The sequence below is a fragment of the Eulemur rufifrons genome, chromosome 17, assembly GCF_041146395.1.
Source record: "Eulemur rufifrons isolate Redbay chromosome 17, OSU_ERuf_1, whole genome shotgun sequence".
In the NCBI taxonomy this organism is placed as follows: Eukaryota; Metazoa; Chordata; class Mammalia; order Primates; family Lemuridae; genus Eulemur; species Eulemur rufifrons.
Window position 1 is genome coordinate 72,296,535 of NC_090999.1, and position 72,089 is coordinate 72,368,623.

The window sequence follows — 72,089 nt, forward strand, 5'->3', positions numbered from 1 at the left end:
GAGCTCTCTTAGGGGATGTAGCAGTTTCCTGTGGCCGCTGTAACAAATTACCATACATCTGGTGGCTTAAAACAACAGAAATTATTCTCTCACGGTTCTGCTTGCTAGAAGTTCAGCAGCAATTTCAAGGGCTGGTTTGAAATTAAGGTGTCAGTACAGCTGCACTTTCTCTCTCCAAAGGTATAGCAGACAATTTGTTCCTTGCTTCTTCTAGCTTCTGTTGGCTGTTAGCATTCCTTTGTGGTCACATCACCCCAATCTGTGCCTTTGTGGTCACATGGCCTTCTCTTCTGTGTGTGTAATCTCCTTCTGCCTCTTTCTTACAAAAACACTTGTGACTGGATTTAGGGCCCACTCAGAGAATCCGGGATAATTTCTACATATCAAGACCTTTGATCCCATCTGCAAGTCTTTCTGTGCTTATAAGATAACATTTACAGGTTCCAGGGATTAGGGCCTGATATCTTTGAGTGATCCTTACTTAGCCTACTAAGAGGGTGAGAAATACTATGTTCATTGTGCATACTTATTTAAAAAAATAAAGATGTGCTAGTGATTCTATAAAGTGCTAGTGAAAAGTAAGGTTTATATAATTTCCCAGGGGTTATTTAGAAAATCTAGCATTGTGCTTTTAATTTTTTTTCTGTTTCTTAAAGCAAATATATGACTGCGTTATGTTTCGATGAAAGATTTTTAGGTTATCTATATGAAATCAGCATAATTTTTCTTTATGCATTTCTGTGGGTTTCTTTCTTTGTTAGTATGATGAAATCATGCTGGAAGAATTTAGGGACAGTAGAGAAATGGGGAATTTTAATAAGAGGAACTCTCAAAAGCAATTTAATTTAGCTTTTTTGGATATCCAATCTGAAAGGCCATAATTCTAGGATATCCAGCACTTCGATAAAAGACCTAAAGATCTGCATAACAGATCCATCTGTCTTTGTGGTCCTAAGAAAGCCACAACCATGGATGGGTAGCAGGAAAGTATATGAATGTGTGTTTTTGGTGGGGAGTGGAGACAGTGAACTGAGGGGATAGAAAGCTCTGCTCTTAGCAACAAACGGAGATTCATTTATAAGTCATATAAATAATTGAATCATAGACTTACGAAAAATGGCACAGAAGATACCATAGAGCTCATCTAATCAAACTCCTTCATTTTATTGAATAAGGACATGACTCCAGAGATGTGGATACTCATCTAATATTAATAACACCTATATAATTAATAATAGAGCAGAAACTTAAACTCAGGTTTTATGTTGTATATTTTTACTCAGAAAGGAATAGGAAATGGTTTTGAGAAATTGCATCATTTGCTTTAGATTATGCAGTTAGTAAGCTACAAACTCAGAATAGTACTGAGTATCTGTAAAAACTGCCCCAGTATAGCTAGAAAACTCTAGTGTCTTTTCCTTGTCCTTCTACTCTTAGATATATTTATTGATTTTTCTTTTATCAGTGACTCATCGTATTACAATTGTTCAATTTACCTACATATTTTTTAAGACTGAATATTTGATTTGTTTCTTAATCTTTAGCACTTGGATGACATTTAGGTTCTTTCTTCCTCTCTCTCTCTCCATTTTCGTGAGGCTCTAATGTTAATAAAAGAGAGAAAAGAAAAAAACATGTTTGAGCTGATGTATAAATAATTATTGCACTAGATTTGTTCTGCTGCTGTTACAAATTACCACAGACTGAGTGGTTTAAAACCAAACAAATTTATTATTGTACACTTCTTTGCTAAGAAATATGAAGTGGGTTTCACTGGTCTAAAATCAAGTTGTTAACTGGACTATATTCCTTTCTGGAGGCTCTTGGGAAGAATCCAACTCCCTGCCTTTTCCGTCTTCTAGATGCTCCCCATTTTCCTTGGCTAACGGTCACTTTCATCTTCAAAGCCAGCAATGACCAGTTGAATCTTTCTTACATCACATCCGTATGATACTCACGCTTCTTTTGTTTCCACTTCTACTCTTAAAGACCCTTAAGATTACATTGGGCCTGAATAAATAATCCAAAATAATCTTCCTATTTTGAGATCAGTTAATTACCTATTGCAATTGCATCTTCACCCTTAATTCCCCTTTGCCATTTAATCTAGTATATTCCTAGGCTCCCTGTCTTTTGATGTAAACATCATTGAATCCATTTTTCTGCCTGGAACACTTACGATGCCTTACAATCTTGGAAATTACCCTCAGTAACAATAGCTGCCATTTATATTGATGCACAAGGGCATCAATAAAATGTTCGGAGTATATTGTGCTAGTGATTATTTTCGAGATGCTCATGAGAGTCATTAAAGGCTAACTCTCTCTCTCTCTGTCTATATATATATGAGAAAGAGTGTTTAAAAAAACTCATTCCCTTATAATTATGAATTTAAAAAGTTGTTATCCTAAATGTTTGAATAATAAAGATTCCCATATTTTTCAAACCACAATATCTGAGAAAATGTTTATAAATCTATGCCATCAAATACTTGTTTATCTATAACTCAAATGGCTTAGATTGAACTTTTCACTCATCTGACAGATTTTTTGAAATTTAGACAAAGAATAAGAACACCCATCAAGTGTACATCTTGACCCATAAACCACATTCACCAATACTTTATGATCAGATTTAGTAATCATAATTAATAATTTCCTCATTGTATTTATTATGTATCATAATACTGCCTTTTCTACTTTAGCTTATGCCTTTTTTATTATCATAATGAGCACCACTTAGATACCCTGTCTATCTCAAGATCATTTGTATCATCTAAAAATATTTGATATCTTAACGGATATGTATTTGTTGCTTATTAACTTTTGACATCAAAATATGCACATAAATTATAAAAACCATCATTTGTCAAATAAGAACTTTAAAAATAAACTAATTTTTTAATGTAAAGGTTGTAGCTGAACAGATAAATTATTATAAAAATTTTCCCTTTTATTAATTTATTGATATTGATACTCTTCTCAAATTGATTTTTTTAGAGCTTTAAACTTTTTTTGTTCCTGATTTCTTTCTATTATCTTTCATATTATCTGTATGTACTTTGAAGTTTAAATGAAATTTATTACAAAGTAGCGGTGGCTAGTTGTAAGACACTGTTTGTCATGGAATAACTCATTGCAATGTTCTTATAGAAAAAAGACGTAAAAATTGGTTTGTGTCTGCATATCTTTGTTATTTTAATCCAAACTTTGCTGACTCAAACCTATTGAATCGGAGTGAGACCATTTGATGAGCTATTTCTATTAACAGCATGCATTATATGATTCAGGTAAAAGGGGTCATTAAAATATCTCTATGAACACCATAATTTTCATGTACAATTCTTGCTAAGTGGGGCATGTCAAAATGATTTTTCTTTTGTAAACTATGTAACACTCATATGAGGCGTCCTAAATCTTTGGAAACTAATGTTACCAAAGAAACTTGTTTTCATAAAAAAAAAAATCTTTTTTTTTTTTTTTTTTCAGCTTATTATGGGGGATACAAAAGTTCAGGTAACATACGTTGCCCATGTACCGCCTATCCCCCGAGTCAGAGCTCCAAGCGTGCCGATTCCACAGACAGTGCCCATCTCACTCATCATGTAGGTATATACCCATCCCCTCCTCGCATCCCCCCCTCCCTGAGTCAGCACCTTCAAGCGTGACCATTCCCCAGATGGTGCGCAACGCACTCATCATGTAGGCATACACCCATCCCCTCCCCCCAACCCCCACCTCAGTCTGATATCCGATTGGTATCATTCCCAAATGTGCATTTAGGTGATGATCAGGGAAACCAATTTTCCGGTGAGTACATGTGATGCTTGTTTTTCCATTCTTGGGATACATCTGTTTTTTAATTATCCAGATTATCATCTTAAAAACACGGCTACTAGTTAAATTTTTTTTTGTAATCGCAATATTTGAAAACTCATTTTTAACTTTTTAAAAATCCGTCTTAATGATTATAACTTTGATCAATGATCTCTGAAGACTGTACCAGCTCATAATGTACAATTTATTTTAAATTAAAATGCTCCCTTATTTGACAAGACAATACCAATGTTCTATGTCATGCCATAAATTATATGGGTATACTTGTCAGTATAAATTTTTTGGCAATGATAATAAAGAATTCTATCATTCATTTATTATTGCTTAAGAGAATCAGTGTTTCTTATTCATACTGACACAGCATTTTCATTACTTTTTACAAAAACCTTGGCAATGCTTCAAAATGAGTGTTATTACAAAATATTCTATTACAGCATGGTAAACATATGACTTTCTTTTCCATTATGGTCACAGCTCACCAAGGAGGACTTTACTTTGATTATGCTTATCTACTGACAAGTGAGAAAAATCAACTTTCAGATTTTGCCTTACTTAAAGAATGAATGGCTTTTTTCCTGAAAGTCCTCTCACACACCAGATTGCATTGTTATACTGCAGGCTTTTTTACTGACTACTATTTGTTTTCACTGAGCACTTTAATGTAAAGCTACTTTGGAAAGACATCAACTGCGTAGACACATGGTAACATGTTTAGACGTCAAAGATAATTAACATGTATTACACATTTGAGTAAAAATAAAAATCTTATACTCATTCATTTTAATTACTAACTCATTTTTATCAACAAAAAATTCATAAAAATAGCTTTGCTTATTAAGGAATTCATGCTATTGCTCATAATAGTAATTATTAGTATTGTTCAGCAAATGCTTGCCAGTACTCACAAACCTACAATATCTACGAATGTTAGAAGAATATGGTTTAAAGGTTTTTTTAAATCTTATTAAAAACTATTATTAATTCTGACAAAGTTCACAAAAGGGTCTTTGCCTATAAGAGTTAATACAGATAACTTCAGTAAAGTGTTTATATTAATAGTGCAGAATTTCATGTTGTTTTATTACATATGATTTTTTATTTCATTACTAAGTTTTTACTATCTATCAAAATATGCAAATTCCATCATAAGAAAAATGGAAGTAGTAGTGTTTGTTTTTTGTTTTTTGGTGTGAAAAGGGAATAAGGTGACAAAATGTAAACAAGGAGTAAGAAAATATTTGAGTATGTATACTTCATATCAGAATCATAAAATCTCTGACATTTGATTTCTTAACTTTGCCAAGGAAATTATAGCTAATTTGTTGATAGCTTAAAATTTGCCAAGGCACTGATGTAATTATTTCATAGATAAATACTTCATAGATTCTATTGTCAAAACAATTGTATGGCATTGATATTAATTAATTGTCTTTGACAAATGAAGAAAGAAGGCAAAAGCTGTAATTTGATATACTAGCTATCATGTACCTTCTCTGACCACAGCAATCTTCTCAAGTTAATTATACAGCTTCCTTGAACTTTAAGTCTAATAGAATAGTTAATTTATTTTCCTTTGGGTTTGGGTTCTTCACCATTGTCCTTTTTCTCCGATTTTGAAGATATTTTAAGTTTTTTAGATGTTCTTCTTTATGCCTTTTCCTTTTTGAAGGAATCACTTGTTCTTTGAGAGCTAACTCTTTTTGTCTAGACTTTCCTTTTCATTTTACACTCAATGCATTTTCTGGTAGAATAAATTTTCTTTCCTAACATATCAAGGATTAAGAAACAATATCAACAACAGGAAATTTCCTAACCAGGTGAAAATTTAATTTTTCCTGTAAAGATTTCAAGGGCATATTCAAATTCTAGAAACCCTTAATTACTTTACTATTACGCAGCAGTTGCATCTTTTCAGGCTAATCTTTCAGCCTTTAAACCTTATTATAGGAGTCCTCCAGATTCTTTCTCTGTTACTATTCCCCCTCTAAAAGACACTTTGAATTAGCAGACAGCTAAATCATCATACTAATTCCAATCTACTTCTGAAATTAATTTCTTTCATTTTTTGCCTGTCATACAATTATACTTAGTTTTTATTGACTCAACTCTATCACAGTCTGAGCGCAGGGGTAACAATATCAGCATACAGTCCGTCCTCAAATAACATCACTTCATTCAAAGTTGTTTTCTTATAACTTTGATAAAGGGAGAAAAAAAGTTGATTTTCAATCAATCAACTGTGTATTCAGAGTTTGCTTGTTCTCCCCATGTCTACGTGGGTTTTCTCCGGGTAGTCTGGCTGCCATCTTCATCCCAAAGATGTGCATGTTAGGTTTATTGGCTTATCTAAATGGTCTCAGTGTGAGTGTGGGGTGTGTGTGAGTGCACCCTGTTGCGGGATGACGTCCTATCCAGGGCTGGTTCCTGCCTCATGCTCTGAGCTGCCAATATGGGATCTGGCCACCAGAGACCCTTAACTGGAATAGTGGGCTAGAAAATGAATGAATGAGGCTGGGCGCGGTGGCTCACGCCTGTAATCCTAGCACTCTCGGAGGCCCAGGGGGCGGATTGTTTGAGCTCAGGAGTTCGAGACCAGCCTGAGGAAGAGTGACACCCCCGTCTTTACTAAAAAAATAGAAAGAAATTAGCCGGACAACTAAAAATATATACAGAAAAAATTAGCCGGGCATGGTGGCACATGCCTGTAGTCCCAGGTACTCGGGAGGCTGAGGCAGGAGGATTGCTTGAGCCCAGGAGTTTGAGGTTGCTGTGAGCTAGGCTGATGCCATGGCACTCTAGCCCGGGCAACAGAGTGAGACTCTGTCTCAAAAAATAAAAATAACAAAAAAATAAATGAATGGGACATGATTAAATTAAAAAGCTTCTGCACAGCCAAAGAAACAGTCCAGAGAATAAACAGACCACCTACAGAATGAGAAAAAATTTTTGCATACTACACATCAGATAAAGGACTGATAACAAGAATCTATTTAGAACTCAGGAAAGTCAGCAAGAAAAAAATCAAACAACCCTATCAATGACATGACATGAATAAAAACTTCTCAAAAGAAGATATAAGAATGGCTAACAAACATATGAAAAAATGCTCAACATCCCTAATCATCAGAGAAATGCAAATCAAAACCACAACGAGATATCACTTAACTCCAATGAGAATGGCCTTTATCAAAAACACCCAAAACAACACATGTTGGCGTGGATATGGAGAGACAGGAACACTCATACACTGCTGGTGGGACTGCAAACTAGTGCAACCCCTGTGGAAAGCATTATGGAGGTATCTTAAACAGATTCAAGTAGACCTGCCATTTGACCCAGCAATCCCATTATTGGGCATATACCCAAAGGAAAAAAGGTCATTCTGTAACAAAGACACATGTACCCAAATGTTTATAGCAGCACAATTCACAATAGCAAAGATGTGGAAACAACCCAAATGCCCATCAATACATGATTGGATTAGTAAGCTGTGGTATATGTATACCATGGAATATTACTCAGCTATAAGAAATAATGAACATATGACATCTCTATGGTTCTCCTGGAGAGAGTTGGAACACATTATATTAAGTGAAGTATCCCAAGAATGGAAAAACAAGCATCACATGTACTCACCAGAAAATTGGTTTCCCTGATCATCACCTAAATACACATCTGGGAACGACACCAATCGGATATCAGACTGAGGTGGGGGGGGTGGGGGAGGGGATGGGGGTATGCCTACACAATGAGTGCATTGCGCACTGTTTGGGGAATGGTAACGCTTGAAGGTGCTGACTCGGGAAGGGAGGGTGGAGAAGGGAGGGATATATACCTACATGATGGGTGCAACGCACACTATCTGGGGAACAGACACGCCTGGAGCTCTGACTTGGGGGGAAAGGCGGTACATGGGCAACGTATGTAACCTGCAATTCTGTATCCCCCATAACAATAAGATGAAATAAAAAAAAAATAACAAATGAGTAAATGAATGAAAATTATTGTGAAATAAAAATTTATAAAATCTATGATAATCATACAAATACATGACAATAAGTGCTTCAATATGATAGTGCTCTCAGTGGACTGCCATATTCATGATTGTTTTTGAACTTGAGAGGTGGTAGGAGGTGCTGCTGACAATTTCGCTTTGCAAACATTTATTCTTTAATTTGACCTTCCACCACTACAACTGCTATCACTCACCGATTCACAAAAAAATGAGTAATTATCTTCTTTGTTTTTATTAATCTTTCTTAAATGTATTTATAACTCACATTTCTTTAAATGTTTAATATTAGAAGTATTTTGGGTCTTTTTTTAGAAGTTTGGTGAGACTTTTGTGAAAAGAAATATGTCAAGGGAACTTAACTCTTACTTATATCAATTAGCCTGCAGTAAAATTAGTTTCAATAAACAGTATATCGTTTTGTTTAAAGGCACAATTTCCAAGAACCTATCAAGGACATGAAGTGAGGACTTTCTATATTGATATGGTGGTCACTGTTATTTTTCTGTGTAACACAAATGTACATTTTATTCATTACTTCACAATATATACATTGATCAACTCTTAGCAGGCGTTATTCTAAGTTCTGGGAATACATGCTTGAAGAAAGCAGACAAACTCTCTACTATCATGAAGATTATATTCTAGTGATGAGAAATAACCAATAAACAAAGAAACTCATAGTATGTATTTTGCGGTGATAATTGTTATGAAGAAAAACATAGTAGAATAAGAAACTGGCAGTCAGGTAAGCGTGTGGCTCTATATGCAGCGGTCAGGGAGGGCAACTGTGACAAATCTAAAGCAGAGAGCTGAGTAACATGAGGAAACAAACTATATGGACATCTCTGGGAAGGAGCGATGCAAGCAGAGGGAACAGGAAAGACCAAGGCCTGGAGATAGGAACATGACTACTGTGTTTGGAGAATAGTATAATAATATGACCAGTGTGAATGGAGTGGTGAATAAGAAGGGAGTGGCAGATGAGATTGGAGAGGTAACCTGAGACCAAATAGTTGGAACCACACAAGGCTCAGTTAGGAATTTAGATTTCATTCTTAGTGATATGGGAATATATTAGAGGCTTGAACATGAGTAAATTCAGGTTATCATTAAAAAGGTCCATATGGCAGGTATGTGGAGCATACACTTGTTCTTTTATCAACTACATATTATCTACTTTATATCATGCACGAGGGATAAAATGGTAATTAAGATAGCTAATAGGCTCTTGGAGCTCACCATTGAGATTTCCCATCTTGGAGTTCTGTTTCTCAACTCAACTTTCTTCACTTCCACCTCTTCCTATTTTTCACTCTGAGTAAGTTTTTCTTGAGTCTCTCAAGATAATCTTTAGTAATTTAATTCCTCTGCCCCATCACTTTGTCTTCTAGACATTTTACATTTAAGAAAGTCCACGTCAGTTTTCCAACCTTGGAGACATGAGTAGCTATTCTTTAAGGTCCACTCAAAAATTATACCGTAGTCTTCAACTTGACAATCCTCGATCTTGAGTCATCTCCATCATCATAATTCTCCAGTCTCTCTCTCAAATTATTAACTCCATACTTCTTTGAGAACAGTTTCATACCCTTACTTTTTTTAGTGGATTTAAACAGGTTATTACAAATACAGAAAAGCAACACCACTATGGTGTCAGGTCCCTACATCCCTAGTCCTACAGGAAACCAAACTGAAGAGGCCAGATGACATGTGACATCAGTGGTGGCTCGTTTTGCCATTGAGTAGCCAGCTCTAAGTCACAACCAAGAAGTTTTATAGTCTACAGCAAAACCCAATGAAGGAAGGGTCAGTAATGGATGGTAAGTGGAAGACCAATATCCTCATGGCATCCTTCCACAAGATACAGAGTTTCCAAAAGACAGGGAGGTAAATTGTTTATGATTCCCACCATGTTCCAAGGAAGATCTCAGGGCATTTAACCCAGACTCAGATCAGACTATGGTTGAGCCTTGCCTATGTCTGACTTTTGTGGAGGTGTGCAAGGTAACCAGGGCTCCATGATGGATAATTAGGAGAACTACATTCACACAGCAGTTACTACTCTTTATTTCCAATGTTTAGTCCTAGGCCAAGGTTTAACTATTTCTTGCCTATAGCAAATACTGGTTCTTTTGTGCTTCCCGTAACTAAAAATTTGCCTCTATTTCAAACCAGTTTTCCTGTTGACCTTAGGTAAAACTACATAAAGATTAAGTCTGAGGATAAAATAGTCTGGATAATTTAATGGTTTTGCATTGCTTTTGGAATAAAGTAACACATCAATAATTTTTAAAGAATTTCTCAATATTGCCCCAGACAAATGTTTTAATCATTTCCAAGCAAGCATATTATTCCAGTTAATCTGATTGATTCACCATTTCCTTAAGATTTACTGTAAATTGGCACTTTTATTCATACTACTTCCTATGCCTACAGCAGTTTTGCCTCCCCCCAATATTCTCTCCAGCAACAAAAATCTATTACGAATGATTCTTTCTTCACCATTCCTTCTTTGAACATTATAACTGAACTTTCCTATTTTGGGCATTGACCTTCTAAGTGTCTAGTTATACCCCATATATTATATATTTCTACTGTTTTGTCTTATGATATTTGCACATATATAACATGTGTCTCTCCTGTGTAAAACATAGGCATCATGCTACTTTTTATTTCCGTCTTGTTCTCAGTATATAGGCTATATTCAATAAAAATGTGTTCAGTGGATTCCAAGCGATTTATCCTCAGTTCCAAATTCAGGCATTGTTTTACACCTCTGTTAGTAGAAATTCTTCCACATACAGTTTCATGATGAAGAGACTAGTCCACGTTAGGTAACTAACTTACAGAGAAATATTACCTATGATCTCATTAATTGTATGTTATAAGCAATTTTGTTTCAAAATTAATATTTTACCCATAATCTACATGTCTTTTTTTCATACAAAGTAGTTAAGAGCAGATGCATAGCTGGATTGCTTACCTGGATTCCTCAATTGTTATAGCATGAAACTAGAATATGGATGGACTCAAACATATGCATGCAGCTGGTGCTTTATTGACAGTCCCTTTACCTGTAATGAAGATTCTCAAATTGCATTTAGGTTTCCCAGAGTAAATAGCATTTATTGTAAGGTCATCTCAGGAAGTTGACATGAAGGAACAAGGAGAAAGAGAGAGGAAAAAAAGGAACAGGTGGGGAATGAGATACATTATTGATCAGTTACATCTCTGGACAAGTAGGAATCTATCATGATGAGGAATTTCTCAGAAGCCATTTAGAATGCACGTCAGAATGGTCCTTCTGAAACAAGAGAGGCTGGAACATTTATCTACTGGCTCACATTCTTCACTGGTTGGAGAGTGCATTGAAAGTGTTAACACTCTCAAGTTCTAGACACAGATTGAGCAACATTGCAGGCATTTTAAGGCCCAAAGAAACAAAAAGCTGAATGGTACTGAGGTTGTAGTGGGAAGGGGGTCAGCAATCACAAGAATTATTCTCAGCTAAAGTCAGGCATGACTCAAGGAGATGTGCTGTGGTCACCAATAGACTGGTCGTCAACACCAGTCTACTCAAAGCCCTCCTAGGTAGTTCTGGAGTTCCTAAAGGGTATTTTACATGTATTTCTGTACCAGAGAGAAAGGGTACCAGACAGAAAGGGTACCAGACAGTACCCAATTTCTTAAAAATTCTACTTTAACCCCACAATGTGTCACCACTCTGCCTAATGGGTACTGCTGTATTCAGGAAGCACTGAGTCACTCAGCTACACAGTCTAGTTATAATTCCCTTTGTTAGGCACTTCTGCTGGTTTACTCCTGAGCTCATAAAGAACTATTGCCTGATATTGCTCGTATTTCCACTAGATGTCATATAATTTCCAACAAATCACCATGACCAACTATACTAGTGATAGACTTGTGCTTGGCAGCATCTACCAAAATATTGAAGTCAATTTGTGTTCCCTATAGAACTGCAAAAAAGAAAAAGAAAAAAAAAGACCTTCTCTTCCTTTCTTAGTGTTGCTCTTCTTCACATAGATAACCAACTAAGGCTGTTTTTGTGGTGTTATAAATGTTAGCTCTTAGAGAGAAGGAATTTTTCTTGTTTTGTTCACTGCTATATTCCCAGCATGTAGAAAAATGCCTGGCATACATTAGCCACTACTTTTGAAAGAATGAAAGACTGTCTTACACATTTTTTAGAGGCATGGCTTTTTTTTTTTTTTTTTTTTTTTTTACTTTTCTTTTCTCACAGTCTTTTCTCTCCCCTTAGATTCAGATATTAATCCATGTTGCAGAAGGATGGGGAAGAGTATATGTCAAGACACGTATGTGAGTGATATACATCATAACATTTAAATTCTGAAATTTGCCACCCGTATGATGGCATTATAATGACATAAGTTGACCCCCCTTTTTTATAAGATGAAATCTCTTTCTGGAGATTCTACTCATGAAAACATAAATTAATCACAGGTGGGTTCTCCCAGTAATTGGCCAGATACATCACTTGTGTCTGAAATCCGGTGATAGTCACTAGTGAGTGCCAGTCAAATCTGCTGCATGTCAAACATATTTAATATTTATTTATTTCTAGTTTGTAGATCCTCTGCTTTATAATAAAAAAAGAGAGAAACAAAACTGCCTTTGTGGTGGAGAAGATTACAATACCATCTCAATAAATTATTTCATCTTACTATAAATGGAAACATGCATTATGCCTTAAGGACCATTAGAACTCCTGAAATTCTTTATATGAGAAAACATAGGCCCAAAGAGACAATTTACTTCTCCATACAAAGTTCACTGAGAAATAATATTATCCAGTCCCCAAATTCCAACTTATTGCTCTTGTATTTCATAACATTTTCCCTTAAATTCTTGAAATTTTACCCACAATTTAAACAATAAAGAAGTCTTATTTAATAAGAGATAAGAATAATGTATATTGATAGATAATCTAACAATCTAACTTAAAGGTAATGTTTAGAATAATATGAATTTTATATACTGAGAGAACAGTAATGAAAGGTATCATTTGCTACTTTAGAAGTTTAGTTTTTCTTTCAAATATTGCTATCTTTATACCTTTTGTTAAAAGTGGCTTTAAAAATTATGGAAATAGAGAACAAATTAGTAGTTGCCAGTGATTAGAGACACTGTGGAGAAATGGGGGTGGGTGAGTGTAGCTATAAAAAGACAATAAAAGGGATTGTGATGGTAATAGAACTTTCCTGCATCTCGAATGCCATGTAAAAGTCCTGACTGTGATAAGACACCGTAATTTGTCAAGATATTACCATTATTGGAAAGTGGGTTAAGGGTCCATGAGATCACTATTATTTTTTACAACTGCACCTGACTCTGCAATCATCTCAAAATAAAATGTTGAATTTAAAAATCATGAATTTATTAAACACTGGGAAAATTTAAAGTTATATCACTTTGAAAATAACAGTAATGGCAATAACTAAAAATAGTATTCAGAGTACTAAAATTACTATACATGTGTGTAATATTTGGGAACGATATTTAATTTTTTGTGGAGGTCAAGATAGTTTATTATAAAAAAATACTCTTATTTGTTGGCATGTTGTGGTATGTTATAATAGGAAGCCTGATATTCTTATCACTTATTTGGGGCTTCTAATTTTTTTTTATCATTAGGTTTAATGTAAATTATATGATCCTCATGTATTCTTTCTACATCATTTCTTAGGTCAGTGTATATTTCACTTTCTTTAATGTGAATATAAACAGCAAAGTTTTACCCTTTCGTTCTCCTATTCTAAATCCAGGGCAAGAAAAATACGTGTTACTATTTCTATGACATCTACATTTTAATTAAAATCTTAATATAAAATGTTACTCCTGGAAATCTTGTAACACTATTTGATCATTGGAATGTCTTCCAGGCCTAAATCATTCCTTCTGTAAAATGTGGAGGTAGAGGTAGATGATCTCTACTGGCCCTTCTCAATCTAAATGCTGTGACTCTCTAAATTAACCTTTTTGATAATTTTTCAAATGCTTCTGGTTTCCCAAATAGAATGGAGACAGTCAAAATGCACAAAACAAGTAAGTGTCACACATAAGTGGTAAGAAACACTCCTGGATGAGATTTATTTGGAGAGAACAGGAAACACATTTTTTAAAACCCCTTGCAGACCAAAATGCTGTAATTAAATTGCAGGTCATCTATGATATCATAGCAACAATTACTGTGGGTTAAGGCATGATATTTATATTTGCATGGAGAATTTAGGAAGCATATCCTAGAATTGAATATATTACAATTTTATTTGTTTCTGTATGTCTCTGAGTATTTATTTACATGTTCAAATATAAAAGTAGAACTATTATTTACTGTTTGACTATGCTATGTTTTTAAGACTGAACATTTTCATTACTACGTGCAGAGTGAAACAACCACGAAAAACAATATCTTCATTTAGAATCTAGAAAGAATCATTTTCTGATGGGAAAAAGGCACATTTTGAAGCAAGGAGATGTGCAATAAATTTTGAAAAAGGCTGAAGTTCTCATTCATATTCCTAAAGTGTAAAATCCCTTTGCCACCTTGTTCATTGAAAATGATTTTGAAGATCTACTCAGTCTCTGGCCACTTCAGATTAAGTCCTTTCCATGTCAAGCACTTACCTGCTGAAATGACTACTTTTTCTTTTCCTTTTATTTTTTTTCCTTCTTTTTCAGGGTATCTCAGTACTTCTGTACATTAAGCTTTCAGAAATCTTCATATACTGTAACTACTCAACTTATGTTCTCCCTAGTTCAACCATTTTCAGAATAACAAGACAGAATACAGCTTCTTCCTTAGGTTTAGATATTGATGTTTTCTGCCAAGAATGCTATTTATTCCATATATACCACCGTGGAATAACTTCCTCCCTAGACAATGATAATCTACAAGGCCTAGAGAGCAATATCAATTAGACTCAATGCAGAAGTGAATAACATATCAGTAAGCCTTAAAACATAAACAAAATTAGGGCAGCCTGTCTATGCCTTAAAAGATAATAAAAAGATCAGACAAACTATAGATGAAAAATTTATAGAAATTCTCTTTATTTATTCAGAATCATTTTTTTCTTAATTAACAAATTATTTTTATGCATGTATGTATTTGGGTCTCTGGATGATCAGAAATCCTCAAAGTGGCAAGACAACTACAGTCCTAGAAAACATCACAGTTTAATAGTTGGAAAGGGATAAGTCAATATCTTATAAATAACCTAATATGGTAGACATGGTAGTATCATTAAGCATTCTAGACAGTGGGACTTATTTCTTGTTTTGTTTTGTCTTTAAACAACCACATTTTTGTAGAAAGCCTGACTGTATGATGACAACATGGTCCAAAGTGTGAAAAATTATCTCATTTTGTCCAGATATATTTTATTTTAAAACCTTTATTTTTCCATTAAAAATATTTCCAAGTGTCTGCCATAATTTTATTGGTATGATTGAAATAAGATTTTAAAACAGTAAAACTTTGTAACAGAAAGGGGCAATGGTATGAAAGTATTTCTAAAATAATAAATAAAAATATTTGTATTTATTACAATAAAATAGGGCAAGCCGCTTTGCAGCTTGATTCAAGAATTTGTGTAATTAAATAAGTTTTATTGGATGTCAGATAATGCAAAGTCAGACTGTCTAAAAATGTAGCCATGTTTACAAACTAATTATTCATTGAGTTAAACGTGAAAATATTAAACTCCTTTCTTCTTATGAAACTATTCAAATTGATAGTATAATTTCAGAAATCATCTTGATATCATGAACTTTGAGAGCACGTACTTACGGAGCAGATTAATTATAAAAGACAAGAGGCAACACTTTCCGGATGTGAAGCTGTAGGTAGTCTAACCATATTCACAGCTGAAAATTAATATTGTCTAGAACTCATACTGATTCAATCACGTTGAGCTTGCTACTCCAAGTACGGTGTTAAGAATTTGCATAGTTTCATGAATAGAAGATACAGGAAATCTTTGTTAGTAATCTTAGAATCATATATATACATACACGCACACAAACACACATACAAACAGAAATGGGGAATTTTCTTTGTGCAAAGGGAACATTTAACAGATCTTAAATGTTTTTGGCCACCTTCACAATTTTTCAGTTTGATAAAGTTTCTACCAATCAACAAAATACCCACCTGACATGGTCCTTAATCAAATTAAGCATGTCTGTTATAAACATCCTCAGTACATACAAGAGGCATGGCCAATGATCAACTACTAATTTAAGTTTGATTTTTTTTTCCTCATATGCCTTCCTCCACCCTTCTTCCTCCTAACACAACCCTCTAAATACTGTATTGTTAGGACCAGAAATTTCTGTGGTACTCCAGACCCTAAATTCTCATTTTTGCATTTTTCACTGAATCATGAATGAAACTTTATTCTGCAGCGCATGGTAAGTTTGACAATGGCTTGGTCCCAGTGACAGACAGAGACAGCCAGGCCCAATACATAAATTTACTACATTAAAGGACTACTTAACTAGCCAACTAACCAGGTGCCGCTTGGTCTTATATTTAACATTTGTTTTTGAAATAGGAACACTAATTGAGTAGTTACTGGGAATAATAAACACAGTGAAGTTGTACTTCAGTGCTTACTGGCCCAATAAACTTTTTCCAGATTCATTAATGAATTTATAGTCATTTTTGGCCACCGTGTAGAGACCCTACATATTCAAACAACCTAAAATAGCAATTATTTCCTGGCAAATTAAAAAAAGTCAAAATTGCCAAAACTTAGAAGTAATCAAGATATCCTTTAGTAAGTGAGTGAAAAAATAAACTGTGGTACATCCAGATAATGGGATATCATTCAGCACTAAAATGCAATAAGCTAACAAGCCATGAAAAGATGTGGATGAACCTTAAATGCCTATTACTAAGAGAAAGAAGCTCATCTGAAAGGGTTACATGCTATATGATTTGAACTATATGACATCCTGCAAAAGGAAAAACTATGGAGACAATGAGAAGATCAATGGTTGCCAGGGGTTTGGGGGAGGGAGGGATGAATAGGTGGAGCACAGAGGATTTTTAGGTTAGTGAAACTGTTCTGTATAATGCTGTGATGGTGAGTACGTGTCATTATATATTTGTCCAAACCCATACAATGTATAACACCAAGAGTGAACCCTAATGCGATGGACTTTGAGTGAATATGATATGTCAGTGTAGGCTTATCAATCACAACAAATGTACCACTCTGGGGGGAATATTGATAATAGCGGAGGCTGTCCCTGTATGGGGGCAGGAGGGAAATGAGAAATCTCTGAGCCTTCCTCTCAATTTCACTGTGAAACTAAAACTGTCCTAAAAAAATAAAGTCTTAAAATAGTAAAAGTCCATTGTGCTTACTTTAGCCCAGCCTCAGCTTATATTTTAGTGAGGTCCTGACTATAGGTTTGAAAGTAGATGCATACCAGAAGTTATGCACCTTCATTTGATTTTTCACAGCTGGTCTCTCTTACACCTGGGCATTTGCTTGTGGTTTAGGAGCAGTCAGGGAGAATGACTATCAAATGAGGACTTGAAAATAAAATTTGCTTTAAACTATTTCCTGTCTTCTTTCATGTCTAATGTCTTCTTTCATGTCTAATGTCTTCTTTCATGTCCTAATGTTATCATTGTCACAAAGGAAAAAGAGAAGTATCTGTGTGCACCTCTGAAATATGACTTCAAGGCAAAGAACTAAAAATTAAATAGATCAATGAAAGGGAAGACACCTTGGACAAGGTCACTTAGATTTGATTAAATATATTAAATTGTTTAATACTATTTTGTAGAATTTATTAAAGCCATTCCTTTGATCATTGCACTTAAAAAGTCAAAAATATACCATGAATACTTTTAACAAAATAATACTAAGATCAGAAGGCAGGAAATCTTTCAAGTCTAATTGGTCACTAGTAAACCTTGTTCTCTCTTGTTGTAAATAATGCATTTCTCCTAAGTTCCTAACTGGCTTCTATTCCCAAGACCCTTGATTGCTCTTTAATTGCCATACAAGGGGAAGACATTATCCTTATCACATTAGAAAACTAGAAACAACCATTAACTTCTTCCTTTTTCTAACCCCATAGAATTCAAATATCATTCATGAATATTTCTTGATTTTTTTTCCTATTTCTTTCCATTCCCCAATTTCTGGCTTAGTTCCCATCCCAATTGCTTATCATTTGAATAACTGGTATATCTTTCTAATAAATAATCATATTTCTGTTTTTACTCCCTGACTTTCAATTCAGCGGCTATGACATTATCAGCCTGATCTTCCACATATACAAATGCTATTCAGCTTAAGAATCTCAGTGGCTTACTATAGCTTCAAAGTAACCTCCTTGGAGTGGCTGGGAAGTTTCCTCTAATTTGGTTATGTCTCTCCCATATCTTTCTTTGCACTCCATGATTCAGTTGTGTTAGACTTTTGAAGACTGTCCAATAATGTAAGTTAATATTTGACTATTTCTCTTTAATGTTGCCCCTAGTACCTAGAACATTTCATTCCTTTTCTTATCCTAGAGATCTCCTATTCTTTCTCTATAACTCGGTTATGTCAGAAAACACGTCCATCATTTCAGCCTTCAAGTACTACGCTTATTACCTCTGCAATGACCCTGCACTCTTCTTACTTACTGTCAGTTGATTGAAGGGAACTACTGTGACTCAGAGCTAAGCATAATGCTTAGCATACAGGAAGCACTCAGCAAAAGGTAATGATCCGCTAGAAAACAGACTTCAAAGTAGGTGCTGTGCATGTCTTATTAGTGAATTCCTTGTATATATTCAGGACTTGGCATAGAGGGGTCCTCATGAATCTTTATTGAGTAAATGCAAGAACAAATGAATGAATAAACTTTATGCCATTTGTTTTATATCTTTTTTGGATTCCTATGTTTGGAATCTCTCTGACCAAATATTTTTTCCAATTTATTTTAAATTTTAATGCAAATTAAATGTCTTATCAACTAAATAGGATATCCATTTTCAATAGATGTAAGATGCTTATGCATACAAAATAATAAACATGTAACAGAAAATTTTATAACTCATGAAAATTATTAAATTAAAATTTTTTCTCCAACAATTTTTATACACTAATCTTTAATATGTATTCCTTTTTGTTAGCCATTAGTCACACATATACATAAACAGACAAGGAGTATCTGCTTTATTTCTAATATATTCTTCCATATCTCTCTGTTTCACATTATTTGACATAATAGAACAAAATTTAACAACATTGCATACCACAATAGAGAAGTGAAACTCTCTAAAGTTGTATTATCTATACACCATTGAGAGAGTAATTTATTGTTAAGTATTAATTTGATGCTTACTTATACAATAATTTAATACTAAAATACAATTTCTTTGATACCATATAATTCCATACTTCTTTCTTTCAGTTTCTATTATTATAATTTTCATGGAATTTAGAAATTAAAGGTAACTAAAACATTAAACAGAGCAAAAGTGATATAGAAAAATATCTCAAAATAACAACTAATTATTCTGATACAAACTGAACTATTTGAATTATCCATATCTTTGCAAAAGCAATTGAGTGGTTGGGAGAATCTGTAGTGGCCACAGGCTATCGGCCAATTGTCTTTGTCATCTTCCCGTGTATTGCCTACAAGCACATGGAACATGAGGCAGACCTGAACTGGACAATTGTTCTGTTTAACTATATCTTCTCTCTCTTTAGAGGGCAACAGATCTCCACCTCTCTCGTTTATGCAGTTAAATGTAGTTCTCATCCCATGAAGCCCCTGAGACCTAGGCCTAAAGCAATCAGTAATTATTGATAATGATATGAAACTATTTGGTCCATCAAAAAACAATAAATTCTAGGACATGGGTGGGTTATATCCCAAAAGAGATTATATTTTTCTACTGTATTAATATTATGAGCTTGGTATCCTGAAGCTAAGGACAGGTGAAGGGGGATGGGAGTGAGGAGTGCTGCCTACATAGACAAAGCAGAGCTAAGAAATGAAAATGGGCACATTTGTTTGAGGCCTAAATCGAACCGTCATTGAAACCAGAATTATCCATGAGTTGTCGCTTATGTTAGCCAGTAAATTACTTTTTTTGACCTATGCCAATTCAAATTGGGTTTTATTTCACTTATAGCTGAAAATATGTTAGCCTTTATAACACCTAATAATAAAGGTTTTTGCTTGTGAAACTTCCATAAGGGATTTTCTTTATTCTATCCTATTATATGTAAGTGTTAAGCCAGGTATCTTTATATGTAAAGGGTTCTTTTACTCAGGATTTATGAAGGCACTGCTGTGGCTATTTGTTTGTCCATCTCTTCTTTCCTATTAGGAATCCCATATCCATTTCACAGATAAGAAAATTGAGGTCAAGTAATTTATCCATTACTATGTAGCTAGTAAGTGATGGAACTAATATTTTAAGTCAGATTATGTGACTGAAGACAGCACATCCTCTTAATTGCAATGGAATACTTGTAATTCAAGTTTACATATAAGTCCTCATGAGTAAGTAGCATAGACTACAGGTGGATGCAGTAGATATATAAGGGGGTAGAAAATACTACCCATTGAAGCTATTGCAAGGTCATTTCTATGCTGGAAGTACTGAAGAGCTAGGGCAGTTTTAGACTGGATCTGAAGGCTCAACTCTGCTTTAAGAGAAATAAGCAGCCTGGTTAAAAAGAAGACAAAATTTGAACTGCTTTTCCTGTCTTAGAATAGAATAGAATATCCAATTCAATTCTTCCTGGTTAAAGTGTAGACTTTCTCAGTATTCCTGAAACAAGGAATGGCCTCTGGGAGGCAGAGGGATTTTCACAGACTCTCCATCACTCCAGTCTTTAGAGCTACAGCCAAACTTGTCTTTGGAGTATCACCTCTGGGTATGGTTGTGAGATGTGGGTTACCATAATATATTCCCAGAATAATGTTTACCAAAGATTGTTTCGTAGGAAAAATATTTTGTGAGGAAAGGGAAATTGAGAAATACTGCATTGAGTATCTTTTTTTAAAAACATGAATTATATATTAATAAATTAAAAGTTCTAAGATGTACTTCAGCAATATTTGCCTAGCACATTTTTTCCAAAATGAATTTTTCAATAATATTTTTGTGTGCAACATTGATTAGTGATGTATACTAAGAAATATTGATACAAACATATTCTCTTCTATATCAAATTTTAAATCATATTATAGCATTTTTTCATTTCTTAATATTTCTTAGTAAAATCACAAGCTTACAATCAAATGAACAAAAGAATAAAGGTACAAATATGAAATTACACTTTATCATTCTTATTGTTTAGTGCTATGAAGTGCCTTTGATTGTATTTGACAAAACTTGCATATTCAAAACTTATCAACTCTAACGTGATGGATGCATACCTATATCAAGTATCTGTATAATAGATATGTATATTTGTTTTAAAGGTTATATACCTGTCTTTCCAAATGCTTAATACAGACGCACGCCCAAATATTTATCCTAATATGAATGTCTGAGAACTGTCTATCTTTCTGGCGAAATAGTCACGATTCAGAGTTCCAAGTTTTACAAGCATCAAGAAAACTGAATATATATAATTAGAACAGTGTGAAATGCTAAGCTCAATTATGCTCCTTAGTGTGAGTTATACCTAGACCTTCCCAGGTTTCATTTTTATGAGCTGCATTCCGTTCAGCAACTGTATCAAAAGAGGGTTAAAATCTGAAAGATATTAAGAGTAGAACAGGCCTGTGCTAAGGGAGCTCTCTGAGCATGAACACTTGGAAATATTTGGCCCTGATAAAAATTATTGTCAGATTTTCTGGGAACCTTGAGCCTGGAAATGATGGAAACCTGAGTTTACTTATAATTGAAAAAAAAAAAAAAAAGGTACAATTGCAAAAATGAGCTTTTCTATTTGAATTGCTCTCCTATGCCTTGTCAGTCATTGTTTCACATACAAAGAGAAGAGATGTTAAAAATATTACAAGAATCCTATATTTTCTAATAATTATTGTAAAGGCAAAACATAGATATTTTTTCTTAACCTTTTGTAAACATCATCCTAAAAACGCAAATATCATAAAATGTTGTGATTAAAATTATATATCTCATTATGTTTATGGGGTCAATTTCAATCCCCAAGGGAAAGTGAGTTCACGCTGCCTCTATTAATAAATAAAAAGTAGATTTTCTAATGTTTAACAGTGAAAGGAGGATTTCCAGAAATAAAGTAGCAGGAACAAGTGGCACTAGCTCTGTCACTCTGCAATTTATCTTCCCTTGATGTCTTTCATTTGTTTTCCCTGCCATTAACAAGCAGTCTGCCTGGGATGCACAACTCACTCTTTAACTGTCTGCCCCAGTGGTATACAAAAACTGCTTTGTTTAATAGAAGACATTTGAAACTCCCAAAGAACTTTATTAAAGACAATAAAGAAAAAAATAGGCATTTGGCACAAATCACATATCTATAAAATAGTGGGGCTTCCAATATAGAGTTTTAGAACTTACCATATCAAGTTCCCTCCTGGGTATATAAATGCCACACAGACTCAACTTATTCTTGCTAAACATTTCTATGTTAGGCCTGAAATTGTGACATGAATTTACAATATCTTACTCAGATTTTTTCCTTCCAAATCCAAGCCTAACTTCATATGGAGAATATTATCCTGGCATTTATAAATTAGGAATTATTTCTTGGCTATCTTAATACCTTCATGATTGTGGATCATAGTATTACTGTTCTCAAAGTTTCTTCTCTCCCTGTGAAAAAAATTACGTTTCACTACCCTGTCAGGCAGGCATGGCAATGTGGCCATGTGACTTATGGTGACCCTCCCTATGAGGATAATGCTTAACCCACTCTGGTGATATCAGTTTTGTTCCTGTGACTTGGAAGTAATGAAATACGAAGAGAAAGGATATTTGCCACTTCTGAGCAGGGTCTCAAAATATTATCAATTCTGGAATGAGAGGAGACTGAGCAAGATGGCTAAATAGAAATACCCAGTGGAAAAAAAATAAAGGAAATATCTAGTTATTTTCCCACTGCACAAACACCAAATTCAACAACTATCCACACAAGCAGAATTGTTCAGAAGAACCAAAAATTAGTCACCAAGGCAGTACCACAAAGTGTTTGCAAGAGTCATAGTATTATTGGGCTTGGGGAATCCCAATGCTGATACAGATGCAGTGACCAGAGACTTAGATAACAACACTCAATTTTCTTTGAATATCTGGAAAGCCTTCTCAAGTAGGATAGGTTCAAACAAGCCTAGACTATGAAGATTGAAATAAAAACCTAAACCTTAAATGCCCAGACATTGATGAACATCTGAAGCAGCAGGAACATCCAGAAAAACATGACCTCACCAAATGAACTAAATAAAGTACCAGTGATCAGTACCAGGATGATGAAAATATTTGATATTTCAGACAAAGAATTCAAAATAGCTGTACTGAAGAAGCTCAATGAAGTTCAAAGCAACAAATAGAAGGAACTCAGAAGCCCATCAGAGGAATTTAACAAATAGATCTAAATAATAAAAAAAAACAAGCAGAAATTATGGAGCTTAAGAAGTCAATTGACAAACTGAGAAATGTGTCAGAGTTTCTCAACAGTAGAATTAACCAAGCAGAAGAAAAAATTAGCTTGAAGACAGCCTATTTGAAAATAAATGAATAGAAGAGAAAAAAGAAAAAAAGAGTACAAAAGAATGAAGCATACCTATAAAATCTAGAAAATAGCCTCAAAAAGGAAAATCTAAGAATTAAAGGCTGTAAAGAGGAGAGAGAGAGAGAGAGAGAGATATCAGAGTAGAACCTTTATTCAAAGAAATATTAAGAGAAAGCTTTCCAAACCTAAGGAAAGATATCAATATTAAGGTAAAAGAAGGTCATAGAACATCAAGCAGATTTAACCCAAACAAGACTGCCTCAATATAGTTAATAATCAAGCTCCCAAAGGTCATAAATAAAGAAAAGGTCCAAAGGGAAGCTAGAAAAAAAAATAAAAATAATATATAAATGAGCTCCAATACATGTGGCAGTGGACTTCTTAGTGGAAACCTTATAGGCCAGGAGAGAGTGTCATGGCATATTCAGCATGTTGAAGGAAAAAAAACCTTAATCCTAGAATGTTATATCCTGCAAAATTATCCAAATATTCTTCAATCAAGAAGGAAAAATAAAGACTTTCCCAAGCAAAAGCTAAGGAATTTCATCAACATCAGTTCTGTCCTACAAGAAATGCTAAAAGGAGTTCTTCACTGTGAAAGAAAAGGAAAGGATGTTAATGAACAAAGAGAAATCAACTGAAAGTATGCAACTCACTGGTAGCAATATAGAATATTCTATTGCTGTAACTGCAATGTAAAAATCACATATATCTTGAGTACGAAGACCAAAAAGAAAAACCTATCAAAAATAACTACAATAAATTTTTGAAAGATAAGTAGTGCAAAAAGATATGAATGAAAACAACAAAAAGAAAGTAGGAGGGGCATGGAGTTAAAGAGTAGAATTTCTCTTAGATTTTCCTTGCTTGTTCATTTGTTTGCTTGTTTATTTGTCAAATGATTAAAATAATTGGTTATAAAATGTTTTCTGCAAGCCTCATGGTAACCTCAATGAAAAAAACTTCTACAATAGACATACAAAAAAATAAAAAGCAAGAAATTAAAAGACACTATCAAAGAAAATTACTGTTATCAAAGGAAGACAGGAAGGAAGTAACAAAAAAAGAGAAGACCACAAAATAATCAGAAATCAAATAACAACATGTCAATAGAAGTCCATCCCTATCATTAATATTATTGATGTGAATGAACTAAACTCTCCAATCAAAAGACATAGAGTGGTTTAATGGATTAAAAAAAAAAGAAGAGCTAACTATGTGTTGTCTGCAAGAAATATATTTCACCTATAAAGATACACATCCTCATATAGTCACCTAATTTTTGACAAAGCGGGAAAGAATATACTCTGGGGACAACAATCCCTATTCAATAAATGGCGCTGGGAGAATTGGTTAGCCACTTGTAGAAGACTGAAACAGGACCCACAGCTTTCACCTCTCACAAAAATCAAATCACGGTGGATAACAGACTTAAACCTTAGGCGTGATACAATCAGAATTCTAAAAGAAAATGTAGGAAAGACTCTTACAGACATTGGCCTAGGCAAAGAATTTATGAAGAAGACCCCCAAGGCAATCACAGCAGCAACAAAAATAAATGAATGGGACATGATTAAATTAAAAAGCTTCTGCACAGCCAAAGAAACAGTCCAGAGAATAAACAGACCACCTACAGAATGGGAAAAAATTTTTGCATACTACTCATCAGATAAAGGACTGATAACAAGAATCTATTTAGAACTCAGGAAAATCAGCAAGAAAAAATCAAGCAACCCTATCAAAAAGTGGGCAAAGGACATGAATAGAAATTTTTCAAAAGAAGATATAAAAATGGCTAACAAACATATGAAAAAGTGTTCAACATCTCTAATCATCAGGGAAATGCAAATCAAAACCACAATGAGATATCACTTAACCCCAGTGAGAATGGCCTTTATCAAAAAAACCCAAAACAACACATGTTGGCGTGGGTGTGGAGAGACAGGAACACTAATACACTGCTGGTGGGACTGCAAACTAGTGCAACCCTTGTGGAAAGCATTATGGAGGTATCTTAAACAGATTCAAGTAGACCTGCCATTTGACCCAGCAATCCCACTACTGGGCATATACCCAAAGGAAAAAAGGTCATTCTGTAACAAAGGCACATGTACCCAAATGTTTATAGCAGCACAATTCACAATAGCAAAGATGTGGAAACAACCCAAATGCCCATCAATACATGATTGGATTAGTAAACTGTGGTATATGTATACCATGGAATATTACTCAGCTATAAGGAATGATGAAGATACGACATCTCTATGGTTCTCCTGGAGAGAGTTGGAACCCATTATATTAAGTGAAGTATCCCAAGAATGGAAAAACAAGCATCACATGTACTCACCAGAAAATTGGTTTCCCTGATCATCACCTAAATACAAATCTGGGAACGACACCAATTGGACATCAGACTGAGGTGGGGGGTGGGGGAGGGGATGGGGGTATGCCTACACAATGAGTGCATTGCGCACCGTTTGGGGAGTGGTAACACTTGAAGGTGCTGACTCGGGAAAGGGGGGGTGGGGAAAAAAATATGAAACTATTGTTTTTAACTTGCACCGTTCACTTAATAATTTATCATGAATATTTCCCATATTATTTCATATCATTGTACAAGAAATAATGTATACATTATGAGGACATACTGTATCTAACAAGATATACTGTTAGACTCTTTGATTCTGTAAAATTAAATTGAAAAAAAAAACTAAAAAAAAAAAAAGAAAATTGAGAATAATTTTTAACAACTTAAAAAAAATAATAATAATTTATATTAATATCCCTAGGGTATCAAACCTATTTCTCATATCCTCTCCTCTAATCAATTTTATGACTTTAAAGTTTTTTTCCAATCTAATGGTTGCTGTTTTAATTTGCATTTTCTTAATTTCTAGTGAGGCTGAGCATCTTTTCTTGTGTCTATTTGCCATTCATCTTCTGTAGATTGTCTATTCTTTTCCTTTAATTGTTTTTGTATTAAGTTTATCTTTTTTAAGTTTTTTACTTGTAGGTTTATGTGGTTTGCTTTTTCACACTTTTTGTATTAATAAAATTATTTGATAAACAGAAAAAAAAAAAGAAAATCAACAAAGAAACATTGCACTTATCAGCACTCTAGACCAAAGGAATCTAATAAATATTTATAGAACATTTCATCCAACAGATGCAGAATACACATTCTTTTCCCCAGCTCATGGATCATTCTCAAGGATAGACAATATTTTAGGCCACAAAAAAAGTCTTAATAAATTAAAAAAATAGAAATCATAACTGGTATTATCCTGGACCACAAATGGAATAAAACTAGAAATCAATAACAAGAGGAACATTGGAAAATACAAAAACACATTGAAATTAAACAATATGCTCCTAAATGACCAGTGAGGCAATAAGGAGATTAAGAAGGAAATTTAAAAATTTCTCAAAACAAATGAAAATGAAACCACATTTTGAAACCTATGGGATAAAGAAAAAAAAAAAGCAGTAATAAGAGGAAAGTTTCTAGCAATAAGTGCCTACATCAAAAAAGTAGCAAAGCTGCAGATAAAAAAAACCTGACAATGCATCTCAAAGAACTAGAAAACAAGAGCAAATCACACCCAAAATTAGTAGAAGAAATAATAAAGAGCAGACACACACAAAAATGAAATTAAAAAGAAACAAAATAACCCCAAAAAAGGATCAACAAAATGAAAACTTGTTTTGTTTTTTTTTGAAAGATAAACAATATTGACACACCTTTAGCCAGACTAAGAAAAAAAGAGATAAGACTCAAATAAATAAAATCAGAGATGAAAAAAGAGATATCACAAATGACACTACAGAAATCCAAAGGATTATTAGAGACTACTATGAGCAAATATATACCAATAAATTGAAAAATTTAGAAGAAATGGATAAATTCTCAGACATATACAACCTACCTACATTACACCAGTAATAAATCCAAAATCTGAATAAACTGATAAGTAACAAGGTAGAATCAGTAATACAAAGTCTCCCATCAAAGAAAAGGCCAGGATCCAATGGCTTCATTGCTGAATTCTATCAAGTATTCAAAGAAAAACTAAAACAAATTCTACTTGAACTAATCCAAAAAATTGAGGAGGAGGGAAAACTCCCAAAATTCTTTCATAGCCCTGCATTACTCTGATACCAAAACCAGACAAAGACATTAAAAACAAGGAAAACTTTAGGTGAATATTGCTGATGAATATAGATGCAAAAAATCTCAATAAAATACTAGAAAACTGAATTCAACAACATATTAAAAAGATTATTCATCATGATCAAGTGGGATTCATCCCAGGGATGCAAGAATGGTTCAACATACACAAATCAATCAATGTGATACATCATATCAATAGAACAAAGGACAAAAACTATATGATGACTTCAATTGATGCTGAAAAAGCATTCAACAAAAATCAACATCCTTTCATGGTAGAAACTCTCAAAAAACTGAATATAGAAGGAACTTACCTCAACATAATAAAAGCCATATATAACAGACAAAGAGCTCAGATCATACTGAATGGGGAAAAACTGAAAGCCTTTCCTCTAAGATCTGGAACAAGACGAGGATGCCTATTTTTACCACTATTATTCAGCATAATACTGGATGTTCTAGCTAGAGAAATCAGACAAGAGAAAATAATAAAATTCACCCAAATAGGAAAGGAAAAAGTCAAATATCCTTGTATGCAGATGATATGATCCTGTCTATAGAAACCTAAAGACTCCACATACACATGCTCATGTGCTCGCACATGTGTGCACACACACACGCACACACAATCAGAACTGATAAATAATTCAGTACAGTTTCAGGATACAAAATCAACATAAGAAAATTAGTAGCATTTCTATATACCAACAGTCAACAATCTGACAAAAAAACTAAAAAAGTAATCCCATTTACAATTGCTACAAATAAAATAGGAATAAACTTAATCAAATAAGTTAAAGATCTCTATATTGAAAACTATAAAACATCAATGAAAGAAATTGAAAAGGACACACAACATAGAAAGATATTCCATCAGAAGTATCAATATTGATAAATGACCATACTACCCAAAGCAATATACACATTCAGTGCAATCTCCATCAAAATATCAACGACATCTTTCATAGAAATAGAAAAAACAGTCCTAAAATTTATGGGGAACCACAAAAGACCCATAATATTCAAAGCCATCCTGAGCAAAAAGAACAAAACTGGAAGATTCACATTGCCTGACTTCAAATCATACTACAGAGCTGTAGTAAACAAAACAGCATGGTACTGGCATAAAAACAGACACATATAGACCAATGGAGCCAAATAGAGAACCCAGAAATGTATCTACATATCTATAGTGAACTTATTTTAGACAAAGTTGCCAAGAACATACAGTTGAGAAAGGACAGTATCTTCAATAAATGGTATTGAGAAAACTGGATATCTATATGCAGAAGAATAAAACTAGATACTTAACTCTTACCATATACAAAAATCAAACCAAAATGGATTAAAGACTTAAATCTAAGACCAGAAACAATGAAATTACTAAAATTAAACATTGGGGAAATACTTCAGGACATTGGTCTAGGCAAGAACTTCTTGAGTAATACCTATGAAGCACAGGCAGCCAAAGCAAAATTAGACAAATGGGATCACATCATGCTAAAAAGCTTCCATACAGCAAAAGAAACAATCAACAAGGTGAAGAGACAACTTACTGAATGGGAGAAAATATTTGCAAACTATCCATCTGACAAGGTATTAACAACCAGAATATATAAGAAGCTCCAAAGACTTAATTGGAAAAAATAAAATAATCCAATTTAAAAATGGGCAAAGGATCTGAAGAGACATTTCTCAAAAGAAGACATACAAATGGCCAACAGATATATGAAAAAATGCTAAACATCATTTGATTTTTTTTTTTTTTTTTTTTGAGACAGCGTCTCGCTTTGTTGCCCGGACTAGAGTGAGTGCCATGGCGTCAGCCTAGCTCACAGCAACCTCAAACTCCTGGGCTTAAGCGATCTTACCGCCTCAGCCTCCCAAGAAGCTGGGACTACAGGCATGTGCCACCATGTCCAGCTAATTTTTTCTATATATATATATATTTTAGTTGGCCAGATAATTTCTTTCTATTTTTAGTAGAGACAGGGTCTTGCTCTTGCTCAGGCTGGTCTCAAACTCCTGACCTTGAGCGATCCACCCGCCTCGGCCTCCCAGAGTGCTAGGATTACAGGTGTGAGCCACCGCACCTGGCCTAAACATCATTTGAAATCAGGGAAATGCAGTTCAAAACTACAATGATATTTCATCTCACCCCAGTTAAAATGGCTTTTATCAAAACAACAGGCAATACAGAATGCTGGCAAAGATGTGGAGAAAGGGGAACTCTTCTACACTGTTGGTTGGAATGTAAAAATGCAATCACTATGGAGAACAGCATGGAGGTTCCTCAAAACCTAAAAATAGAACTGCCGTGACCCAGTAATTTCACTACTAGGTATTTATCCAAAGGAGGGGAATTGTGCATATCAAAAAGATATCTGCATTCCCATGATTATTGGAGCACCATTCACAATAGCCAAGATATGGAATCAACCCTAAGAGTCCAGCAGTGGATAAATGAATAAAGAAATTGATACATATACACAATGGAATAATATATAGCCACAAAAAAGAATGAAATTCTACCATTTGTAACAACATGGATGGAAATGGAGAATGTTAAGTGAAATAATCCAAGCGATGAAAGGGGAATCTTGCATGTTCTCAGCCCTATGTGGGGACCAAACACTAAATACAATTGATCTCATGTAGATAGAGAGTAGAATGATGGTTACTAGAGGCTGGGAAGGTTAGCGAGGAGTGGGGGATAAAGTGGAGATGGTAAATGGGTTCAAAAATATAGTTAGATAGAATGAATGATAATTGATAGTACAACAAATTAACAATTAGGGTATGCATTTATATAAATAAAGGAGTAGAATTATAATATTCCTAACACAAAGAATTGATAAATCCCTGAGGTGATGGATATTCCAATTACCCCTATTTGATTCATTCACATTGTATGCCACATGTTTGGATACATGTGATGTTTGGATACATAAATATACAGCTATTATGTACCCACAATAATCAAAAATAAAAAAGAATTATCAGTTCTTTCTATAATTGTTTCTTTCAGTGATAATGTAGATAGGATTGTTTCATAGGTCTTGGTACCATAGTAAAAACCATTCAGCCGAACCATGATAGACATGTAATATGAGGGATGAAAAAGAAACAAAATTACTTTCCATTGAATTTCACTAAAACTTTGGGGGTCATTTGTTACCACAACATAACATATCTTAATCTGATCAATACAATGGTCAAGACCAAGAAAAGTGGTTTCCACTCTGAAGGCTATTGGCTTGGATTTATATATTTCATATTTCCATTTTAAGAAGTTTCTGTGTTGTTTCCTCTTCATAATATTGAAACAATGTTAATACCTTTCTTTTATGCCACATGCAATTGGTATAATAATAAATGAGACAATACGTTTTAAAATGTTCCTTACACAGTAGCCCCCCCGCATACATTCCAAGACCCCCAGTGGAAACCTGAAACCATTATAGTACTGAATGCAATATATACTATTTTTTTCTTATGTATGGATAGATAACATAGAGTTAAATTTATAAGTTATGCATAATAAGAGATTAACAAGTGAGGATAAAATAAAACAATTATAACACTATAATAAGTGGTCCCTCTCTCTCTTCCTCTTTATCTCTTTCAAAATACATTATTGTATTGTACTCACAGTTCTTGTGATGATATGAGATAATAAAATGCCTGTGTGAGGTGAATGAATTAAGCACTGAGACTTAGCATTAAACTGACCATAGGTCAGAAGGACAATCACCTGCTTCAGGTGATCCTGGACCATCCAGTCATGTGGATGTTGAGAGCTGAAAGTCAGGAACAGACAATGCCAATGATTGATAGACCAGTAGTGTATATAGTGTGGCTATCTATGCTGGACAGAGCAATGATTCATGTCCTGGGCCATGCTGCATAGGACAGAGTGGGAGGGTGTGAGATTTCATCACAATACTCTAAATGACACACAATATAGAACTTACAAATTGTTTATTTCTGGGATTTTCCATTTAATACTTTCAGATTGTGTTTGATGCCAAGTAACTGAAACTGTGGATGGGAAACTGAGGGTAGAAGAGACTACTGCATTCCAAAATTCTGAATTAACATTATAATAGCCTTATAAATAATTGTGGGTCAAGAAAACCTACTGCTTTTGTACAAGATACTACAAGATATGGCATTGATGTCACAATTATATTATTAAAGTTTTGTGTGTAGAAGACAAAGTATCCACTGAAGGAAATAACAAATCATTTTGAGAAGTGTCAGTTTAGTGGCAGAACTGAAAAGCCCCACTGGCTGCCCTGAACATCCCGGCAAGACATTGCAGAAATCATCCTGCTTGAACTGGTCAGTCTATTCACACTGAGGTGAGGCTTCCCGCTGATACATCTGATTGCTCTCTGGTAGTTGATGCAGATGTAAAGGGGAATTGATGCAGCTTTTTGCTTGCAGTCAAAGCCTGCCTGTGGTTATTGGGCATGCCCAGCTCTGACAGCCGTTTTTAATCTTCTGTACATGATAAGAGAGAGGCAATGACAGCAATAAGGAGATAGTGGTTTCACCACAGGGATTGAACCTAAAAATCAGAAAACCCAGGACAAATATAATTCAAGTTGGTTTTAGTTCCACCATCAACCCCTATCACCATTATGAATCAGGCTGGTCCTGGCCTTCTAGCACCTTTCATGACCAATATTTTTGATGAATGAAAGGGTCTTCCTTCAGGTTGACATGTTCCACTATGAGAATTTCCACACCCCACTCTTTTTCCAGCCCTGGTCAGTATACTAACTCCTGAAGTCACATACACACACCCACATACACACACCCCTTTCTTTCTAAATCACTCTTTTCATTTTCAGGATGGAATTGCAAAGCAAATTATTTTAAAGACATTTCTGCTTGAGCAATAAATATGAATCACTTACATCGTTTTCATTCATGACAGAGTTATTTAGATAATAGAGTAGAAACAACAAAGGAGCTGTTTTGGCAGACCTAAGTTGCAATTGCCTTTATGCATAAATCTTATTGTTTCAATAAAAAAACACTTTTTAGTCCTCAAAATAATATAATACATATTTTGAATAAATATCTTTCAAATTTATTGTTATGTGCTCCATATACACATCAACCAAAATAAAAATTTTAAAAAACTTTTAACTCTTTAAAAATCGTATTTTTTATAAAATATTCCTATTTACATCAATAATAAGTTAAATTATTGGAGCTAAAAGAAAAATGAGACAAACATGGCTTCTGATTTTACCAGAATAATAATAATAGCATATTACTGGAAAATTTCAGTGTATCTTATTAGTAATTATAGATCTCTTCAAAATTATATCATATTTCTAATAAAGACAGGGACTCCTTACAATAACTCAGTTTCAACTACAATGCTTTGCTGAGTGTTTATTTATTGATTAAAATTTGTTGATTACTTTTAAATAAAATCAAAATATTGTTCTCAGTAATACTTAATACATTGCACAGAGAAAACCTAGTTTAAAGGATAAATGGTGCCCAGAGTTATTCTAATGTTTGTTGTATTTGAAGTAAATCCAATAGTGTATATCGCATCAAAATTTTTCCCATTTTGAAATTTACAAGCAGTTAACCTACTTTTGTTTTTTAATTTAGAATATATTATTTCATGCATCATTTTAAATATACAGTTTCTTCTCATTAATCCTTATAAAAAACACTTATGAGGAATATATTTTTGTTTAGATGGCTAAGATTTATAATTATATTAAAGACTTGAGTTCAATTTTTATAATTAAAGAATAAAAATAAAAAGTAATGTCTTTTTCTTCAACAATCTACCACAAGAAAAATCATAAAAATATATCAGAAAAAAATAGGTACTCAATTTCAGACTTTATAAAACTTAACTATAGTGGTATATTAGTTGCCTATAGAGAACAACATGGTTTTCTCAGACCATTAAACAAAACTAATATTTTTATTGATTATGGAGCAGAATTGAGCAAAACACTGATTTAATTGTCTGATAATCTTTAAGCAATCAATTTCTTCATTCAGGTGATTCTCTGTGTGTGTGCATGTGTGTGTGCGCACATGTTTAAGAGATGTAGGAACAGATTTCTGAAGAAGCTAATTGAGGAAACTGTAGGTTCTTACTAGCTTTTTTATTTATGTTTACTTGTCTTAAGGGGGCAGCAAAGGCACACAAAGCATTTGATAATATTGCATTCATCTGCTATGCCCCAAACTAAAATTAAATGCAAGCATTTATGTGATAATAGAAGTTAAAGACAATGTGGTGATGCTTTTCATTTCAGGTCTTTATGAAAATAAAGTCTGATGTTTTAGGAGGATGGCATCTTTTTTGGCATTTATTAAAGATGCACAATTTACCCATTCATAGAAGTATCTGCTATGTGTCACAGTAGTTTAGATGGACAGGTATAAGGTGGTTGTTGCTACTGTGAACTGTGGCTGCATAAGAATGTTTTCACAAGCATAACCCATCTGCAATTGATTTCTTTAGTCATTACTAAAGCCTTAGTGATGTAATACATTAAAATAAGATGCAAATTTCATGCATGGTTTGGTAAAAGGCACAAGTTTCTATATTGATACGTTGATTTATAAATGACTTAAATACAACATGGTTGATCTAATACAATTTTATTTCTTAATACTTTTCAGATTTTGTTCAAAGTGGTATCAAACATGTTCCACGAGTAGACAATAGAAGTTGTAAAGTAATCTACACCCTTTGAAAACCAAAATCTGTACCATTGGAAAATTATTGAATTGTCTTATTGAATCACTGAGTAGTTATTTCTACTAACCTGTAGCTCTAAAGCTTACATTATAATATATGCAAATTTAAATGACTATTGTTAATGGTTCAAATCAATTCAAATACAAAGCATAGAAATGTGTAAAATTGATGAAAATACTTCTAAGGATTTATATTTGTATAATACATTTGTATATGTATACCTGTATATATATTACAAAGTAATGAGTAAAAGCTTAAGTATTATACCAGTACTTAAATCAGATCATTCATTTATGGTTATAAATAGTTCTTCCAAGCCTCATGATCTGGCTTCTAAACCCTCGGTAGACTCCACACTATGGGTGGAATCAAAGAAATAATAAAAATAAATCAAACATAAAGACTTGAGCAAATTCTGGGCTATATAGCATAAGAATACTTCCAGAAAGTGAAGTAATTCTTACCTAAAAGCATAATTAGTATTACAACATTGTATAGTAATTGAAGTTAAAGATCATTATGTTGTCTTCTAGGAAAGCTTAAAGTAGGTTATAACTTGTGTTTAATAAAGCAATAAATAAATGTCCAAGTGCTGTTTATAATAGTTCAAAATTGTAAATAATCTAAATTAATAATCATAGAGAAAAAGTTAAATAATCTTTGGTATATCCATGTGTTAGTATATTATATACCCATTGGTTACCAGTTATTTTTCAAAAATTGGTTAAATTAAAATATAATAGGTTGAATGCAGAATAAAAGATTATGTTTAATATAATATACATTTTGGTAAAATATATTTTATATTTAACAATTCATCATCATTAAAAGTTTTCTTTTATTGATTATAAAACATCTGCTCCAAGAATATATACAAATGCTTCAAAGAGCATGACTTGAGCTGAAGTTTCATGAAACTATATCAAGAAACAGACCTTAAGAAGCACTGATACATTTCAACTTGTCAAATACATGTTATTCATTCTTTTTGGCTTTCAAAAAATTTCTATTGAATACTCACAATATACTATATGCTGTTCTAGGTCATGGGGATATAGTGCTGAGAAACATAAGCCCTTCAAGAGCCTATAATTATTGATAGAGATCAATATGCAAACATATAATTGTAACAGAGTGGGAAAAGTACCTTGAAATAGGAATCACAGGGAGCTATAGAATCACATAAAAGAAACAAGGAAAATTACATAGAAGAACATGAGAAACAAGCTTCTCAGAAGAAGTAACCATTGAGAAAATGAGAAAGATTAGTACAAGATATACAGATAAGAAAGGAGCAGGAGGAAGAAGAGGGAACAACACTTGTGAGGGCTCCCTGACGGAGGACATGGTGGGAATGGAGAATGGAAAAACAGATGACATATCTAGATCAAACAGGATAAGGAGGGAAGGGCAAAAGTAGAAGCCACACAAGAGGGCCCTGTAAACCTCGGTAGTACTTTTGGAGTTTGTCCAAAGCCAAACTGGGGGCTATAAATATTTAACCAGTAAAATATCATGATCAGATTTGAAATTCAGATTGGTCATTATGATTACATGATATAAAATGGATGAGAGGGAGACATGCACAAAGCAGGGAGACCCACTGCCCTGTGATGATAGTGTAGCAATTTAGGTCAAAGAAATATGGAACTCCGGATGAGGACAATGACAGTGCAGAAATTTAAAAATGAGGAGCCACACTTAAACAAGGAATAGAGACATTGAATCATCCTTGGGTGAACTGACTAAACTGAGTTTTATTACCTGCAAAGCCAGGAAGAGCTCTGGGATTTGGTGACCCGACAAAGGTCCTCTTACCTTGCTAGATGCCAGCTACACAGCCTGAAAGATGTTTCATCTTCTTTTCTTTTTAAAATCCAACACTCACTTTTTTTTAATGCTAGAGAACAGAGGTTAAGTCAGGGATTTTTCTAGCTGGTGTTACCATCACAGGATGATTCAATGAAGCCAGCTGGCCATATGAGGGCCTCTTTGGACACTTTCACCTGCTAATAACAGCGAGCTGTGGAATTCTTAGTTGAGCATATAAAAAGTGAACTTACGCAAAATGTGTGCCTGATCACTTGCACATGCTGCTGACAATTATCCCTTCTTCAGCTAGAGCTGATGAAGAGTCTTCCTCGCCTGACTGCATACTAATGACAGCAACCTGGGATGAAGATCTTCTGGAGAAGGGCACAGATGGTATTAGAACTTCCTGAATTTCAGCTTTGAACTTTGTAAAATGTACTAACTGATCTTAGACTAACTACTTTATAAAAACATAGGGGCCAGAGGCAATCATATATTTTAAATATTGCGATAGGTTCATTAAATTTTCTGGGCTGCATATTAGCAGTCAGTGTGCATTTGATGCAGTGGGAGACCATTTAGTTGGAGATGAGTTGATTCATTATATTATTGCTGTGACATGAAATATTTTCCTACAAAGATGTCTGATGCCTTTTAAATGTGAAAATGGGCTATTAAAATTCAAAGAAATATTATCTTATTTTCCTCCACATAATAGAAATTGGAATAATAGTAATAAAGAGTTCTTGATAAAGACAAAAATTAATAGATAAGTGGATCAATTTTAAAATGTATTTTGCAGTCACTATTGACAGAGTAAATGGTTTCTCATATAGCAGCAATGTATAAGCATTGCCTCTCACTTTATACTGTACATGACTAGTAGCAAGAGTGTTACCTCACTTGTTAATCATCCAACAAAGAGAATGTGACTTAGTGATCAATGGCAATTACATTAAAATTGCAACATATGGTAAATTGAATCTTTTTGTACAGTGGCATTTAGTTGTTTGGGACCATGTACCAAATTAATGGGAACATCAGGTAAATTTAACATCTTAACTGTTTTAATTGGTCCTAAAGTAGGTAATTATGTTATCTATAAAGTTGGTTTGTCTTTTTTTTCATTATTTATGATGGGCAGTTGTGCACCAGGCATACACTGATCACAATGCAATTGCAACATATATGGCTGGAGCCTACTCCAGATGCAGCCTAAGACATGAAACAGGAATAAGCTGGAAGTTACTCTGAGGCACATTTTTGTATCACACTGAAAGGTGGTTTTACTGTTTTTGTTTGAGTTGCAATATACATGGAGTAAATATATAGCATTGTCTTTTAAATTCTTAAAATCTTTAAAAATTTCTAATAACTCAAGAGCAATCTAAATGGTTTTTCTTTTTGGATTCTTTAGTCTTAAAGCTAACCAGACTGCTGAGAGTCAACAATATTCCAATTTCTGTCTTGGTAAACTCAATTTTTTGCATAATGAACAGTTGCTAAAATTTTTATACTCCTCCTTGGAAGGAGAGGCAGTCTTTTCAATTGTCGCTTCATCAGTGGTTCTCAAGTTTGACAGCATATTTAAATTACCTGTAGATACAGAAAAAAGTTACAACTTCCAGGTCCTACTCCTAATGATTCAAATTTCATTGGTCTGGGTGCGGGCCAGAACAGAGGTATTTTTACGGTTTTTCCAGGTGATTCCAATGCACAGCAAGAGCTTGTAACCATAACACTAAATGTGGGTCCCACTACAACAGGAAAAGCTGAAAATTAAATTTATATGGTCTTTTATGACCATATTTACAGTAAACTATGGATTTAATAGATAGGAATAAAGAAAAATGTAGGGCCTGCTGACATTTGGAAACACAAATCCAAATTAAGCAAGATGAGCAGTTAGCAAGATACTGTTGAATAAGATCAGTATTTAAAATCTTATAAATATGAAGTTTTTCATAAAGTTTCAATTTTGCAACTTAAAAACAAAATAAAATAAAACAATGGCATTTGGATCACTAAAGAGTCTACTACAGCAAGCAAGTGAATAGAAATCATTTCCATTCCAGTTCTTGGTGTTTTACATTCTCAGATGCCTAAGAGAAAAGTTGTCTGTTTGAAATTGATAAATAATACTGACATCTCTCAGTACTTTCTATGGTAGAGCATATTTCACAGATTAACTGTTTTACTTGTCAGAACAACGTTAAGAAGGGTGCTATTATTACTCTAATTCTGCAGAGCATAAACTGAAGTACTGAGAAGTTCAATCATGTGGCCCCGTCCATGCAGGCACTAAGTGTTAGGAAGTCAATCTGGTCCAGTCTGATTCCAAAGCCCACATTACCAAACTCTGCACCTGTATTGGTATTATATGAAAACTAATCTAGGTAAGATGTACTATGGTCAATAGCCAAGGCCAGGATATCACATGAAGGAAACGGAACTGATTCTCTCTCAATCTTCCTACATACAACCATCTGTAATTGATCTTGCTTCATACATAACCCAAGGAGCCTCCCTGGCTGCCTACTTTATGCAGAAGCCAACTGGGGTCCCAGGAAGAAATAAAGAGGTGTGATATAAAGATAGCCATTTAAAGACCCATACCTTTTATTTCTTTTTTTTTTTTTTTTTTTTTTGTTGTTGTTGTTGTTGTTGTTGAGACAGAGTCTCACTTTGTTGCCCAGGCTAGAGTGAGTGCCGTGGCGTCAGCTTAGCTCACAGCAACCTCAGACTCCTCGGCTTAAGCGATCCTACTGCCTCAGCCTCCCAAGTAGCTGGGACTACAGGCATGCGCCACTATGCCCGGCTAATTTTTTTTTTTTTTATATATAGATTTTTAGTTGTCCATATAATGTCTTTCTATTTTTAGTAGAGACGGGGTCTCGCTCAGGCTGGTCTCGAACTCCTGACCTTGAGCGATCCACCCGCCTCGGCCTCCCAGAGTGCTAGGATTACAGGCGTGAGCCACCGCGCCCGGCCCATACCTTTTATTTCTAACCTATGGAAAATATAAAATATTCTTTGATGTTTACTTACCTAGAGGAAAATATATTTTTCTGTGAGAATTCCTGATATTACAGAATTCAAAATTATGGTAAAATTAATTCTCAGTTTACATCATTGTCACTATGGATGATAAACTGTTAGTGACAAATAAAATAGTCTATAAACATGTAAACATATATACAAGTAAAACATATAAATATATAAATTTTTCTCTAATTTTATTCATATAAAATATTTTTTTCTATTTTTATTTGTTTTATTTTTTTTTTATTTCAGCTCATTATGGGGGTACAAAAGTTCAGGTTATATACATTGCCCATACCCCCCCATCCTCCTGAGTCTGAGCTTCAAGCGTGTCCATTCCGCAGACAGTGCACATGGCACTCATTTTTGTCTTCCAGTTTCAAAGTGAGAAAAATAAGGAGATCTAATTTCTGAATTCTAACTATTTAATATCAAGAATAGAGATCAAATTCACATACATGCAGGCTATGAATAAAATCTGAGAATATGTAAAACATTCATTATATTCTGAATTTATAGCAAAAGTCATAATATTAATAGAAACATTAGTTAAAGAAAGCCAGTAAAATCATTCTTTCTATTTTGTTTTTTTAAAAAAAGGCAGTAAGACAAGTACTCAGGAATAGATACAGCATAAAAATGTGTTTTAATAAGGATATCTAGTTTGAATGTTTTGTTAGTCTGAAATAAGTTGAACTTAATAAGTGCACAGAAATAATAAAGACAATATTTTCACCTACAGTCCAAATGTAACAGAACTGAGAGACATGGACAGAGAAAGAGACAGACAAAGCAAAGAGATGGAAAAACAGAGAGAAAGACAAGGAGACAGAGAGTGAAAGAAAGATAAATGGATAAATGGTCCAGAGTCTTCCTCTGTGGCTGAATTCCAAATGAGCTTCTGAAGAAGATAATGTAGGAATCACTAGAGGAAGTAAACCAGGTGAGCCTGTGACTTCTAAAACTGGACAAGGTATCAATGATGTCATAACTGCCGACGGTTTTCCAAACTTGCACAAAAAGATTAGAAGGACCCACGGGAAAACAGCCAGGGAGTGCTTTCACTGAACTTTGGGATTCTTGGATGAAAGGTATAATAACTTTGAATAGAAGTTTGAGTTTCTCAGGATATCAGATGGTGTCATAATGAAGGAAAGCTATTTAAAGCAGATGTATATTCTTTAGGGAGGATATCAGATTCAGTTCCTATGGATGCAGTAAATAAGAACCACTTGCAAACCTTTTTTTTTTTTTACTCTAAGCTCTTTAATACATAGCATAAAATGAGGATTACATGTTTATAACAAAAAGTAAATTTCTTAAGTTCTTATAAGGTTGTGTGTTTATTTAATATTTGTTAAATCAATTATAGTAATAAATTTAGAAGGGGCTCAAGATGGCTGACCATAGACACCAGCTGCCAGAGCATCTCAGTAAGAAGGGTAGGTTTTAGATGAAACAGAAAAAATGAACAAACAGACAAATAGAGATCAGGTGTGGATCTGAGGGAAGGGTGCCTGAACTTTAAGGAGGCTCCATGGGAAGAAGTTATGGAGCAGAACAGGAAGGAGCAAGATATCAGCAGAGATCAACCCCTGAGAGACTTTCAGTGAGAAGGGTAGGTGGAGTGGTTTGTTTCTCCCTCCCTCGCATCTCTGACAGTTGGTAGATTCCTGAGCTGGTAGAGAGACTTTCTGCCCACACAAGCCCAGAGGCTGCTGCCACCAGTGAGCTGGGAACTTCTTGTGGAAAGAGCCTGAGGATCCTAACCCCTCCAGGGTGCCTCCTATCTCCACAGACCCAAGCTAGGATGGCAAGTGCCATATAACTTCTTTACCTACTGTGCACCTTTGTCCTCCCCAGGGGGCTTCATCTTCTCAAGTTTCATCTTGCTCATATCCACACAGACATTTCCCAACTCAGGCCCAGAATGCAGGAGCCAAAGGAGTCCAGAGGATCCTAGGTGATCTGCATGACTCCAGTACCTGGACATTCTGGGCAGGAAGCCTCCTGGAGTGAAGGAAAGACAAGACCAGAGTGCTAGCTTTCCTCCATTCAGATTCTTTTTCTCCTCTTCCCCTTCCACTCCAATGGCTGCTAAGAGAGATAATTGAGCCATCACACTGAGGTTTCCACAGAGAGTGGGGCTCAGACCTTTCCTCTTGGGGTCTTGCAGCAGGCTGAAGGGTGCTCAGACTGTGAGCTCCCTGCCCACTGGCCCTCCCTGGTGCTGTTTGCCTGGCAACCCATCAGAATGGGGAATGCCCTAAGGCAGAAATACATTGAACCTGCTTGGGCATGCTGTGGGCAACATGGGAACAGGGTGCTTGTCTCTGGCATGGTCAGGGATTGATCTCTGGGAATCCAGGGATGGGCCCACAGGCCAGATTCCGTATCTCCAGGCCCCAATCACAGTGCTCAGGGGCACAGAGGGGAGATTTGTGAATTAGACTCAAGAGGCAAGAGAGCCTGCAATGGGCAGATGGGAGTGGGGAGAGTGCAGTGCTGGTGCTAGCTGAAGCATGAAGCATGCTTTCAGGGCACCTCTTCCACCACAGGAGGGCCATGCTCACTACTCAGGCCAGGATTCTGGGCAGGGAACCACCAGGTCTGCATCACAGGCATGGGGGAGCTTAACTGGCTTGAGCTCATGCCTGCTAGCAGATGCTGGGGGGAAACTGTGGAGCAGAGGAGGACGAGGCCTGCTCCAGACAGCCAGATTGTGAATCTCAGACAGCCTCACTACCCCAAGAAGACTTGCTGATTTGGTTGGGCCACTTCAGCTCCTCCCTGGTGGCTTTGCCCAGAAGCTGGGAGCAGACATTTTACCCCTGCTGAAACAAATACCTTGCAAGCTTTCATGAAGTCTGAGGGCAAGCCCAACCAACCCAGCCACACCCAGCCACACTCCCACACACTATTTGCTGTGGCAGAGAATAAGAACTCACCTGAAGTCCCAGGACCCCAGCCACCACCTGGGGCATTCAAGTGCTTCTCCTGGGGGACCAGAGCTGGTCACAGGACCCAAGAACAGCACTGAAGCATGTTCCTTTCAGCTAGCACCATGTATTGATGGAGAGGTCACTGTGCATGCTCTTTACAACATTTGCTGACTCAACTATACAGGGTGAGGTTGATCTTCACCAACAAACACCACCTACTGTCTCAGTGAATAAATTGAGTGTGTCATTACAATTCACACTGTTAAGAAGACTAAAGGGCTGGGGAAAGAGAAAGCATCTCAAATGCCTCCATTCTCCCTCATCAAAGAGAGACAGGAATCTGCACACTCACATAGCTCACCACACCAACAGCCTACAAACACCTAGAAATTGAGAAAACCACTGAACCAAGAAAATTTATAGCCAAGACATCCATTCAAAACCTAGATCACCATCAAACGCTCACAAGTTGAAGCCAAAGGCTCTTATCCAACATACATTACAAACATATCCATGTGAGTGAGGTGAGGGGAAAAAGCCCTATCTAAATGAAAGAAACTACAAAAATAAGAAGTGATAGCTGCTCTAGATGACAAGCCTTTTCAACTGAGACCTTATAAGCCAGAAGGGCCTGGGGCCCAATCTTCAATATTCTTAAAAAGAATAATGGCCAGCTTAGAATTTTATATCCTGCAAAACTAAATTTCTTATAATAGAAATAAACAAAGACTTTCAGACAAGCAAACACTTAAAGAATTTATCAAGACCAGACCTGCCCTGCAAGAAGTACTCAGATCTGCGTATACATAGAACAGCACAATAGATATTTTACCAGTGTAAAATCATCCAAAAGATAAAGTTCAGAACCCCTATAAAATGATGGCTCAAAGGTAAAACAATGCAGTAAGGTTCTACTCAACAGGATGAAAAGAAATACATCCCACATATCAGTTATTTTGATAAATGTGAATGGCTTGAATTCCCCACTCAAGAGACATAGGCTGGGTGAATGGATAAAAACATATAAGCCAAGTATATGCTGTCTCCAGGAAACACATCTAACCCACAAGGATTTATTCAGACTTAAGGAGAAGAGATGGAAAACAATAGTCCATGCAAATGGAAATCAAAAGAAAGCAGGTATAGCCATTCACATATCAGATAACAAAGACTTCAAATCAACAGTAGGTGAAGAAAGACAAAGATGGTTATTATATAATGGCAAAGGGAGAAATTAATCAAGAACACACAACAATCTTACATACTTATGTAGCTAACACAGGTGTACCCAGATCCATAAAGCAAACCCTAATAGATCTATATAAAGTAATTAATAGCAACATCATAATTGCTGGGAATGTAAACACCACAGTGACAGAATTGGACACATCCTCCAAGCAGAAAATAAAGAAAGAAAAACTGGACTTAAACAGGACTCTAGAGGAAATGGGGCTATGAGACATTTACAAAACATCTACTAAAAAAGTATTGAATATACATTCTTCTCATCAGCACACTGAACATCCTCTAAGATTGATCATATCTTAGGCCACATAATAGGTCTCAACACATTCAAAAAGTAGAAATTATATCTTGTATCTTCTCACACCATTGTGCAATAAAATTAGAAATCAGCTTCAACAGAAACTTTCAATTCCACACAAAGTTATGGAAATTAAACAACCTACTGCTGAATAATTATTGGGTCAAGGAGAAACCTAAGGTGGAAATCAAAGATTCCTCAAATTAAATGATAAAGTGGATACAAGTTATCAAAATCTTCAGGATTCAGCAAAAGCAACCCTAAGGAGAAAATTCATAGCCTTAAATGGCTACATCAAAAATACAGAAAGATTACAAATCAACATTCTGATTAATTGTCTCAAGGAACAAGAAAAGGAAGAGCAAACCAATCCCAAACCCAGCAGAAGAAAAGAAATAACTGAGGTCAGAGCAAAAGTAAATTAAATTGAAAACAAACAAAAAAAAAATAGAAGATTAAAGAAACAAAAAGATGGTTCTTTGAAAAAATAAATATAAATGATTGACCTCTTGCTAGATTAACAAGAAATAGAAAAGAAAGGACACAAATAAGCTCAATCATAAATGAAAAAGAAGATATTATAACTAATACTACAGAAATACAAAATATCATCTGTGACTACTATAAAAATCTCTATGCATATAAACTTGAAACATTGAAGAAATAGAGAAATTCCTGGAAATGCACCACTTCCCAAGGCTCAGTCAGGAAGAAACAGAACTCCTGAATGGACCAATTATGAGCAATGAAATTGAAGCAGCAATAAGAAATCTTCCAACAACAACAAAAAAATCCAGGACCATATGTTTACACAGCCAGATTTTATCACACCTACAAAGAAGAATTGAAACCCATACTGCAAACGTTATTTTATGACATTGAGAAGGAAGGAATCCTCCCAATTCATTTTACAAAGCCATTATCAACTTGATACCAATGCCAGAAAGAACACAACAACAACAACAACAAAGAAAACTATAGACCAATATCCCTTGTGAATACAAATGCAAAAATCTTCAACAAAATTCTAGCAAACTGAATTCAGCAACACATCAGAAAAATAATCAACCACAACCAAGTGGGTTTTATCCCAGGGATGCAAGGATGGTTCAACATATGTAAATCCATAAATGGGATTCATCACATAAACAGAAGCAAAAACAAGGATCATATTATTATCTCAATAGATGCAGAAAAATCATTCGACAAAATTCAGCACCCTTTTTGTGATAATAACTCTTCACAAAATGGGTATAGATGGAACATACATCAAAATTATAAAAGCCATATATGACAAATGCAGAGCCAACATCATGCTGAATAGGGAAAAGGTGAAAGCACTCCCACTTAGAACTGGAACAAGATAAGGATGCTTATTGTCACCACTTCTGGACATAGTGCTGGAAGTTCCAGCCAAAGCCACCAGGCAAGAGAAGGAAATAAAGGGCACCCAAATCAGGAAAAAGGAGGTCAAACTATCACTCTTTGATGATGATATCATCTTATATCTGCAATACCCCAAAGACTCTGCTAAGGAGACTCTTGGAATTGATAAATAAATTCAGCAAAATACCAGGCTATAAAATCAATGTATACAAATCAGTAGCATTCCCCTACACCAACAAGAGACAAGCTGAGAACCAGGTCAAAGATAAAATATTTCTCACAATAGCTACAAAGAAAATAATGTACCTAGGAATATATTTAACCAAGGAGGTGAAAGATTTCTACAAAGAGAACTACAAATTATTGAAAAAGAAATTGCAGAGGCTGTAAAAAATAAAGAAAAATATCATGTTCATGTATTGGCAGAGTCAACATTATTAACATGTCCATACTACCCAATGTGATTTACAGGTTCAATGCAATCCCCACCAAAATATTAATGTCATTTTTAAGAGATCTTCGGAACAAGAAAAGCACTCAAATAGCCAAAATAACCCTAAGCAAAAGGAAGAAATCTGAAGGCATCACTTTACCCGACTTTATGCTATACTACAAGGTTATAATAGCATGGCTCTGACAAAAAAATGGAGATATAGATTAATGGAACAGAAGAGAGAACTTAGACTTAAAACCATCCACATATTCTCATTTGATCTTAGACAAGCACAAAACAATATACACTGGGAAAAAAAATTCCTATTCAATAAATACTGCTGGGAAAACTGGATAGCCACATGTAGAATATTGAAACAGGATCCACATCTCTCTCCACTAACAAAAATTAATTGAAGATGGATCACAGACTTAAATTTATGGTATAAAACCATAAGAATTCTAGAAGAAAATGTTGGAAAAACTCTTCTAGATATTGGCCTGGGCAAAGCATTCATGAAGAAGATCTCAAGAGCAATCACGGCAACAATAAAAGTAAATAAATGGGACTTGATTCAATTAAAAAGTTTCTGCACAGCCAAGCAAACAATCAACAGAACAAATCGACAAATTACAGAATGGGAAAAAATATATATCCAAGAAAGGGATAATAACCAGAATCTACAGAGAGCTCATGAAATCAGAAAAAAAAAAAAAAAAAAAATCTAACAACCCCATTAAAAAATGGGCAAAGACATGAACAGTAGCTTTTCGAAAGAAGGTAGACTAATGGCCAATAAACATATGAAAAAATGCTCAACATCACGAATCATCAGAAAAATGGAAATCAAAACCACAAGGAGAGGGCTTTTATCAAAAAGTCCTGAAGCAATAGATGCTAGTGTGGATGCGAAGAGAATGAAACACTTATGCACTGTTGGTGGGATTGCAAACTAGTGCAGTCTCTATGGAAAATAGTAGGAAGAATCCTCAAATAACTAAAAGTAGACCTGCAATTTGATCCAGCAACCCTACTACTGGGTATTTACCCAAACAATATAAAGTCATTTTATCAAAAAGATACTTGCACTAGAACTTTTATTGCAGCACAATTCACAATTGCAAAGATGTGGAATCAACCCAAGTGCCCATCCATTCATGAGTGGGCTAATGAAATGAGATATATGTATATCATGGAGTACTACCAGCTATATAAAATATGAATTTATACCCTTTGCAACAATCTCGATGGAACTGGAGATCATCCTCCTAAGTGAAATATCACAAGAATGGAAAAACAAACACCACATGCACTCACTATTAAATTGGAACTAACAGATCAGCATTCTTGTGCACAGATGAAAGTGAATATCAACAGAACTCATGCAGATGGGAGGAGTATGGAGGGGACAAATGAAATCATACCTAACTGGTAAAGTGTACACTATCTGCATGATGAGCACACTTATAACATTGACTCAAATAGTACAAAAGCAATCCATGTAGCCAAAACATTTGTATCTTCATAATACTGAGAAATAAAAACAAGAAAAATGTAGAATAAAAACAATTTAAACAATGAGTTAAAGCTCCTTTATAAAGTACTTCATAATCCTATGATTAAAATAATATTACAATATAGTATTTGATGACATGCAATAATGCCAATGATGTATTTTATATAAAAACTTCTAAGTTAAACATATATAATAATGTTTCGTTAAGAAAGGAATATAAATTATATGTATAAATGATGAGAGAGGAAGAGAGAAAGAGAAAGGTACAGAGAGAACTCGAAAACTATACAAAACAGTATTAATGTTATTTATCTCTGAATGGTGAAGTTTGGACTTTACCAGAAATTTTTACTTCTTTTCATGTATGAGTGATTTCTAAATTACATATAGTAAACACTTAATATGATAAATTTAGTTTTTAAAAGATATAAGGTAATGATTACATTCCCTTCAGGAAAAGAATATGAAATTATTGATGGATATAACTGTAAAAGATGTAGGTATATGTGCTTATCTCCATTGAGGATTAATTACTGCACTATTCAAATTTTATATATTTGCAAATGACTATATAAATATATAAATAAGTAAAATATACTGTTAAAAAGAGAATTATTTTTAATAGTCACACTTTAATCTGGTCACTGTGATTTTCTGCCAATAAGATGAAAGCAGATCACTGTCCTTGGGTACAAATACAATAGAGCATTTTACAGACTGTTAGAGATGGATTTCATGGTACCTCTGACCAGTAGTTATCTTAAATGTGAGTTCCATTATTCTCAGCTCTCAAAATCCTTTGATCTATTTTATGATGGGCTGAAGAGGAAGCTATCAATGTTTCCATTCAAGAATTTTTCAGAAAAATACTTTGGCTAATATTTTCCTTTTCATTTATCTGCATAAACCTGAACCTGAAAGTATTTTGGTAAGTGGAAATCTTTTTCATCATTCAAATTATATTTATTGCCAAATGAAATTTTCATAATGGGTTGTATATTTATGTCCTTTTATTAAGAAAAATGAAAATCATCAGTTATTTAATAAATAAAATTTTGGTTTACTGTAATGAAATTTTTACAATGAAATCTTTAGAAATTTTATCATAAATAAAATTTGCACTAAGAAAATACAAAAAAAAACCATGAAACCAGTTGTAAAATGTGAAACCAGCTTTATATTTTCTGGCAATATCTATAGAGCAGTAAAAAAAATGAATTGCTTCTAGGCCTTTTGGCTAAGATCAATTGCAGTTTCTGCTCTTCATAGTTTCATAAAACAAACAAACAAACAAACAAACAATGGTATTAACCAACTCTTTCAGAGGCTCAACTAACCTGCAAAGTCTTAACTAAGTTAAAAAAAAAAAACTGGCACAAAATGTTACCAATTTAGTCAAAACAGTCAATTTTCTAGCCCCATGAGGACACAACCTAAATGTACCAATTTAAAGATCAAAGATGTGGAAAGACAGTTTGAAACTTTGATCTTTACATGACTGTTAGAGTTTTAAACTTCAATAGGGCCCCTCTTTTTTTTGTCATATTATTATGTTTGTTCCAGCACCCCTATTGTCTGTTGAACCAAAAGTGCAGGGATGCATGGTTGGGAAAAGTACAGCAATGATTGGAGAAGCCCTGGACAAGAACAACTCTGGGAGAAACATGTGTCTGCTTTAAACATAAGTGATTTTTGAAAAACATTCATACTACAGATTTTTTATTTTTAAAATAATACTTTTAGATGCATCAAGTCATGAATGTAAGAGAGCATTAATCAGAATATTCAGGACTTGATCTGTTCTGCATTAATTATAGTCATGGACATCTTAGATTTTGATCATAAATTCATAATCAGCACATAATACATACAAATCATTTCTTCAAATAATTGTTATTCTACAAAATATAAAAAAAGTATAACTTTATAAATCCTGCCTTACCATCAAGACAGACAAGGAATTACTCTGTATGTTTTGATAGGTACATCTCCATGCACTGGGACTTGCCATCATTCATAACTTGGTAGATCACTCTCACTTTTCTCTTCACAGTAGAGCAGAATAAAGTATAGGACAGATTAGTATAGTATAAAGCATAGATAATCCTTTAGAATAATTTTGTACCTCTGCATTACCTCAATATATACTGTCATATAAATAAATGATCTACTCTATTTATATTTATTAATATTAAACCTTATACTTTTTTGTCATATCCATTTAGTATTTCCTTCCATCTATTGTCAAGGTGATTTTCAGGCTGAAACTAGCAAGACTAAAAGGGTAATATGAAAATGATGCCTTAGATAAATAAGCAAATTTTTAAGTCAACTTTTAACTGCTTCAAATAAATACTGAATAAATTTCATCTCAGTTTTATTACGCAGTTCCATAGAGGACACTGGCATGTCACTCAGTTAAATTTACTAAGTCTTGGAGAAATGAGGAAGACTAACAAATGATTAAGAGGAAGAAATAATTATACATTATTTACTTATTAAATTATGGATCATTCACTTGGATCTATTGCTAGAGATATTTGGAAATGCATTATTTGGGGAATATTTAAAACAAAAAGAAAAGCTGCTCACTGAGGGCCATCATGGATTCAACATAGTTTTTTTTTTTTTTTTCATGATTTCTTCATCAAAAGACTATTTGAATTTAATAAATAATCTGGAAAAGATTTCCACAATCCTCTTGTGAGTAAAATGGAGAAATCAGGTGAGTGACATACCATAATTTGAAATATTTGAAGTGGTTTACTAGTGATCTAATAATTAGTTTCATTCCAACCTGAAAGTGAGTTTTGAGGACAATGTGCCTTCTGGCTATTATTTAAATTGATTATTCAAATTTTTATTACTTTTCTTAGGGAGATAAGATAGATTTTGCCTATAGAATTTTCAGAGGATATGAAAAATGGAATTTTAGTTGATAGTTTGAATGATGGAACAAGAATCAAAAGACTTTGATTAGCTGAAGTTACATGCTTATCATTTCTAAAGGTGTAGTTTAACTGAAATAAGTATAAAATGCTATACTTCAACAAACAAACACAAAAGTAAGAAAATAAGAAAATAAACACTGGTAAAAAACAGGTGATTATGGACAGCAGCAGGAGTGCAGAAGCCTGAAATATATCTTCAAAAAATTATTTTGGAAAAATTATGTGCCACCCAAATAAAGCTGTGTCAACTGTGATCAGTTTCATCATGGTCTCACATTCAAAAGATATAGGATTTAATCAAATGAAAATAAAGTATCTAGTAAAACAGTAACAATGCAATTTTTATCATTAATGAAATCTCTCACACACGTTAAATATAGTCAAGATTTTATGTATTCCAAAATTTATTTATTATAGTAGCTTCTTCCTAAAGATGCCTCTTCTCTTTTCCTTCACAATTCACTCTCCTGTCTAATACATTATTGTTCAACTCTTTGCTTTCTACATCATAACCTTTTGACTAATTTATATGTTTGCTCAATATCACCATATAAGCATACATTTACTAACATTTGTCATTTTCTATTTACTCCTAACATTCATCACTTCTAACATATTTTAATATTTATTCTCCCTAAAAGATAAGCTCCACAAATAACTCTTGAATGAATGCTGGTTAATCTTCTACTCCAAAATTTTCATACACTTTTACTAAAAAATTCTTTTTCCCCTTTTAGTATAAGACCTAAACTTTAGTACAGACTAGACTGTTCATCAGACTTCTTTTTCTATAAATTTACCCTGATTGTACTTTACCCTCAGAGTCATAGCCTCTTATAAATGGGAGAGGAAAGTGAGAGAGTTTCAGGACAGAAAATAATATTATCTTTTTGGTTTATTAAGGTTATATCCTTCCTTGTCTGATTTCTAAATTTCCTAAAAAGACTTTAATTTTTCTTTAATTGAAAACTTCATTTTTCCATTGATGCTTACTTATTTGGAAGTGACTGCTTGAGTTTACACATAAGTAAGAAGAATAATTTAGAATCAATATACTGCAATATATTAGAAAATTTTTAAAAATTACATTTTGTACTGCTCAAAACTTACTTGAGAGTTGCTTTCAGTTTCAGGGTATGATATATGAACAATTATATCTACACCATTATTATAGTAACCAAAGCTAGTTATAATAATTAGTTTGATTGTAATTCTGATGTAAATAATAATAGCCTATTGAGCAAAGTAGTTCCTTATAACAATTTGAATGTAAGAATTGGCTCCATATCTTTGAAATTTAAGATATGAATTCAAACAAGTTCATGAATTATAAAATAGTTGATATTGATCTAAGATAAACCTGGAATGTTTTCATATTCGTATAAGAATTTTGCCTTCTTTATTATAAAGTAATGAGATTTGGAATATTCAACACAAAATATTTCAGGCACAGGTGCTTTTAATTCAAATATAATATTCATATATGGTTTCAAAAGGTATCTGGACAAAATCTAAGAGCACAAATAATATCTTCAGGGAGAATGAGAACCTTGAGTAAAATCTCTCTATATTGTGTCCCTTTTTTCTTCCTAATAGGTCTCATAAGTCTTCTTTTTATTGAATTAAGTTTCTCTGCTACTTGGACCATGTGGATTCACAGAAGTTGAGCAGCCATTTCTTCTCATTTCATGTATTATAGATGTAGCAACAATGAGAAACTGATCAATAGTCTTGCTACTGCAAATTTCAGAGAATAAACTGACTAGTTCACTTGGGTTTAATTAATGGTGGTGAGGAATACAGGGAACAACTAAATAAATAAAGCTATCAATTAAAGGGGTTATTGTGAATCAGCCAGGCACCACAAATTTCCCCCAGGTCCTAAACTCTTGACTTCTAAGCTATACTGATATTAATTTTTTTGCATTATTTTTAGAGTAATATTTTTAATTATTTTCTTAATTTCTTCTTTCTCTGAAAGTAAAGTATAAAATTAAATTAAATTTGTCCTAAATCTGCTTCTACACATAACAAACTATAAACTAGCTTTGTACATAAACAAATTTCAAACTAAATTGAGGGTAACTACTTGTAACAAGTAACCAAGTCTAGATGAGGGTATCAACCAAGGAGCTATGCAGACTTATGGATGAACAAATTTAACTGACCAGTGCAAACATCACTAGGAAGCCCTCGTTTCCATCCATGAGGGCCTATATTGGGATCAGCAGAGAATCTGCTTACTCTAGTCTTCCTCCTCATTGGTTGAGATCTTGCTAGTAGTAGATCTGGCTCACTGCTGCCTCCTGTGTAGCTTTTCCTAAAAGTCCCCATAGTACCTCTCATAATCAGAGGCCAAAAAAGTCAATAATCAAAATTAGTACTGACCTTGAAATAGATGGAGATAAGTTAGTTTCCACTGAGGAAATGTTCTAGTGGGGTTCCTGGGGCCGCACTCTTAGCAGTAGTGGGATTCTGGTTGCATGGAATTTAAAGCTAATACATTAATTGTGGAAAATCTTGGATTTTGTAGGCAATCAGACCTCCCAGCATTTCAGATGGGTGGAAGCCACACTCTGAAAGGTGGATGAAAACATTTGTGTTCAACAAAAGCACTTATTGGAATATTAAACAGCTTTAGATCTCCCTTTTGCCCATGTTGGGGGATTGTGAATGGTGCTAAACAAAACTGAATGTTGTCCTTCTCTTTCCCATGATATTACCATCATAGAGAGTTTAATTTAAAAAGTGGCTAATACTCATGTTTCTTGAAACACTGCCTCCAAATACATTATAAAAAATTCCTCAGGTGAAAGAAACACTTGGTATGTTTTTGGATGCTACTAACATTTGATTTGCAGGCCTCCTGAATGGTGGATGGCAAGCTTGGCTATATTAAGGTTTTCTAACCTTTATGTTTCTTTTAGTACTTCTCCAAGTTACTATGATTTGCATCACCAGCCGTACTACTAAATGAATACTTCTTTAAGTCAGGCTATTTTACAGTGAACTAGGCTCATTAATTGTCAAAGACTATGACCAATTGAACTTGAATACTGTTGAATTATCTTTGTTGTATGAACTTTGAAGTTTTTAAAATTTTGATTAGGAGACTCCTGCCAAGGAGTGTAATTTAGTTTCTTGGTATTATTTTCCTGATAGATTTCATAATAGTCTCCTTTATAAGTTGTTTCCCCTTAAGAGTCTTAAATGCTCATATACAGCCATCTTCGTAAGTCAAATGATCTAATTATGGATAGAATATCAAAAGCATGATGAAAGCATAAAGAGTCATCTAACTAATTTGACATTGTAAATGTGAATTACATACTGAGATCAAACAAGTTCATTATAATGGTTACAGAAAGTGACATCATTGCCCAATCTCTAAAATTGAAAATCTTGGATTTTGTAGCCAATCATATCTTCCAGCATTCCGTATGAATAAAAGCCACTCTTGGAAAAAGTAGATGAAAACATTTTTGGTCTCCACGATGGCTCAAGGAGTAAAACAAAACAATAGGAATTTACCCAGCAATATGAACGGAAGTCTACCTCAAATATCAATCCTCTCAATAAATGTGAATGGATTGACTTGTCCACTGAAGAGACATAGACTGGCAGAGTGGATAAAAATCAGCAAGCCTAGTTTCTGCTGTCTACTTGTGGTAGAGAACAGAACCTTAGATCAGAGATATTGGTACTTTTTTCTGTGAAAGAGCAGAAATATTTTAGGCATTGTAGGTCATATGTCTTTGTTGCATCTATCTACCCTGGCCGTGGTAGAGTGAAAGTAGTCATAGACAATCTAAAAATGAATGAGCACAGTTCTATTCCAATAATATGTCCTTTACAAAAAGAGGTGGCACTTTGAATTTAGATCATGGGATGTAGTTTTCCAAACTTTGCTTTAGAGCATAAAACAGAGAGCCTGCTTCTTCCTTGATATATAGACAATAACATGGTTTGTAGATAACAGTAAAGTGGACAAGGAACATACTAATTAAAAGATAAGAAAGAAAGAAGGTAAGATGAAATAATGTGGCAAGTGTGGTTCTGTGTGGGCCTCCTGGGTGGTTATTCTAAAATACATACAAATGAAGTGGATTTTCAACATGAGTTTCCAGAGTAGAGAGTTTCCTTTTTTAGACTATTGTTTTATATATAAATTCACACTCTATTATATAATTCAGTAACAAAAGATATTAGTATTTTTGTAAAATAATACTTTGAATACTGAAACTTTTTTAAATGAATAGAGTCTCCTATGGTTTTAAAAGAAAAGAAATTTTGTTCCAAATTATTTCAAAGAGTAGAAAACATGGCAAGAGAAAGAAAAGGGTAGAAATTTCTTCAAAGTTAGGTAGATATATTTCATATAGAAAAAACTAAGGTACACGCTTATTTACAGAGGCTACCTTTTTACTCATCCACTTACCCCTAGTGTGGTTCTTCTTTCCTCCTTCTGCATGTCAGTTGCTGATACTTGAATGAGACAAGATTCAGTTATTCTAAATGGAATTATTCACAGCAATGGAATCAGGAGCTGTTCCATTGGCTATAAAGATAGGAAATATAATGACAACACTTACATTTTTTTTTAATAAACTGATTCTAGAAACTGGGTCCCACCTGATATGTAAAGTGACAAAATAAGGGTAATCCAGTGAAGATTCTCATAGATGAAGTTTTCATCCATTGATGACCAATGAAAAAAAGAATAAAATATAGGAAATAATTATGAAGAATGTGAGGGACCTGAGCTCCACACTGAGAATGGTTGTCTCACAATGAAATGAATGCAAATCCCACTTGCTAGACCAGCATTGACATCCTATGTTATAGGTTGTGTCAAAGACAATCTGTGAGTGATGCTGTCTACCAGCAGAAGGTCATGGAGTTAAACTGCCCACCACGCTGACTCGGCACAGTGGCATTTATCACCGCACACAGGTTTCTTCTACAGCAAACAGAACCTCCTCAGGCGTGAGAAGAAACCTGGCATTTTATGCTACCTGCGGGCTTCTGCTTTTTGAAGCCAGGAAGGACATCTGTAAAAGTTGGCTGCCTGCATGGCAGATCACGCAAAATGCCAAGAAGAGTGATTTATGTCCTATTCTCTGAGATGAAAGAGGAAATACACCCAGATTTTAGTAATGAAAGGTCAGGACAATGAAACATTTTCATTAAAATCTTTTTAAAAAATGTAGGATAAAAGACACATAATTATTGCCACAATTTACAAATTTCCTCTCCTGTGGCATTTGCATCACTAAGTCCTAAATTGTGATAGCTATTTAAATGTAATATCATTTTTTTTCTTTAAAGCATGAATCTCAGAGCTTCAATTTGTTTCTCAAGGGTAAAAGTGTAGGGTACATTTCTTTTCTTTAACCCATTCTAATTTTGATAAATTTGTAAAATTTTTAATTATATAAAATATTTTGAATCAAGTGTTTAGAATACTGTCAAGACATGCAGCTCAGATAACCGCTGGACTTATAGAATCATAAAATTTTAAAGTTGTAAAGAGTCATAAAATGATTTACGAGTCAAATTCCTTCTTTTTAGAAATGTATGAACTTATGTCTGGGAAGTTAGACTACTTGCTGACTAATTTCTCATGGAAAAAAATAAAAAGCAAATAATAAAAATAATTGACTTTTGCCATATGGCTTCTAATTTTTATACTTACTAACATAGAAGGTGGAAATATAAAGTGAATGGCTAGTGACTAGTTCATTTTTATATAATTTGAATTTGAAAACAAAATAGTTTCTTTACCTGTCCATGTATTCTGGAATTACTTTTTGATACTTTGAATGACAATATTCTAAGGGAAGTTAAGATGAGGAAGACACAGACCTTGTCCTTTTAATAAAGGAACTTCTGGAGCTTTGGCAATTTTCTCAATAGTAATCCGTCAAATTTAGTCATTTGAATAATTTATGTGTTTATCATTGTTCTATTTTTGCAGTTTCTGAACACATTTACAAGAGAAAAGAATACAGAGAAGTTCTGTTATTACAGCTTACAGTCTAATGGACAGGAGAACACATGTACAATCACACACATGAATGCATTTTAATTCTTAAGTGGATGATCTAAGTTATTTTATATCAATTATGCTTTATTGTTAAGCTCACTACATGTCTTATTGCCTCAGTTAACAAAATAAATCTAATATACACATGCTTTTAACAGCTCCATTGTTTCTCCCAGGATAAAAAATACAAAGGAAAGAAATAAAAGCAACAACAAAATACATTACATGTATTTCATGATTGCAAGCTAGCTTATCTTATTGGGCAATGGTTTTATTTTTACATTTCAGCAACCAGAACTACAAAAGCAAACAAACCTACCAGACTCTTTCAAACTATCCTGCAAGCAGAACACTTTTAAACTTGTTAGTACATATTTCTTATTGTGAATGCAGAAAACCTAGTGTTTCTCACTGTAAAGCTACACTACACATTTTTGAGATAGATGCAAATTCTCAAGAAGAGAATGCATGTTAAGTTATAAAGTAAGGCAGTATCTTTGATACAATGGTGGGAGCAGCAAGTTATTTGTTCTTAGGCTCCAGTTTTCTTGTATTTAAGCTGAGAAGATTGCACTATCACTAATGCTTTATCCAGCTCTAATATGTATTTTAAGATTTACTAAACTAGTTTCTCTCTTATTGCTCTCTGCTTTCTTGTGATTCACTCAACATTTACCCAAATGGAAGTTGTACTTCTGAACTGACAGCATTGTCATTGTTAACAATAATAGTGAATCTAAGACTAGCCATAGATGTCTAGCAGAAATCTGGGCTAAAAATTAGAAATGAACAACTACAAAGTGGATAAAAATTCATAAATACAAAAAAGAGAGAAGAGGGAATGATCAGAAAAGCCACATTAAATTATTTTATGAATCTCAAATGACATTCTGTAGTAGAAAAAGGATGGAGTGGAGAGAGAGAGAGAGAGAGAGAAATCTACAGCTGAACTACCATAATTTCATTAAGATTTTTTCAAAACTGGAAAAGTATATTTAAAAAAACTATTCAACTGGGATTATCGACAGGAAATTTAAAGTAACTATGATAAATATATGAAGGGTACTAATGGAAAAGGTAGACGTGCAATAACAAACAAACAATGTAAGCAGAAAGATGAAAATTCTAAGAAAGGCTCAAAAGGATATTCTAGAAATCAAAATAATTGTATTAAAAATAAAGAATGCCTTAATGGGTCCATCAATAGACTGCACTTGGCTGGGGAAAGAATCAGTGGGATGAAGATAGGTTGATAGAAACTTCCCAAACTAAAATGCAAACAAGAAAAAAATTTCAAAAAATGAAATAGAACTTCAAAAATTTGTGAAACAATATCCAAAGTTGAATATAGATATAAGACAAAAAGAAGAGATAGAGAAAAGAAATAAAATAAATATTGAAAGTAACAATATCTGAGAATTTTCCAAAATTAATGACAAACACTAAGTAACTAATAATAGAAACTCAGGGAACAACAAGGAATATAGACAAACAAAACAAAAAACAGCAAGCAAGACAACAAAAACCTAAACCTAGGTTGGCCATATTCAAACTACAAAAAACAAAATGGACATCTTGAAGGAGGCTAGACAGAAAGAGTAAGATATCTCACCTGTACAGAATGTTGAATTCCAGCATGCTTCTTGTCAGAAACTGTGTGGACAATAAGAAAGATGAATGAAAAATTAAAAACATCAGAAGGAAAACAACCCTTACATACTAAGCTAGAATTCTATATTTAGGGAGGTTATTTTTCAGAATCAAAAGAGAAAGACTCCCAGACAAATAAAGAGACAAAATTTGTTGCCAAGAGATCTACCTTGCAAGAAATATTTAAAAAATTCCTCATGGAGAAGGAAAATTAGATAGGTCAGAAACTCAGATCAATGAAAAGAAAGACAAGAAAAAGAGAAAGGCATTGCTATATTTTACACTTAAAAATTTGTTAAAAGGATAGATCTCATGGTAAGAGTTCTCTGACAACAATAATAAAAAACAAAAAAGAAGAATGCCAGAGAAAGAAAAAATAAAGATAAATTATTATTTTTATTGTTAATTATTCAAAAATAGCTGTTAGCTTAAAATAATATACTAGCAATGTATTGGGTGATACAGAATATAAGTCAGTGACATGAATGACAATAGGAGGGAAAAATTGGACATACTCTGTTTTAAGGTACTGCACTACATGTGAAGCAGTATAGTGTTATTTGAAGGTACCATCAGACTAATTGTAAACATATCCTATAAACTCTAAGGCATCAATATTTTTAAAATAAAATGCAGTTTATGTGCAAATGGAGGAGATAAAGTAGCATCTTATAAAATGTTCATTTAAAAACAGAGAGGACAGAAAAAAGAATGGAAGACAAACTGCCCCCCCTCCAAAAAAAAAACAAGCACTTGGAATAGAAAATAGTAAAAATATAATGGATGTTAATCCAACTATATCAGTAATCACTTTAAATGAGAATGGTCTATAGACAGAGCCTGTCAAAGTGGATAAAACACACACACACACACACACATATACACACGTCCCAGCTATATGTTTTCTACAAAGAAAAAGCAAATAAGCAAAAAAGCAATATATAAAGACTCAGCTAGGTAAAATGTGGATGGAGGAATAAATACCTTTAAGAAACTATAGTAGTTATATTAATTTCAGTCAAAAAAGTCTTTAGAACAATGAAAATTATCATAAATAAAGAGGAGCATTAACATGATGATAATGGGGTCAATTCTCCAGGAAGATATGGCAACCCTTACTGTGTACACATGTAACACCAGATCATCAGAGCACGTAAGACAAAGAACTGATAGAACATCAAAAAGAATATAGATATGTCCACTACTATGGTTGAAGATTTCAACACCCCTGTACCAGTAACTGACAGAGGAGGCAGTCTAAAATAATTATGAATGTAGTTGAAATAACTAGCACCATACATCACCTGTATCTAACTGACATTTACAAAATACTTTATTCAACAACAGAATATATATTCTTCTAAAGCTCATATTGAACATTCAACAATGTAGACCACATGCTTGGCCATAAAGCACACCTTCCAAAACTTAAAATAATAGAAACCATGTAAAGTACGCTCTCATGCCATAATGAATTATAAATCAATAACAGAAAGATAAAAGATTCCAAAATATTTAGAGATTAAATGACATACTTCAAGTAACAAAGAGGACAAGGAAGTAGTCTCAGGAAAAATTAAAAAAATATTTTTAGTTAAAGGAAAACAAAAATACACATATCAAAATTTGTGAGATGCAACAAAAGCTGTGTTTAGAGGAAATTTTGTAGCATCGAAAGCATATATTAGAAAAGAAGAAAGGTCTGGAATCAATATAAGCTTCAGCCTTAGCAAACTAAAGAAAGAATAGGGTAAGCCTAAAGCAAGAAGAAAAGAAATAAAAATTAGAGCAAAAATCAATGAAATTGCAAATAGAAAATCAATAAAGGAAATAAATGAAATCAAAAGGTGGTTCCTTGAAAAGAACAATAAAATTGATAAACCTCTAGCCAGGATAACCAACTTTAATATACACAATTCAATTGCTTTACTATATAATGGCATTGAATAGCTGAAAAATGAAATTAAAAGTAAATAATATTTTGGCATATATCTAAGAAATATGTACTTGCCCTATATTAGGAAACTACAAAACTCTAATGAAAGAAATCAAAAAGGATCTAAATATGCAGAGATAGCCAACATTCTTAGTTAGAAAGTTTTAATATTAAAAAGTTAATTCTTTTCAACATAATCTATAGAGTCAGTACAATCCCAATCAAAATACTAGCATGTTCTTTTGTGGATATCAATAAACATATTTTAATGTTTATATACAAAGTTGTTATGAACTGAATTGTGTTCCCTCAAAATGCATCTGTTGAAGCCCTATCCCCCAGTGTGTCTGTATTTAGAAATAGGGCCTTAAAAGAGATAATTAAGGGAAAAGGAGGCCATAAAACTGGGGCACTAATCCAGTGGGACTAGTGTTCTCCTAAGAAGAAAAGATGCTAGGGTTTGTATGCACAGAAATTAAGACCATGTGAGGACACAGCAAGACAGCCATCTGCAAACCAAGACAAGAGGCCTCAGGAGAAACCAAACTTGCTGACACCTTGATATTGGACTTCTAGCCTCCAGGACTGTAAGAAAATCAATTTCCATTGGATAAGCAAGCCAACCTGTGGCATTTTGTTACGGCAGCTCTAGCAAAATAACACTGAACTTAAAGGTCCAGAATAGCCAATACAATATTGAAGAACAGTCACAGAACTGACCCAATCAAACCTCAATACTTACTATAAAAGCTACAGTAAACAAGTCAATGTGGCATTGGAAAAAGACGAGACAAATAGATCAACAGAACAAAATAAAGAGCCCCAAAATAGACCCACACAAATATAGTCAGCTTATAAAGGCAATTCAGTGGAAAAAGCATGGACTTTTCAGCAAATAGTGCTGGAAAAATTGGACATACATATGCAAAACAAACAAAAAAAAGAATATAGACACAGACTTTTCAGCTTCACAAAAATCAAACTAAACTAGATCATAGGCCTAAATGTAAAATACAGTATCATAAAATTTCTAAAGGATAAAATAGAAAAAAATCTAAATGACCTTGGGTTTGCTGATGAGTTCTTATATTACCAAAAACATGATCCATGATAGAAAATATTAGGAAATTGAACTTTACTAAAATTAGTCTTCTGTTCACAAAGACACCGTAAAAAAAAAAAAAAAAAACCCATGAAAAGCAGCCATAGACTTGGAGAAAATGTTTACAAAACACATATCTGCTAAAGCAGTGGTGCCCACTCTTTTTGGCACCAGGGACTGTTTTCATGGAAGACAATTTTTCATGGACTGGGGTGGAGGATAGTTTCAGGATGATTCAAGCGCATTACATTTATTGTGCAGCCAAACCTCTCTGCTAATGATAATCTGTATTTGCAGCCACTCCCCAGTATTAGCATCACTGCCTCAGCTCCGCCTCAGATCATCAGGCATTAGATTCTCAGAAGGAGATCACAACCGAGATTTCCCCCATGTACCGTTTACAGTAGGGTTCATGCCCCTATGAGAATCTAAGGCTGCAGCTGATCTGACAGTAGGTGGAGCTTATACAGTGTTGCTAGTGATGAGGAATGGCTGTAAATACAGGTAAAGATTCTCTTGCCCACTGCTCACCTTCTGCTGTGCAGCCCAGTTCATAACAAGAGAGGGACCAGTACTGGTCTGTAGCCTGGGGGTGGGGATTGCAGTGCTAAAGGACTTATGAACAAAGTAAATGAAGAACTGTTGAAACTCTGCAATAAGAAAACAAGCAATCCAATTAGTAAACAGTAAAATGATCACAACAGAAATCTCATCCCAAAAGACATAGAGATGATGCATAAGCATCTTAAAAAAAGATGTTCAACATCATTTTTTACTAAGTTAAAACAGAGGCCACCTATTAGAATGTTTAAAATCCAAATTGCTGACAATAAATGCTGCTAAGGATTCAAAGAAATATGAATTCTCATTGCTGATGGGAATACAAAAATAAAATAAAGTGGGAATGCCACTGTGGAAGACAGTTTAGCAGTTTCTTAGAAACAAGAATGCTAAAGACTAAAAGAAGGCAAAGACTTAAGTCTACAGAACTATTCATAAGCGCTGTACTTTACTTAATAACATTGTTTCTCATAGGGGTATGGGTTAACAATTCTGATGCCACAATATATTTACATTAGATTTCAATAATTAAGGAAATAAATGACATGTGGTGGAAGCCAGTGTTTTCACTTCGCAGTGGGAGGTTACAGGCAAACAGGAAAAGGTGGCTTGAATGATGTATTTGGTAATGGAATAGGATTTGAAGCATCAGTATGAAAGCATGCTGAGCTTAGCAAAGATACTGATGGGTGGAGAGATATATAGACATACTATACATATATACACATTTGTAGTGTATACATACTGTATATATATGTGTAAATACATGAGTAGTATGAGTAGTATTTGCTTGCTCAGCTGAGAGGGCCTAAAAGGAAAGACACTCTAGTAGCAACGTATATTCCTAGGACCCAAATCTTGACTTTTAGTATCATTCACCAATAAAAGAAACAAGGAGATTTTGGAAAAATGATAATTCTAGTATTCAGGAAAGAAGTATACGAGATGATGCTAAAGCTTCTTGTGCTGCCAGAAAGTAGTAAGGAATTGCTAAAAACACAATGACAGGGCTCTGTGTCAGAGGGACACAGAACTGACTGAAAGAGCTCCCAATGGCAAAAGGTGGAAAAATTTGATCAAGAAGATAAATTAGTATTGGATTATAACTCAAAGTAAAAATAAATATCCATGATTCCACACTTACTTTAATAAGTTATTGAATTAATAAATAACTATGGAAAAGAAATAAATCTTCTATATAGAAAAATGATAAAAAATTTATATAATCTACTCCTCAGAAATGGGACATCAGGCCCCACTCTTCACATGTTTGCTGCACATAGTGCCTTCTTTTGAAAGACTATAGTATGGCCAAGGAGAGAACAGTAACTTTACAGAGAAGAATACTGACAAACGCTTTATCTGTCATGTGTTCAAGTTTCACATGAGTAATGAAGTCATGTTGATAGTATGTTCCTTTCAGGTGATGTGATAAAACTGGCATTTTACCTCTGTGGTATCCTTTCCTAAATCTCATAACACCAGTCACATTATAATACCACCCACAAATTCTAATTGAAGGACATTCTACAGATTACCTAACTAGTACTTTTCAAACTCTTAACATCATCTAGGACAGTTTCTCAAATTGACACAGCTGAGAGGAACCTAAGGGGACATGACAAGTAAACATAATGTGTTATCCTGGATAATACCCTGGAAGACAAAAAAAAAAAATGTATTAAAAACTAAGGAAATCTGAATAAAGTGTGGGCCTTATTTAATAATACTGTATCAATATGATTCATCATATCTAAAAAATAGACTATGGTGTTAACGATATTAGAAATTAAGTGTAGGGTAAATGGTAATCCTCTGTGCTGTCTTTACTGTATTTTTTTCTGTAACTGTTCTAAAAAAATTTTTGTTAAAAAATAAATAATAGAAATATCAATTGTGAGCAGTTTTCAATTTCTGATGACTATCGCTCAGTTGAAGTAAAAAAAAGCTTCAGTCAATATGTTTTAGTGTAATTTTAGAGTATTTTATTAAGGATGCTTAAAGGGATTAACTACAATACTTATATATAACATAAAATTATAATACTATATCTCAATTATGCACAGAATCAACACAAATGACTAATAGTGCAGGATAAATAAATTTTCAATTCTTAAAACATAAATGGACTAGCCAGAAAAAAAAGGAATTATCAAGCCAAAATAAGTTGAAGGCATTGACCCAATAAATAGAAGGCATATGGCAGTTGGTTTTCTCTTGGGGAAATTAGCATAATCTATTAACATAAATTTCTAATTCCCTGGTTTTGAAAATGAAACTAAGTTTAGGGTCCACATAAGGTATTCAGTCTAATAACAATTTTTTTCATCCATAAAGATGGTAACAAAAACAGCTACTCTAGATTTAATAGTGAATGAGCAATATAATCTCTCCCTGTTCCCCTAGGAACTAAATAAGCATAAGCAACTCTCATGAAGATTTGCATCCCGAATTCACACTGGCCATAATGAAAAAACCTGATACACCCATTTAATTTAAAGACTTCCTAAACCAGGAGTTCCTCTGTCACTGGAAATAAGCAAATAGCTCTGGAGGAAGAACATTCATTTCTGATCTCAAAGAATCTCTACCTACAGGTACATTTCCCCTAATGAAAGGTAAAGTAGCAGGTTCAACAAAAACACAAGAAATCAAGGCCCTGTGGTTGAAAAAGTAAATATTAGAGAGAGCAAACAGACTTCCTGTCTGCCCCCACAAAAAAAATCAGATTTTAACAATTTCAGTTATAGAATAGAAAATAGACTTTTCGCATATTTTAGGTAATAAAATACAGCTTGAAAAGGTGTTTAATGAAAACGTAAAACAAAAATAACCCCGAAACAAGCCAACACTATTAACAATGAGCCAACATATCTGAAGAGATTCAAATAGAATATACCAAAATACATATATACAATATTTGCAATAAAAATGCAATGTAGGGAATTAAACCAGAAGATACAAATAAAGGTATAATTAGTGAACTGAGAGAAAGTGCTGAAGAAATTACCTAATTGTGCATGTCTCTTCTGAAGGTCACTTTCAATGACTTCATATCAGTACATTTGAATGGGCATGAAGAAGTATTTGCACCACAAAAATTAGCAAACACAAAACCTCAGGGATTCTTTTTCAGAGATCTGCTTTATGACTATAGACTGGCTTAAATATCACAACAATTGCAGAGCCAATGTAAGAATCCAGCTTTCTTTCAATTAAGCAAGATGGGAAAGAGAATTGCCACAATTTAAGACAATATCACTCTTTGAAGTATCATTTTTGTGTTCTGAAGAATATAATTATTTTTCACATATATATTTTCAAAAAATATACTTATTTATGGTAACACAATGATTTCATTACTATTAATTTTAAATAAGTATTATTCTAAAATTTTCTCCATTTCAATTTTGGTAAATATTAGAAAACACAATCCACATTAAACATTTTTGGGGTGCTCAATAATATTTAATAAAGAAAATGGCCTGAGACCAAATAGTTTGAGAACCACTGTAGTAGGACATAGAACAGGATGGAGATTTCCTTTGGATAGGCAAAGAGTAACAATACCTCCACTGATTTTCTCTCACACATTACACACACACACACACACACACACACAAACACTCTCCCAACCCCATCCTGCAGATAAATGTTATATTACAGTGTTTGGTTCAAGCAATAAATAACGGTTATACTATTTTTGAATATTTCAATATTGTTTCTTTTAAATCAATCATCTTTCAGTTTCCTTTTTGTGTTTCCCATCTGTTCTTTGTTAATTTTACTGTCTTCTTCCCTTCTTTAGGATTGAATCATATTTTATTATTCAATTTTTTCTACTAGCTTTGAAGTTAATCATTCTTCTTATGAGTCCTTGTCTCCTCCTTTTCCTCCCTCTCCTCCTCCTCATTATTCTGCTTAATATTTTGACAATAAATGTTATATTTGCCATATATTTATTCTTCATTACTTTTCCTATCTTCCTTGATTCTAGCTTCCTTCTGTGATCAATATCCTTTTGCCTGAACAATTTCCTTTAGAATATCCTTTAGTACAAGCCTGATGCTAGTGAGTCTCCCAGATTGTCTTTTTTATCTCTTTTCTTTATTTCATTTACTTTTCTTTCTTTGTCTTAAAATGTCTTTATTTCACTTTCATTATCTATGAATATTTTTTTTTGCTGGATATAGAATTCTACACAGAGAGATATTTTGTTTGTTTGCTTATTTTGTTTTCTTTCCACCAGAATTTTGAAGATTAACATTCCAGTGTTATCTGGGTTTTGGTTTTTCCTATTAAGGAGTCAATTTTCATTTAGGTTTCAATCCTTTGACGATACTCTGTCATTTGTTCCTGGCTACTTTTTAAAATTGTCTCTTTGTATTTTATTATAGCCATTTTGCCAGAATATGACAAATTGCATATTTCTTTCTATATATCTTACTTATTAGTTTTGGGGCCTTGTGAATATCTATAATCTGCTTTGGAAAATTCTTAGTCTTATCTCTTCAAATATTGCTTCTGAGTCTTTCTTTCTTCACCTTTATCTGGGATTCAAAGGACACAATATTAAAATCCCATTAGACTCTTACCCTTTCTTCTCTACCTGCTATCCATTCGCGTATCTGTTTCATTTTGTGTATTTTCTTCTGATTTACATTCTCTTCAGCTGTGTCTACTATGCTATAATATGTATGCATTGAGTTCTTAATTTCCATTTATTTTCAATACTAGTGATTCAGTATTTCTTTAACCCAATATCAGAGACTTGAGATTATGGGGAGCTGGATATCATCACTGATAGCTGGTCTGTTTGAATTCACCCTTATTTCTTGAGTGAGCATAGAAGGGTCTTGGTCTGCAATCCCTGAGAATCTGTCTAAAGTGTGACACATCTGCTCAACTTCCTGAACAATCAGCCAATGGTTTTAGGAGGAAAGGGCCCCAAACTCAAGGATCACCTACCTTGGCTTCTGTAGCAGTTTTAAGACACTGTCTCAAATTTTTTCATGTTTATCCTACTACAACATGGAGTGTTTGTCTCTTTCTCTTGAATCTGAGCCGAATCATACTGATTTTATTCAATAAAGTATAAAGCAAAGTGAAGCTATGTAACTTCTGAGGCTAGTTGGTAAAATGACACGTCATCCCACCTTGCTAGCTGACATATTCACTTTTGGAGTCCTGAGCTGCTTTGTAAAATTATTAAAACCCCAGGCCATCATGCAAGAGAGACTACATTAGACACACCACTCAATAGTCTCAGTAGCTCCCAGTCTTCCAGTCATCCCACTGGGGCACCCAACATGTGAAGGAAGATGATTTTTTTGGATTCTTAAAAGCAGCCCATCAACCTGCTAAATGTCACCAAGTGACCTCTGCCATGGCCAGGCAAAACAAATTAATCACCCAGCCATATTGCTGTTTCATGCCACATGAAACAGAAGAATTATGGTGCTACACTTCCTGATTCACATAACTGAGAGACTTAATAAAATGGTTTTTGTTTTAAGCCGCTAAGTTTGGGGCAGTTCATTATGAAGCAAAAGATAACTGAACACCTCGATCTTTCCATGGGTTCTGGTCCAGTAATTCTTGAGTATCCTGTTAGTTTTCTAATGTCTTCAAGCTTTTGACTGATATCCTTTTTGGATATGCAGATATCCTCTTGGGGAATTGATCCAAATTAGCTAGTTTGCAAGAAGAAATATTTCATGCATACTTCTTAAGTTTTATCCAATTTTCATTCCAACAGAGAATACTTTGCCTGTGAGTTCTACAACTCAAAGTATTATCTTCAAATGTTTTCTAATTAGTGCTTTGTTTTCTTTTGTCTTGTTTGTTTTTAAAATGATTTTCAATAGTTGTAGTATCTAAATAAATATGAGGAGTTTTCTATTACCAAACAATCACTAAGAAACGATCATTAGAATTTGTCTTACAGGACCATTTTAAATCTGAAGCACTCCACTTGTAGAGTATAAAATAAACAGTGATGACTAACTTAAATTGATAATGTTTCCGACTTTCAAAATATGCTTTAATTCTAAAGTGGGGAATAAAGGAGACTAGTGGGTTTCAGTAAAGTAAATGAGGAACAGGATGGCAACAATAGAATTGTGAGGCAGAAAAAGACAAGGTGGAAAACACAATGAGTCAAATAAACACTTGGAAGATGTTTAATGGGGAAATTATTCTTGGCTATGCTATGGGCTGAGTGTCATCCCTTAACTTTGAAATGGCAATTGTTTGAATAGTTGGTATTTATAGTTAGCCAGAACATCTTTGTTTTTAAACCTTCAAAACTTTATTCTGGAAAGGATGTTCTATAGGGCCTAGTCAGGAGTAAATTTTGAAAAGTGTATGTAACATAAAAAGACGAGAACAATATTACTCTTAATGCAGGATAATTGAAATCAAAACAATATTTAATTAGTGAAGTAGGAAATCCTTCTTTCTAAAGTAAATAACAATGAGACACTTATTATTCAAGAAAAGTAAAAAAACAAACATTATTTTATGTATATATTTTATGTAATCTAATTCTGAAAGTGCAATTCACTTAATAGATTCCCACTTAAAGCTATTGGTCAAATTTTAAGGGAATATTTCTATCTCATGAAAATCTAATACCATGTTAAGTGGTAAATTCAAACCTCATTTTAGTCTTTATATCCACAGCCACAATTTCTCACTTAAATATATATTAATAGTATATTCTATTATACATGATAATATAAATAATGTTAATTTTTAATATATTATGCTGTATAATTCTTTTTGAATGTAAAAGAGTGCATACTTCTTTATTTGTTCTTTTTACCCCTGGTAAGAGAATAGTCTTTCCAGAACCTATTTAATTTGGAGCAGGTAGAGCAATTAAGATGAATTACAGTGTCTGAGTTATCACTTCACCTTAATTGAAATATGGTTACCTCTGTCCAATTGGTTAAACATAACTTTTTTTTAATAATGACTACTTCCATGTAAAGTATTTTTATTGTGATAGAACTCTTTAAGATGGGATTTCAATATTGCCTGATGGAATAAATTGGAACTTTGGGCCCCAAACCAAAATTTTAGAAAGCTTTTTAGTGGAGGAGTAACAGGAAAACAAATAATTTGTCATATCTTCTATGGTCATGTGGATAGCTTCTCAGAGACAAGAGTATATTTAAATTTTTAAATTAAATATGAGAGACAAGTTAACAGACATCTTAGACAAACAAACAATTTTAATGCCAAACTTAATCAGTCATTTGTTAGTTATGTAATCTTGAACATGTTGCTATTGCCCCCTGGTTTTTCTCAATTTTTTGACCTATAATGCGGAGATAATAAAGACTACTTGATGGGATTCTTTGAAGTTGCTGAAAGATAATGTATGCTAAGTGCCTATAGCTCCTGACCAATAAATGTAGTAGTCCTGCATGAACATGATTAAAATATAAAAGCTTCTTGTAAGGCAAGATAAAGAACCTAAAATAGTTTAACGGATCTAGTGCCATTCCCATCTAATCTCTGACCAAATTATAATTTAATGATTAAGCTCATAGTAATATAACCAGTTTGGATCAGTTTCAGTACAGGGAGGAATAAAGAAAAACAAATGCTTCAAACTCTGCATTTTACTGTGCTTTGTAGAATCTCCATTTTTCATTGATTAATGAAATTTTGATAGATTTCATGTCTTTTCTTGTTTAGTTGTAATATACTATATGTTTTAAAATGCTAAACTCAAAGTTGATTTAAATCTCATTTCCTCCCCAACACCTGTATAGAGACTTGTACCTTGGCTCAAGTATGTGTTCTTACGAACTATATTCAGAAGTTATTAATTTCATTTCTGCTATATTCTGTTGGTTACAGAGGACTAGCTCAGATTCAATGAGGAAAGAAACTACACAGGAGAAGCGGGAGAAATGCTTCACTGAGTTTTATGGGGAGATGGAGAATTACATCTTTGTAATTACTACCACACCATCCACGTCTCTCAATTCTGTCTCTCTTATGGGGTGAATGAATGAGTTCTTTGGAGTACTTTGCTTCACCACCTCGCTATACAATTCACTGATTTGGAAGATCTGGCTTTCTAAACATTTTCCTTTATTAATCATCTTTTCCCATCAATTTATATTCCCTTGTATCTTACTTCTTATGGGATCCCATTATTGGAGAGACAACCCCTTGGATGGGATGCCAGTGAGATGGCCCATAGCTATCTTCTGACTTGTCCCCTTAACCCATGGAAAACTCAAGTACCCTTTCCATACTAAATTGTGAAGTACATCAATGTGATAAGAGCTTTTCTCTCATTCTCTCTCTCCCTCCCTCTCTCTCTTCCTCTCTCTCTCTCTTTCTCTCACCTTCTTGTCTACCTACTCTGTTTTTATCAATTTCCTTTTTCTCTACAACCAGTAGCCACCTCAGTTAGACACAAAGGAAAAACAAATATTCTGCTTAAGCCGACATTTAACATCTAGGAATGACTTCCTTAAATGTCTCCTCATTTGGCTTCCAGTAAAGTAAAGCACCCTTCTATTTTCCCATTTAGAAAGGAAGAAATTTTCATTCATAAAGAATATTTTACTCACCAGCTTGATGAAGTTAAGAACTCTTCTGACTTCTCTCTTCCTCTTCTCCTCCTTGTCCCTATTCTTCTGTTTTGAATATTTTGTCCAAGGGTTGTAAGTAGGAGGATGTGGGTTATTTACTATGTTTGCAGTAGAAGCAGTTCTTCTGCCTCTTAATGGAGACTTGAATGAGAATATTTGGTCCTAGTTATAGGTCACTTTCTTTAGAATGCAGATAATTGGTGTCCTTGGTTTTATTTCACCTGGAGGCTCTAATCTCAATACCAGGGAAAGAAAAATCCCCACTCAATATTGTCTTAGGCGAACAGTATGACCTTTTGTCTACAGGTCCCTAATTTATGAAAATGTCTGATTGACTAGAGTTATCATTCTTGGAAAAAAGTTTTACTGATTTTTCTACCAACTATATGTTTATATAGACAGAAAGGATGGTACAAATCCATTTTGAATGAAAAATAATAACTAACACAGCATCTAACCGGATGAAATGAACCACTGATGGAAGCATACTAGGGGTTGGGGTGAAGTGTGTAGGCCTCCAGAAAATGTTTTCTCCATAAATAACAAGTTATTTAAGTAATTTAAACATACAGGTGAAAATGATAAAAAGAAAAAACAAAAGTATTGCTTCCATCTTTCTTTAGACAAATATAATACTTTCTTCTAATTCTTATGTTAACTTATTTTATTATTATGAAAATCTTTTCTTATAACAGAGTCATCTCATACCATGTGAAGAATTTTTCAATGGCTATCTTCCATTCTATTGGGACACAATTTTCCAGTGTTAACATGGGAAGGTTCAACTGATATTAGTTTGAATAACTGGACAAAAATGAACAGGCTACATGTTAATGCAACTGAACTCAGTTTAAAGCTCATGGAGCACAATGCATCACTACTGTCAAAGCTATCAGTTTTAGGATGGTTCAATTTAGAATGAAGTAATGAACTTTGGCTTAAGCAAAATGTCAAATGTTAACTAACAGATGGTGAAAATATTAGTCATTTATATTACATCTATTTCTATGACAAGTGGAAACAGAACTTTGATTATCAATGGTTAAAATGCTATATTAGAATTCTTTTGTTTCCAAGTGACAGAAAATCAATGTACTAATTGGTCAGATTAACATTGCCTGTGAGACAGGGAAAATAATAGTCTAATGAGATAAAATTTTATTTATCTTTTTATAAAAACATAGGCAGTCCAAACTTGATAGAATGGCTCCAAAGTTGTCAGAGAATCATCCTCAATATAATGTTTTATACCATCAAACTCAATGCCTTACTTCCATCTTCTGTGTTGAGATGACTACTTGAAACTCAAAACATTATATCCAGTAAAATGGAAGAAGAAGGATTAATAGGACATCTTCTTTTAAAATACAATTTCTGAAGCTGCCCATAGCTTATTGGTTAGAATTCGATCACATGGCTGCACGCAACTTTAAGGAAAGCTTGGAAATTTATTCTTTTGTCTAGTGACAGTTCTGTATACCTGTTCTACTACTAAGAAAAGAGGGAAAAATAATCATTGAGTGTTAACTAGCTAGCAGTCACTGCCATACTCAAACTAGTTTAAGTATTAATGTAAATGTTACAAAAAGGGATGGTTTACAAGACCTAAGAACAGATATGGACGTGGACTTCAGGAACAGAGTGGAAATCTGTACTTCAAAGGCATCCAAACTTTTCGTCTCTTAACTCTGTCTCTCCATATATATTTACTTTATATATTTTTCCTCAAGGCTTTCTAGTCCATGTTGTACCAAACATGACTACTGACAAGGATGAGGTTTTATGACTTTCCAGGTTATTCTGTCACTCACTTCCCATTTCAAGATTCCCTGAAAATGCTATTCTTAGTTCAGCTTGGGTCAGCCACCAATTCTTAGACCAATCAACTGTGACCAGTGGAGCAGAGTCACAGTATATAAAATAGCCATTCCCACGTTAACCATTGACGGGGAGGATCCAGTTCTCAGAATGAAGAGGAGACTGTATTAAGCAAACAAACAAATAAAAAACTCTAGACTTATGTAATTTACTCACATAA